This window comes from Asterias rubens, chromosome 2 (genome assembly GCF_902459465.1).
Source record: "Asterias rubens chromosome 2, eAstRub1.3, whole genome shotgun sequence".
Taxonomy (NCBI): Eukaryota; Metazoa; Echinodermata; class Asteroidea; order Forcipulatida; family Asteriidae; genus Asterias; species Asterias rubens.
In genome coordinates, this window is record NC_047063.1 from 6,366,781 (window position 1) to 6,438,869 (window position 72,089).

The 72,089-nt window shown below is 39.8% G+C and overlaps 5 protein-coding genes across 8 annotated transcripts in view; 4 read left to right on the forward strand and 1 right to left on the reverse strand.

The window, feature by feature from the left end:
- Window positions 1-2,727: 2,727 nt before the first annotated feature.
- LOC117302976 (protein SSUH2 homolog) lies at window positions 2,728-22,368 on the reverse strand. 2 transcript variants are annotated; one of them, XM_033786988.1, is made up of 12 exons: window positions 22,053-22,368; window positions 20,562-20,840; window positions 20,106-20,242; window positions 15,259-15,388; window positions 14,132-14,192; window positions 13,443-13,567; window positions 12,562-12,624; window positions 7,697-7,872; window positions 6,295-6,387; window positions 5,434-5,536; window positions 4,309-4,413; window positions 2,728-2,982 (listed from the first exon to the last, which is right to left on the reverse strand). In XM_033786988.1, exons 2-12 carry the CDS (start codon window positions 20,829-20,831, stop codon window positions 2,836-2,838), a joined length of 1,410 nt encoding a protein of 469 aa, XP_033642879.1. In that variant the 5' UTR covers window positions 20,832-20,840; window positions 22,053-22,368; the 3' UTR covers window positions 2,728-2,835. The 2 variants fall into 2 exon arrangements, with proteins under 2 accessions (XP_033642879.1, XP_033642887.1); XM_033786996.1 differs by lacking the exon at window positions 22,053-22,368 and adding an exon at window positions 21,914-22,017.
- A 5,794-nt stretch (window positions 22,369-28,162) lies between these two features.
- LOC117307254 (muscarinic acetylcholine receptor M3-like) lies at window positions 28,163-48,285 on the forward strand. Of its 2 annotated transcripts, XM_033791945.1 has the most exons (4): window positions 28,163-29,435; window positions 41,088-41,286; window positions 43,359-43,421; window positions 47,010-48,285. In XM_033791945.1, exons 1-4 carry the CDS (start codon window positions 28,602-28,604, stop codon window positions 47,459-47,461), a joined length of 1,548 nt encoding a protein of 515 aa, XP_033647836.1. In that variant the 5' UTR covers window positions 28,163-28,601; the 3' UTR covers window positions 47,462-48,285. The 2 variants fall into 2 exon arrangements, with proteins under 2 accessions (XP_033647836.1, XP_033647837.1); XM_033791946.1 differs by lacking the exon at window positions 43,359-43,421.
- Window positions 48,286-50,852: 2,567 nt separating this feature from the next.
- On the forward strand, window positions 50,853-55,910 carry LOC117287552 (leucine-rich repeat and immunoglobulin-like domain-containing nogo receptor-interacting protein 2). The gene has a single exon (XM_033768204.1). It carries the CDS (start codon window positions 53,257-53,259, stop codon window positions 55,291-55,293), a length of 2,037 nt encoding a protein of 678 aa, XP_033624095.1. The 5' UTR covers window positions 50,853-53,256; the 3' UTR covers window positions 55,294-55,910.
- A 2,352-nt stretch (window positions 55,911-58,262) lies between these two features.
- LOC117287550 lies at window positions 58,263-60,218 on the forward strand. Its single transcript, XM_033768202.1, has one exon. It carries the CDS (start codon window positions 58,437-58,439, stop codon window positions 59,931-59,933), a length of 1,497 nt encoding a protein of 498 aa, XP_033624093.1. The 5' UTR covers window positions 58,263-58,436; the 3' UTR covers window positions 59,934-60,218.
- A 6,784-nt stretch (window positions 60,219-67,002) lies between these two features.
- The window catches only part of LOC117305975 (proline-rich transmembrane protein 4-like), a 15,998-nt gene continuing 10,911 nt past the window's right edge, over window positions 67,003-72,089 (forward strand). For both annotated transcript variants that reach the window (XM_033790827.1, XM_033790833.1), the window contains exon 1: window positions 67,003-67,449. The gene's annotated coding sequence lies outside the window, so the exon portion shown is untranslated. The remainder of the gene's footprint in view (window positions 67,450-72,089) is intronic.

The window sequence follows — 72,089 nt, forward strand, 5'->3', positions numbered from 1 at the left end:
TAAGTAAATTTACCGCTTTTTGTAAAACTTCACATCAATAGAAGAAAACTCGGCAAAAACTGCTAAAATTTCCCCTTTGGAGAAACAGGAAAAAGTTTCCGTATGGCGCCACCACTTTTTCATTCGATATGAAATAATAGTATCTAATAATGAGATATCCCTTTTTGTAAGAGTGAAAAACTGGTGGCGCCATATGGAAAGTTATATGAAACAAGAATATTATCGGGAAAATTGATGTAGACCCATTAAAACCCCATCAGTTGTATAAAAGATTTGAAGTACATGTATAATAAAATATAGTGTTAACATTAATAATATAAAGACCGATACATACGCATGTACATGTATGAAATCAATTTACTAACTCTAGCGCATCATTATCAATCATAACTATAATAAAAATATGAAATACAATTTAAAAAGATTACGAGTTGGATTGGGTGCATAGAAAAAGCTTATTTACAAGCAAACTTAATTAGTGTACTGGAAGAGTTGACGTAAATGACGGCGCACCTACGGTACTCTATCACTACTGTGACCTTATAACTGAACTCATTCATGGCTTTCAATTCTTAAAGACACTGGACACCTAGATGATAATTATTTTCAAATCTTAGTCTTCGCACTTGGTGTATCCTAACATAAGGCATAAAATAGCAAATCTGTGAAAACTTTGACTCATTTTAGGCATCGAAGTTGCAAGAAACAACAATTTTTTTTATTTATCCGAGCTACAACGTCTCTGGATATTTTCAAAACTCTGCTAAAAACCCACCTATTCAAAATTTCTTATGATTGACTTTCTGTCTGTTTTTAACCATTTATTTTTGCCAACACGTTTATGTAATTCAACATTTTAATTCAACGTACCCTTATTTCTTTCCAAGCTTCGTAATTTGTATTTTTGTTTTTGTTTTGTTACTCTCTTTGTTTGTTTTATGCGCCTCGGAATAAGTTTAGTCTTAGATAGATGGCGCTTTATAAGTTTTAATTATTATTATTATTATTATTAATTATGTTTACTTATTGTTGCGAATTGATAGTACTTCAGCTCACTGTTGCCTGTAACCTTGCCTGTAACCAAGTCATTTTGTATGCTAACAAATAGCAATTGTTTTGAGTAATTACCAATAGTGTCCAGTCCCTTTAATACATGTACATGTAATCAATGGTCATCATGGTCATGTACAAGATGTCCAAAACCATAATTTCTTTGTGTCTGATTGCAATTTGATAACATTGTGAACCAGCTAGTTCAAACTAACCACTGATACAAATTATCAGACAATACATGTGTCCACTTTCCTTGTTTGATGCAAAAACTATCTACACTACTGTACTGACACAAATACACAAAATATAACGAGATTAAAAAATTCAAAATTTAAGATTAACACCCAGTAATATTTGACAAAAATTAAGATTTATTTTGGGCTAGATCAAGGCTGGTTTTTTTTCCAATTATAAAAAATAGAGAGATCATACATTGGCAAGGTTTTCATTTTATACACAATTGCTATTTTGCGACCCTACTGCTTGAGGGTCACATAACTGGATTTACAGGTGGGAAGGCTTCAGACCAATCGGCTGATCATTGGCAGAGCTCATTTAGTTACGTTTTGTTTATAAATCACAAATTCTGTCCAAAATCCTTGCCAAAAATATTGACAAAATAGGGACACCGCCAATATAGGGCTAGATAGCTCAGTTGGTAGAGCGCCGGCACGTTAATCCGGAGGTCGTTGGTTCGAATCCCACTCTAGTCAATTCTTTGTTCAACCCCCAAATCCTTGCCGGTACACATTTAAGAGGCAATACCGTGAGTATCTGCGTCTGTCTATTTTTAAATTTGTTTTGTAATATTTGGAAATAACCAAACAAACAAACAAACAAACTCACCTATTGTCTGCTCAGTTGTCAGGATCAAATATTAATAGTCAGAGTTTAATATATTGTTATGTCATGCTTTCCAGTCAGGGATATTTTCTAAACCATTGAGAAAGACAACTAATAGGAGACTTTCCAACGCTAGGCGGCAGCAGACATACCGGGTAAATTTCCATTGTTCACGTAGTTCTGAACATGCGCATAATTCTGAAAACATTGGATTTACCCGGTAAGTCTGCTGCCCTCTATCGTCCCAGAAAGTCTCCCATTGACATAAAGAGTAAACGATTTGTATGTAATCATGTACAAAACATCGTGCTACTGCAACTCTGCAATGGTGGTGCAGCCAACAGCGGCGTACAGCACATTCGTGTGCAAGCTGAAACGTATCGATTTTTAAATTTGGGTTTCTATGTATGAAAGTCAGGCACATAGTGAAGTCCTTATTAGTACTCCCTCACTGAGAGGCTTATATTTACCCTTTGAACTCCCAGGGAGTTGACCTCAGCTGATTTAAGGAATGATTAGAGGCCCCGTAGACACTATTGGTAATTACTCAAAATAATTATAAGCATAAAACCTTACTTGGTAATGAGTAATGGGGAGAGGTTGATGGTATAAAGCATTGTGAGAAACGGCTCCCTCTGAAGTAACATAGTTTTCAAGGATTCAAATTTCAAGGAATTTGATTTTGAGACCTCAGATTTAGAATTTGAGGTCTTGAAATCAAGCATCAGAAAGCACACAACTCCGTGAGACAAGGATGTTTTTTTCTTTCATTGTTATCTGGCAAATTCAACGACCAATTGAGCTAAAATGTTTACAGGATTGTTATGTTATGCATATGTTGAGATACACCAAGTGAGAAGACTGGTCTTTGACAATTACCAATAGTGTCCAGTGTCTTTAAGGATTGATTAAAGGCCCCCATAAGCCAAACTATTTCTTCTACAGGATGTTACATCCACAGCAACACTGCTGGGGGTATTCTGGAGCATGTACCTTGTGTTCAAAGCCATACACATAGAATGTCCCTTCTTTGTTGTCCCACTTGTACATAGCCTGGGCAACTGGAATCACACGCACACTGTGACGCTGTAGACAAATCAAATACCAAAAATTGATTACATTAACCCTGTAGCTTTTATAAGATTAGAAGTAACATGAACGTACGGAAGGGCCGAGTGGTTAAGAGCACAGGACTCAAGCTCTGAGCCCAATTTCATAAAGATGCTAACCACCAAAATTTGCTTAGCATGAAATTTCTTCCTGAATAAAAACAGGATTACACATGTACCAACCAAAATTTCCATTTGTTGCATATTGTTCGTGACTGGTATTCAGCTGTTGTTTAATTATCCAATGAAGAAGTTTCATGCTATGTAAATTCTTGTGCTTAGCAGTTCTATGACATTGGGCCCTGGTGTTTCTGATCAGCAGAGTGTGGGTTCGAGTCCCAGTCATGACACCTGTAAGTCCTGAAGAAAGACACTTAACCATGATGCTTTGTACTTCGGATGGGACGTAAAGCCGTTGGTCCCGTGTGTTGTGTAATGCATGTAAACCAACCCAGTGCACTTATCGAAGAAAGGGAAGGGGCTCAGCTCGGTGTTCCATGTTTGATCGGCAGCATAATTTGCAACAGCACCTTGTACATGACATGATGCTTATAGAATACAATACAATACAATACAATACAACACAATACAATACAACACAACGCAACGCAACGCAACGCAACGCAACGCAACGCAACGCAACGCAACGCAACGCAACGCAACGCAACGCAACGCAACGCAACGCAACGCAACGCAACGCAACGCAACGCAACGCAACGCAACGCAACGCAACGCAACGCAACGCAACGCAACGCAACGCAACGCAACGCAACGCAACGCAACGCAACGCAACGCAACGCAACGCAACGCAACGCAACGCAATGCAATGCAATACAATACAGTAAAATACAATACAATACAATACAACTTTATTGTCCCTGCAAGGGAAGTTCCTTTGGCCTTTTTCGCTCACACAAAAACACACCAATAAAAAGAAATAAGGATTAGGTCTCATAATTCAAAAGTAGTCATGGTAGTCCTAAATGCCTTGCAGGAAATACTGTATAATACAGCGCCAGGAGCGTCACTGTGTGACATGTGCGCTATTAAAAAAGCCACTTAAAAAATGCCAATAAAAAATAACAAAAAGAGGGTTGCAATGCGGTTCAATACAATTCAAAACATCTCATAATTCAAAACTAGTCCCACATACCTTGCAGGAAATTTTGCCTGGAGCGTCACTGTGTGACAGATATGTGCGCTATTCAAAAAGCCACTCAAATTAAAAAAAAAATTAAATAACAAATAACAATAAGAGGGTTGGTATGCGATTTGATTCAAGTGGAATATGTAAGAAACTTACCTGAGAAATAATGCGTTCCAGTGGGAATCCACTGGTGTGTTGCTGAACGAGCTGCTTGGACGCTTGATTGATAGTCTGATCAGGGAAGTGATTAATTGGCCACACCTGACAAACACAATTAAAAAGCTTTGCTAATTAGTAAATTCATTCTTATCTATTACTGTAATTTGTGTATAATTAGGGATTGGAAATGAAACAATTGCACAGTTACAAAGGGTGCATTCGATAAAAATCAAAATGAGACCCAACCGGCTCTTTTCAGAGCCAACACTCACCCTAAGCGATCTACACATGGTTGTACCCGCAAGTTTACTATTTATTTATAGTTTCTCCCTTAAATCACGCTTTATATACCTGAAGGGAATCTCAAAGTGCTTCCAACATTATTACCCACCCTGGTCACTCGGCCTTAAATCATTCCTTAAACCATCTCAGCTCCCTGGGGAGTATACAGCCTGTGCTGGCAATTATGTAGTGCACTGAGCTTATCATTTATGCTATTAGCTCCCTTGAGTTGACCCCCGGTGGGTTCAAACAGCTTTGACGTCATTCTTGAGGCCAACACTCACTGGTATCAGCCCCAAGGGACCCTGCTTTTGGAGCGGAACACTTGGGGCTGACTAAGGTCTGGAGCTAGAACCTACTGGGACTAGAACCTACTGGGGCTAGAACCAAATGGGAAGAAAACCTACTGGGGCACGAACTTACTAGGGCTAGAACCTTCATGGTAAGAACCTATACTGGGGCTAGACCCTACTGGGGCTAGAATCTACTGGGGCTAGAACCTACTGGGGCTAGAATCTACTGGGGCTAGAACCTACTGGGGCTAGAACCTTCTGGGGCTAGAACCTACTGGGGCTAGAACCTACTGGGGCTAGAACCTTCTGGGGCTAGAACCTTCTGGGGCTAGAACCTTCTGGGGCTAGAACCTACTGGGGCTAGAACCTACTGGGGCTAGAACCTACTGGGGCTAGAACCTACTGGGGCTAGAACCTATTGGGCTAGAACTAACTCGGGTTGGAACCTACTGGGGCTAGAACCTACTGGGGCTAGAACCTATTGGGGCTAGAACCTATTGGGGCTAAGAACCTACTGGGGCTAGAACCTACTGGGGCTAAAACCTACCCTCGGCTGCTCCTCAGTGAAGGCTATCTCTCCAGTTACTCCTCTAATCAACTCATCAGGCAGTGAGGTCCGCTCAACGATGTTATCACTCATGTGGTTCAGCCTAAACACACAAAAAACATTGATCTCAATCAATTATCAAATTAAAATGTACTTCTCAACCAAATGTCAATTGAACCTTCTCTTACACCCGTTTCAGACAGGTGCGCCAGAGACTACCCAAATAAATGTTGGTTTCAGACAGGAGAACTTTACACAACATTTACATTGGCTCTGCTCATGACAAGATCAACGTCTGAAACAAAGGCGCTTCAGAGTCCCAACGACTGCATCAGTCCATCTTTTGACTTCTCGCGCGTCCAGTCCCTCCTAACTGTTTCAGACGCACTGTATACTCCTTTTACATAGCACCCTTTATGGTTCACGAGGTGCTGTGGCGCAATATAATAATAAAGAACATTTAATAGAGCGCCGGTATCCGCCTTGAGGAGAGAAAAAAAAATTAGGACTGAGGATTGTGTGAGTATGCTTGTTTGAACAGGTGAGATTTTAAGTTTGTCTTGAATGTTGTGATGGATGGAGATAATTTGACAGTCAGTGGGAGTTGGTTCCACACCCGGGCTGATGCCACAGAAAATGACCTATTGCCCCAAAGAGTGGAAGTTCTAGGCTGATGAAGCATCATGAGCTCATTAGATTGCAGTCTGGTGTGTATGGGTGGATGAGGTTGATGAGGTATTCTGGAGCATTGCAGCCAATCAAACCAGGAACACGGGGGCGAACCTTCTCTTTGTTATGAGTGCACTGAGTTCTTTTACGTGTGTTTACACAACACTTGGGACCAACACAGGATATACTTACCATTCTACAGTGAGTTTAATGAACACTTTCACATTACAGGCTCCTCCGCATGTGCTACATGTCTCTTGCCCATGGCCATGACAATTATTACATCTAATAAAGAGAAAAACCAAAGTGAAATATCATAAATACAAGGCAGTATTTATTACCATCCACTGTTTACACTGTAATCTGAGAATTTGTGCACTAGATATAAAAAAAACTGCTAAAACTTAGGATTCGAAAAGCCTCTAGCTATCGGGCAATCTCTGTGGTCTAGTTGGTAAGACACTGCTCTAGAATTGCAAAGGTCGTGGGTTCGAATCCAACCTGAGCAATATGCCTGTGATTTTTTTCACAGCGCTCGGGAAAGTATTGAGTTGGCCTTTACATGCACAGTACTAACAGGTTGATGTAAGGGTAAATCCAAATTCATAAAAACCTCAGACAGTTTCGCTATTCCTATTGGTGGAGAGCGCGTCACGTGGGTGTGTATAAACCTTTGATTATGACCAGTAAAAAGTGTTGAAACAGGGGCGCGACAAGCGAGTTTGCACCTGTGCTTATGAGACAGTTTCTTCATTCCTTTTGGTCGAGAGCAACGGCCGGGACAGTTGTGCCACATCACGCGATACGCACGACGCGCAGAGCATTCCCTTATATTAAAGGAGTTGTTTACCCAAGGGCTGCGGAGGGCCTTACCATTTCATAGCTTATGGGGTGTTGTGTTGAAAGAAATCATTAAACAATAATAATTTTTGCATTTATTTTACTTTTTGACCAAAAGTGTTGATGTTTTTTGACCGAAAAGGTATTTATGAATGGGAATCAAAGTGTGTTGAATTGGTTTTCAACAAGTGGTTTAAACCCGCCGAGGCCTGTTCTTAATAATATACCTCGACTTTGTCTCGGTAAAATTATCAAGAACCAGGCCTCATTGGGTTTAAACCACTAGTTGAAAACCTCTTCACCACACATTGATTCCCTTAATTAATACCCCTTATCCCTGATGCAAATTTAACATCTAGGCAGTGGACACTTTTGGTAATTACTCAGAATGATTGTTAGCATAAAAACTTACTTGGTAACAAGCACTGGAGAGCTGTTGATAGTATAAAACATTGTGAGAAATGGCTCCCTCTGAAGTAACGTAGTTTTCGAGAAAGGTCTAAGTAATTTTCCATGAATTTGATTTTGAGACCTCAGAATTAGATTTTGAGGTCCCGAAATCAAGCATCTAAAAGCATACAACTTCGTGTGACAAGGGTGTTTTTCTTCCATTATTATCTCCCAACTTTGACGACCAATCGAGCTCAAATTTTCACAGGTTTGTTATTTTGAGCATATACATGTTGAGATACACCAAGTGAGAATACTGGTCTTTGGCAACTACCGAAGGTGTCCAGTGTCTTTAAAGACTTACTTCTGGTGTCCAGCTCCATGGCACCAGGTACACTCCATGTGACCATGCTGCTGGTGTCCATGGTGTCCATGGTGTCCATGGTTTCCATGGTTTCCATGGTGATGCGGATCATGATGCCCAGGTCCAGCATGAGGGTTATGGACATGTCCACTTCCATTACAATGATGGCAACGAGTCTGTAAATACAAAGAATGCAAACTAATCAACCACAAAGGAAACTGACTTGGTAAACTTTAATTACTGTTAGGTTTAAAATACTTTTTAGTTTTAGAAAAGAAAAGATTGACTAAGGTGTGACCAGTGACCTCCAGCACCTGCGACCTCTGTCACATTAATCTGAAGGAGGCAAAGGCACTGGACACCTTTGTCAGTTGTCATGGACCAGTCTTCTCACTTGGTGTGTCTCAACATATGCATAAAAAAACAAATCTGTGAAAATTTGGACTCAATTGGTCATTGAAGTTGCGAGAGAATAACGAACGACACCCTTGTTGCAAACTTCTGCATGCTTTCAGATGCCTAAAAAAGTACCTTTTAGTTTTTGGATTGAAAAATTGTCTCTTTCACAAAAACTATGATACTTCAGAGGGAGTCGTTTCTCACAATGTTTTATATTATAGTACTCCTTACAAATATTCTGCCTTTTCATTGGTTTAGCGTGCGTCACATGATATGTCTTAGTTTTACTAGAAATGGCGGCCGTGTGATAGTGCATCGTTTGCTGTGTGATAGTCCGACGACTACCACACGGCGTGCAGTACCCGGACGCCTTTTTACCCACCTCGAATCCAATCAGTTGTGCATCTGTGTATCTGAAACGCACGTGCGAGCGTTATGTGTACGAAGATGATAAATAGTCTGTTGGGGTGTTATAAAACAAATATTGACTGCTTTAACTCATGCTTTTACTAATGCTATTTTCCTGTGGTGCAGCCGAGGGATAAAAAAATGCTCTGGGGATCACCGTTGGAGTCGTAGTTTTAACCATAGCACTCAAAGCAGTCAATACTTGTATATTATCAACAGTTCTCCATTGCTCTTTACCAAGTAAGTTTTTAAGCTAACAATTATTTTTGAGTAATTACCAAACTTGGCCAGTGCTTTTAAGGGAATAAATGTACAACTAAACTGTTTTTATATACAACAATCAAACTTTTGTTATCTTGCAATATGTATACACCACAAGGACATTGAAAACTTCAAGGGCAATATGCTTGTTGACATTCTGGTTTTATGTTTGTTCTTCTTCAAACGAAACTTAGTCAAAGGTTTGTTTAGTCCTTCCGGACTTTCGGTGTTTCCGGTTGCCAGTGTATCTGCATGCACAGAAACTAACCTGTGGAAGTTTGCAGCTAATTCCACTCTTTACCTACATGTACATGTAGTACAGAAAATGTGTTTTTTACTGAAGGATTAGCAGGGAACAATTTAGCCCAGTGATCTCGCAGTTGTTCTTGTTTTTTGCACTGCTGGAGAACAACCAAGGGGGAATTTTATTATTCGAGTAAGCGCCATGAGCACTTTTTGTGGATACCAGCGCTATAGAAGACATCATTATTATTATTAAGCAAGAAATTTAGACTGAACTTATTTTGTGCACACTGAATGCTAAAATAGAGTGGCAAATCCTGATTTTTGAGGAGCAATTGAAACATTTTGTGTAGCAGTTTGCTCTTCTATACAAGGGAAATCGTTCACTGAATAGCATTCATTTCTTATCATTTTTTCTCACTGTAACCAAACAGATTCGTTACAGAATTTTTGAATTCGCCATAAAGAATTATCTGTAACAATGTCAATGCTCTCACTGGCAAAATGTTTGGTTTATCTTTCAAATAAGCTCAACAACAAATGAGTTTGTGTAACTTTCCTTTCAATGAAATGGAATGACCCTGAATATCTTGGTTTTGATTTCTATTTAAACCCTTCTTAAATGATAATATATTTTCTTGCCAAAACACCCTGAGCAAATGTTGTCATTTCGGAGACAAAACATTGAAGCCATTATACACGTTCGGAACAGAACAAAATTCACAGATTTACAAATAACTTACAGGGTTTACAGAGGGTAATGATGAAAGACTTCTCTTGAAATATTATTCCATAAAATGCTTTACTTGTTGAGAAAACATTGAAACAATTATCAATTCTCGGATTTATTTTAAACACATGTCATGACACGGCGAAACGTGCGAAAACAAGAGTGCGTTTTCCCGTTATTTTCTCCCGACTCCGATGACCGATTGAGCCTAAATTTTCACAGGTTTGTTATTTTATATATAAGTTGTGATACACGAAGTGTGGGCCTTTGGACAATACTGTTTACCGAAAGTGTCCAATGGCTTTAATATCGATCCTATAAGCTAAACTAGTAGTGTAAGCCACTTTGCTATACCTTCCGCACCCGGGTAGTAGTTAAAAAGCAGGATAGTTCTTTTCAGAACTGAGAAGTCTCCCGAACATCTACTCCGCGGTAGTAGAAAAAAGAAATACAGTTCTCTAAGAACAAACTCTATCTGGCAAGTAGATACACACATGGTGTTACCGCAAACCAAATATATATTGATACCTCACCATGCAATGCCTCAAATTCTATACAAGCTTTAAACACAAATGAATTGGTGTAAGTTTCTTTTCAATGAAATGGAATGACCCTGAATATCTTTGTTTTGATTTCTATTTAAACCCTTCTTAAATGATAATATATTTTCTTGCCAAAACACCCTGAGAAAATGTTGAAATTTCTCCTAAAATGCGCGCTACATCGTAGAGTGTCATGGCCGAGTGGTTAAGAGCATCGAATTCAAGTTCTGGTGCTACATGTAATTCACCGGAGTGTAGGTTCGAATACCGGTCATGACACTTGTGTCCTTGAGCAAGATACTTTACTATAGTTGCTTCTCTTTACCCAGGGGTATAAATGGGTACCTGCGAGGGTAAAGGTTGATATTGTGAATGAAAAAGCCTTGGAGCGATATAAACTGTTGCCCAGGTTGTATACTCCCAAGGCAGCTGAGAAACATTGAAAAGGGATGTTATTGGCCCTATGACCAGGGCACTAATGTAAAGCGCATTGATACGGTTATTGTGAAATGCGCTATATAAGAACTGGTTATTATTATTATTATTATTATTATTACACCATATATCACAAACATTCTGAGGTTAAAAAAACACATTCTGAATGCATTTTGTTCTTGCATCACCTTGTGAAACGGAACAGTCAAGATTTCACGTGACGACTATATTCTGGGACAATCTCTCAAAAGCATCTAGTTTATCTGAAGGGAATTACTATAGAGTATAAATCACATTATACACTGTTTGCTTGATACACACACTGTAATACAGGAAGTATGTGTGTTTGCTTTGATAAGTGCAACGTTTAAAGGCACTGGACACTATTGATAACTATACTCAAAGCAATAGGAGACTTTCCAACGCTAGGCGGCAGCAGACATACCGGGTAAATTTCCATTGTTTACGCAGTTCTGAACATGCGCATAATTCTGAGAACAATGGATTTACCCGGTAAGTCTGCTGCCCTCTATCGTCCCAGAAAGTCTCCTATTGTTAGCATAAAAACTTACTTGATAACGAGCAGTGGGGAGAGGTTGATGGTATAAAACATTGTGAGAAATGGCTCCCTCTGAAGTAACATAGTTTTTGAGAAAGAGGTATTTTCTCACTCAATAAGACTTCACAGGCCTGAAGCCTTTTTTAGGCATCCTGAAAGCACACAAATTTGTGCAACAAGGGTGCTTTTCTTACATTATTTTTTGTAACTTTTATGACCACTATAGTCTAAATTTTTACAGGTTTGTTATTTGATGCATATGTTGGGATACACCAAGTGAGAAGACTGGTCTTTGACAATTACCAAAGGTGTCGGGTGCCTTTAACCTACTACTTAGAGCGTAGTTTGAACTGTGGTGATATTTATAGGCTATCCTTATTACAAAGCTATTAACCCTTATCATTCCAACCCTTCAATGTCCAACTCCATTTTGGTTTCATTTTGTTTGGGGATTGCACAAGTAAACTGATTATGCTTGATCTCAGGCATACCACCATAATCAGTGTCCAATCTTGTGGGTGTTGAGTTAAATTAATATGGTGTTGGATTTTGTGAGATGGAGTGAGACAGGATCCTACATGTAGGAAAGTGTTAAAGGGAATTAAAAGAGCTACATAGATTGGTGGTAGCGCTGGTAAAAAGTCACAGACAGGGAGTGTTCATGTTTTGAGTGATTAACAATGAACATGATATAACAAAACCTAAGAGTTAGGAGAAAATAGTAAAAAACCACGCACATTTTTCAGTGTGTAAACACATCGTCCATTATTTTTATTGTACAATGTAGCAACTTAAATCATCTGTTGCATTGCTTTTGTTTAGGTTTTCATATACAGTTTTCTCAGAATATGACTTCATTTCAGAGGGAAATATTTCACACAAAAATTGTTCTAGTATAAACTAAATACAGAGCTTTCAGACTGAAACTAAAAAAATGTTTTTTATCCGAGTAATATGCCTGTGAGATTTTTTCAAAGAACCTGGGAAAGTACAAAGTACTGAGTATTCAATAAACTAAAATTTATATTATTTTTACCATTCTTGTTTAATACCTTTAAGGTAAAAAGAGACTAGTTAGACACAATTAAAGTGAGTAGGATTTGAAACTTTGCATGGTGGAGATACGAGTAAGGTTTGCGGTAACACCATGTAATGATAATCTCTAATTGAGTTGGGGTGGTTCTGAAAAGAACCGTTGGTTTCAACTTGATGTTTTGATCAGTATGCTCTGATCGTCTTCTGGCATGTCTGAAGAAAAAAAAATTATAGTGAGCACTATTTAACTTACGTTTCCATCTCCATGGCACTTGTGACAGCGTTTGCGTCCAATACCAGCACAGTCATGGCAAGGCTATGAGGCAAGAGATAAATCACACTCTACTTAAATCAAGCCATTCTCAGAATACAACACACCAAGAAACATTGAAACACCTCTTGTGGCTCGCAGAGGACCGTACAACAAGTTGGGCTGGCAAAAAGTCATAAGCGCTTTATTTGCAAACTTTCCTTTCAAGACACTAAAAATGGTTTGTTTTCTCTCACTCTGCTGAAAATCAATTGTGCTAATTATGAAACTGAGCAATGGTCAAAATTATTCTATGGCTAAATTTTATGTTCCCATCAATAACTTTGTTAAACTTAAGTATTTGAAGAAACAGAATTGCATAAAACTCAATAAAATAATAGTTTGTATTTATATAATGCTTTATACACCCAAAGGGCATCTCAGAGCACTAACATACAGTATTTTATGCAAGCTATGGGACTAAGTTTGAGACCTACTCCTTTTACATAGCACCATGATGGTTTACAAGGTGCTGTGGTGCAATATGCTGCCAACCCAGACAAAACCACCACGGCAAACCTCTTCTATTTTCGATAATTGCACTGGTTTCTTTTACATGCGTAACATAACACACGGGACCAACGGCTTTACGTCCCATCCGAGGAACGAAGCAATGGCTAAGTGTCTTGCTTAAGGACACAAAGTGTCACGACTAGGACTCGAACACACACTCTGCTGATCAGAAACACCAGAGTTTGAATTCGTTGCTCTTGACCGCTCGGCCTCGCCACTTCCACGAATATGGTTTGAACCAGTATGTTCCCAGATGTTTGAATACGCACAAGACTTGCACAGTCTATGGTGAGCATTGTCTAACTGTGTACCTTGACTGACGCAGTGTGGGGCACTTCAATCTCAGCTCTGTGATTCTTGAACTTAGCTGGCGGTGTACACTGCAGATCCCATGGGCCTGGGGCAGGTCCATTGGTAGGTCCATCAATCATTTGACCTGTGCAATCATAAAATAATATTAACAATCCTTCAATTGACTATAAATCTGCAATGACTTCACATAAGGTTGTAAATTCACATATCATGCATCTTTACAATGATTGCTTGAAAATAAACCCTCCCTTGAAACACTACCCCAAACCAGCTCCCATGAGTGTTCCATCTTGTGAGTTTTCTTTTTTGTATTTGCTTTTTTTTCGGATTGGATGTAAAGCCGTTGGTCCTGTGTGTCGTGTATCGCATGTAAAAGAACCCAGTGCACTTATATCAAAAAGAGAAGGGGTTCGCCCCAGTGGTCCTGGCTATGGCTTCTAAATGCGCTGTAGCACCTTGTAAACCCTTATAAGGTGCTAAATAGTTGGGTCTCAGAATTCATAACTTTCAATAGCCTCTCTTTCTGTATAAATGTATATACTAAGCGCCTTGAGTACCTTGTTGGTAGATACGTGTGCTATAAAAGACTTTTGATACTATTATTACATAGAGATACCCTCTGTCTGCCCTATCTATCGATGCCTCGCGATTCGAAAATGGAAAATGTCAAATGTCAATATTTCTTTACCTTTGAAAGGTTCTGAAGACCAAGCTGTAGTTCGCTTCTCGGTGAATGTTTCCAACTTGTACTGCATTAGGAAGTTTAGAAAACAATCACAGTTAAAACCATGCAACCTTGAATATTACTTGACTGAAGCAATTACTTTGTAAATCTATTGTTTAAAAAAAAAGACAGTATATTAAGTAAAAGTGAAACATTCTGATCACAAGTCATGAAAACTTCGTGCAATGTATAGAATGCATAATTCTGCATAATTCTTAATTCTTTCAATGATGCATGTAGACGGAATTGCTTCCTCTGTATCAACTACCAATTAACGTATGTTAGGGCCTTTTTAATTATTTTTTGTCGTGTCATTACAATATCCTGTCACTTGGTATCATTCTGCGATAATAAGCCTGAACATTTTCTATTTGGCATTGTGAACCCTAAATACAGATTTCAAGCCTGGAATGTTACATGTACATGTATGTCTTGGCCTTGGTGCCCCTGCATATGCTCTTTATGATTTTCAATGGACACTATTGGTAATTGTTAAAGACCAGTCTTCTCACTTGGTGTATCTCAACATATGCATAAAATAACTAACCTGTGAAAATTTGAGCTCAATCGGTCATCAAAGTTGCGAGATAATAATGAAAGAAAAAAACACCCTTGTCACATGAAGTTGTGTGCGTTTAGATGGTTGATTTCGAGACCCCAAGTTCTAAATCTGAGGTCTCGAAATCAAATTCAAGGAAAATTACTTCATTCTCAAAAACTATGGCACTTCAGAGGGAGCTGTTTCGCACAATGTTTTATACTATCAACCTCTCCCTATTACTCATTACCAAGTAAGGTTTTATGCTAATAATTATTTTGAGTAATTACCAAAAGTGTCCACTGCCTTTTTTTTTTATCTCAAGCCCGTCTGATATTTATAGGATGTATACTACATGTAGTTGTAGTAGATGACAATACTTTTTATATATTATATCATTTATTTATTCATTTAATTTATGTCAGTCTTCTTTGCGTTTTGGCATTTTTGTGGGTAGGTGAGGAGAAGGAGGATTGGGGAAGAGCACACAGGGGGTATATGGGGATGTCTAAAATGACTTTATTATTAAGCTGATTAATTTCATCGTCCTTACATGGAAAGCACTGGAGTGGCTGATATCATTGAAGACCATTTCTTGTGCAGCCTTCTTGCCATAGCAACAATTCTCAGCAACATGGCCCATCAAAGCCTCTCTGGCTTGCTCTACAGTCACTGTGGGCATGCTGGACAAAGAAACAAGGTAACCCCAAAACATTAAAGAAGTACTTCGAACAAAAAATGGCAAGTCGTGATCTTTGCTGAATGTTTTCGATTTTTATACAAAAATAATCATTTTGAATATCCAGTGCTTTTCTGAAAGATTCACGAAAAGCTCTGCTACGTTTTCATTCATGTTACGTCATACAATGTAGTGTGAGCTCCAATTTGTATAGCCGCTTCGTTACAGCGTGGATGTATAACAAAGCAAACTCCCAGACATGACGTCAAAGAATTGTCATTTTGACGCACTTCGTCAACGGCAGAAGTGTTTCTAGTTTTTCAAAAAACCTTGAGGGTGGGGCCTGATTTTTAATCGATAATAACCAAAAATTCAGATGTTTAGAAATATCAAAATTACCTTAAAATGGTAAACAAACACGTTATAAACAAGTTTAAATAGCATTCCCGCCCAAAACAAATCGCTCAAGTACTCCTTTAACTAAACAATAGACGAAATTGGCGACTGAGTCACATGACTCTTGGGTATTAAAATGTTAACAAACCACACATGCTGGGGTGCTTTTCATTAGACCGTAACACTCAGAAGCAGCAATGCTTTTCAATGTACACTGCACTGGCTTGCTCGGTCTGTTTACCCACTTTGAGTCTCGTGACTCCAATCGCTGATTGTGTCTATTACGTGTACAGGTAATAAGATAAAATTCATTAAAGTTTGTATTGACGCAATTCACCTGACGTCATCATCAGAATAATCTTGGATGCGCCATTTTGGTGGTCAATGTCAACATTTTATTCAGAGAAGTGCGCATCTGTAGGCGACGCAGCGTTTACACGTGAACCTATTGACCACCAGCATGGTGAGCGTGGCATCAATCACCACGTGTGACGCGCGTGCAAGGAGTCAATACCAAAAATTTAGACAGTAGACAGTTATTACAATTTTCTTTTCACATCAAACATTGTCATGTTTAGTTTGTGAAACAAGCTAGATTTACACACAATGTATGTGCTGTCTATAAACTTGAAACATATTTGCACATGCTGCAAAGATGCAAAAATCAGTGGCCGATTTCACAAAAGCACAAGAATGAAGCTAAGCACAACAAAGCTACGCTTACCAGAATTAGGTGCCCAGCCAAAATATTAATTCACAAGCAACATTTCAACTTGCATCCTGCTATGTTTGTACCATTCTACATACATGAGTGTACCTCCATGTTTAGAAGCACAAAATTTGTAAGCAAAATTATCTGCTAAGACAATTTATGAAATTGGGACCCAGAGTTAATGAGGCCAGTCACATGGGCAGTGGCATTTACATAACATCAACGCTAGCCTTACGCACACTACATTTTAAAACTAAATCAACACTTGGAAAATAATCTGTTCACAAGATAAGTTTACAAAAGTAGGTCATTGTTTGTATGGCGATACTCATGCACAGCCGGCAAGGCTGACGTCATTGATGCAAAATGAAACTGATTTTTTTCTAAAGGGTCAAGGTCCATTGTAGTTTGTATGCACATAAACTTTTATTGAAAGAGAAACTACATCTGCAAAAGTATTGTGAATGTGTACCATGTACGAGTATGACCATGACGATCATGCAAGCTAAATGCAACTCTTGTGCACTCATAAACAAGTTTGCATATTGAGAACCTTGAGTTCTCACTTGCATTGGATTAATGTGTGACAGAAACAAATCACCCACTTTTTATAAGGGAACCCAATTACACAAAAAACTTGCACACATACAGTAGGTATACAGTCCAACTTTGGTGTTTAATGCTGCACCTTAAAGGTGAATGTAAAAAACAATCTACCAAGTTCTACTGATTGACTTAAAGGCACTGGACAACTTTGGTAATTGTCAAAGACCAGTCTTCTCCCTTGGTGTATCCCAACATGCATAAAATAACAAACCTGTGAATACTTGAACTCAAGTGTTCATCTAAGTTGTTAGAGGATATTGAAAGAAAAGCACCCTTGTTGCACAAGTTTGTGTGCTTTCAAATGCCTAATAAAAAGCTTCACTCCTGAAGTCTTTAATATTTGAGTGAGAAGTTACCTCTTCTCCAAGACATTGCAGTTCATCGAGGGAGCCAATTTGCACACTTGTAATGTTTCATACTATCAACAGCTTTCCATTGATCTCGTTACCAAGTAAAATTTTATGTTGACAATTATTTTTAGTAACTACCAATAGTGCCCAGTGCCTTTAATGTGTACCAATAGTGCCCAGTGCCTTTAATGTGTACCAATAGTGCCCAGTGCCTTTAATGTGTACCAATAGTGCCCAGTGCCTTTAATGTGTACCAATAGTGCCCAGTGCCTTTAATGTGTACCAATAGTGCCCAGTGCCTTTAATGTGTACCAATAGTGCCCAGTGCCTTTAATGTGTACCAATAGTGCCCAGTGCCTTTAATGTGTACCAATAGTGCCCAGTGCCTTTAATGTGTGACGGAAACACACACAAAACAGTTATAGCCAACAGTCTCACCTTAGCTTCAACCTTGGAGTGGTGAATCTACCAACTACTACCTGATTGAGTGATTACAGGAAACCACAAACCCACATTTCAAGGTCTAGGCCTTGGGTCTTGGGTCTGGTTAACCTGCCGATTTGCTTGCGCTTTGATGAACTGCCTTGCTTGTTCTCAACTAATTTAAATTTTTCTTTTTTATTCATTATTCCTTTTTATGTACAATTACTCAATGTTGAAGCATAACTCTTTTCCTGTCAGCACACAAAAATGCATGCTAAACTAACAGTGCTTACTGTATGAAAATAAGTGACGTAGAAATGGTATGCGCAGGCTGTATAGGCCAGCTAATCTTCTTACTAACCTGTGAAATATGCTTAAATGCTTAAAAGCAATTTTTTATAGTTGAGCAGCTCTACAAATTGGTCACAGGATTTATTCATGTTTTAAAAGATATTTTAAACACACAATGTCATTATTTAAATAGGTCTATGGCCCCACAAATGATACCTCATTTTGCAGTATATTCTGTTAATAAATTACTTGTACTTTGACTCTTTATTTGGATGTTAGAATAAGGCAAGGCACTTGAATGACCTAAGTACTCCTAGTACTCAAGTGTACTATGTGCCTAATTCAGCCACTCCAGTACTCAGCTGTATTTAATAATGCTCCAAAAAGTGGTTGTTACAACACTTTAAAAGTGCACCACAGCAGTTTGTTAATGTTCAGGGTAAAAGATAAAAAAGCTCTGGATTGCTGCTGGCTGAACTTCTACAGAAAGCCTAATGGATTGGCGGAGTTCAGGCAATATAAAAGCTACTTATCTACCTTGCCACCTGTAGCACAGGCCTAGTAGCACTTGATCTACCTTGCCACCTGAGCCCAGGCCTATAGGTAGCACTTGATCTACCTTGCCACCTGAGCCCGGGCCTAGGTAGCACTTGATCTACCTTGCCACCTAAGCCCGGGCCTAGGTAGTACTTGATCTACCTTACCACATGAGCCCAGGCCTAGGTAGCACTTGATCTACCTTTCCACCTGTAGCCCAGGCCTAGTAGCACTTGATCTACCTTGCCACCTGAGCCCAAGCCTAGGTAGCACTTGATCTACCTTGCCACCTGAGCCCGGGCCTAGTTAGCACTTGATCTACCTTGCCAACTGAGCCAGAGCCTACATAGCACTTGATCTACCCTGCCACCTGAGCCTGGGCCTAGGTAGCACTTGATCTACCTTGCCACCTGAGCAAAGGCCTAGGTAGCACTTGATTTACCTTGCCACCTGTAGTGCAGGCCTAGTAGCACTTGATCTACCTTGCCACCTGAGCCCAGGCCTAGGTAGCACTTGATCTACCTAACCACCTGAGCCCATGCCTAGTAGCACTTGATCTACCTTGTCATCTGAGCCAAGGCCTAGGTAGCACTTGATCTACCTAACCACCTGAGCCCATGCCTAGTAGCACTTGATCTACCTTGCCACCTGAGCCCAGGCCTAGGTAGCACTTGATCTACCTAACCACCTGAGCCCATGCCTAGTAGCACTTGATCTACCTTGTCATCTGAGCCAAGGCCTAGGTAGCACTTGATCTACCTTGCCACCTGAGCCCAGGCCTATGTAGCACTTGATCTACCTTGCCACCTGTAGCCCAGACCTAGGTAGCACTTGATCTACCTTGCCACCTGAGCTCAGGCCTAGGTGCCACCTGTCATGCCTGTAGCCAAGGCCTAGCTGGCACTTGATCTACCTTGCCACCTATCATGCTTGTAGCACAGGCCTAGGTGGCACTTGATCTACCTTACCACCTGTCATACCTGTAGCCCAGACCTAGGTAGCACTTGATCTACCTTGCCACCTGCCATGCCTGTACCCCAGGCCAAGGTGGCCTAGGTGGCACTTTATCTACTTCGCCACCGTCATGCCTGTAGCCCAAGCCTAGGTAGCACTTGGTCTACCTTGCCACCTGGGCCCAGGCCTAGGTAGCACTTGATCTACCTTGCCACCTGAGCTCTGTCCTAGGTGGCACTTGATCTACCTTGCCACCGTCATGCCTGTAGCCCAGGCCTAGGTAGCACTTTATCTACCTTGCCACCGTCATGCCTGTAACCCAGACCTAGGTGGCCTAGGTGGCACTTGATCTACCTTGCCACCATCATGCCTGGAAACCTAGCTAGCACTTGATCTACCTTGCCACCTGTAATGTACTGAACCATAGAGCACCGAATAATGCCTGAACTTACTTTGGTACCTCTGAACGCTGTGGTTGTTCCTGCATTGGTGCATAAGGAGGTGGAGCAAGAGGGGCCCCCATGTTGCCGTAACCTGCGACCATGTCCATCTTATCTCCTGGAGGTGCAGTGGGAGCTGCTGCCACAGGCTGTATCAAGAAATAATGTAACACAGGGATCAAACTAACTGTACTCTGGTTAATGAAAAAAATATCATTACAAGTGAATGGAGTGGAGTGTAGTCTTTGATGACTGAAGAAAACACTTGAAACAGCATGCACTTCATTGTTGGGGAACAGGAGATTAAAGGCACAGGCACTTTGTCAATTGTCAAAGACTAGTATTCCCACTTGGTGTACGCCTCCATTGATCATATATCAAATAAGTTTTTATGCCAACAATCATTTTGAGTAATTACCAATAGTGTCCAGTGCCTTATAACAAAACGAGGATTTCTATTATAAGTACCTGTCCCGGAGCTCCACCTTGGGGCTGTGGGTATCCTTGGGGTGCGCCAGCCTGGGGTTGAGGGTACCCTTGAGGAGCACCACCCTGGGGTTGAGGGTACCCTTGAGGAGCACCACCCTGGGGTTGGGGATAGCCCTGAGGCGCACCAGCCTGCTGAGGTTGTGGATAGCCTTGGGCTTGAGGTGCTCCTTGGAATTGTTGATATGCTTGAGGTCCTCCTTGTTGATAGCCCCCCTGAGGTGGGTATCCACCCTGCTGTTGTTGCTGCATGTTTGAAACCTGTAAGGATTTAAAAAGAAGCTTTTATTAACATGCCTTTAGGTTCACAACGATTCCATAGTAGACTCGGCGCCATGATGTTAACTGATGCGCAAAAATCGCTGAAACAGCCTGCCAAGTCTTTTAGTGTCGCTGCAGTGCGCAGTTTCACGAGCACGCACATTTTAGTAATAATGCAGTGCGCAGTTTTACTGCCCGCTGCTTGCTGCTATTCGTGTTCAGCTGGATGGCGCTGTGGGCAATGAAAAAGGGTACCCGACTAAAGACCGCCAATCTCACATGTGCGCACATCGATAAACATCATGGCAACGGCGATTTGCCCCTAAAATTTGTTAATAAAATTACACCGGCAAATGTTGTGCATGTACTAGGGGGAGGTAAGTGACAACTGGGGAAAAAAATCTAGGCATAAAGTTGTTAGTTTCTATTAAAAAAAAAATAAACACCCTGAACTTAAAGCTGCATGGGCGCAGGGCCAAGAAGGAGCAGAGGTAGTCCAACGTCTTGGTACTATTTGATGTACTTCTATTGCTACAAACAGATAACTTTCCGTATGACGGCACCAATGTTTCACTCATTTTTTTTTTTTTTTACAAAAAGGGATCTATCCCTTTTTGTAAGGTAAATCAGATACTATAATTAATAATATTATTTCATATCGAATGAAAAAGTGGTGGCGCCATACGTAAACTTTTCCCCATAATAAGTAGAAACTATACTAAGTTAAGGCTCCTCACTCACGGGACGCTTGTTTAGTTTCTATTTGTTTTGATGGGGCTAGCCCAGCCAGGCCTATGTTAGTTAGTGAGTACTGTAGTGGGTCTATTTGTTTCGCTATTATCTCCACGTGGAGATGGCAGAGAACATCAATAATGGTGTTCCGTCCAGCTAGGATAGCATGTACAACATACCTAACAATTCAGTCTTTCTTTTTGCATGTGATGTTTGTCAAGCTCGTAGGCGAACGCTAGAGTCAGGAAGGAAGTAACACCAACAAATGATGATGTTGATGATGGTATCAATTATGACAATTAGGCCTAGCCCTAACATAAACTAGAAACAACCTGACTTACCTACAAATCCGGAACAACTGGACCAAGCCTAGCGCAAGGAAACAACCAACTTACCAAGGCACTGCCAGTGCTAGCGATTGCAAAATATGATGGGCTAATCGGTCATGCCACAACATAAACTAGAAACAACCTGACTTACCTACAAATCCGGAACAACTGAACCAAGCCTAGCGCAAGGAAACAACCAAGGTACTGCTAGCGATTGCAAAATATGTTGCAATTTATTACATGTATAGGCTAATCGGTCGTGCCAGCCAGCAGAACAAGTCCAGATCCAGCAACCATTCAACGAACTTGTGGGGGGCATCACGGGATCCGGGTCATGTCAATGAGTTACAGCATAAACATAGCTTAAACATCCGACGTTACACTTAGATATGCTTGTTTATCTTTGCGGATAGACAGAGGCCCAAGCTAGCATAAACACCACGCTATTGCCCTTTTCGAAACCACGGCTTCAGCTTTGGATTCGGCTTGAGGCTCTGTTCTCTCGCCCTGAGCGAAGCGCTTCGTTTCGAAAAGGACCTAAGTAAGGGCGGTGGCCACTGATAGTATAGAGATCAGTGGCGGTGGCGGCGCGCCCCCCTGCGGCCAACCAACGTTAATTATAATATGTTCGGCTGAGCATGGTTTGAGAAACAAGTGATACAAAAAGTATCTACATATATGATTACCACAGTACACAACATAATATTCAATGTGTAAGCTTTCCTATGCAATAATTAGGGCGTAGATTTTGTGTCCCCGAAAATGGCAAACTGCGTAGTAGGCCTACAAACTTTTTTTCTATAGCGCCCTGTTTTGAATCATGCTCCTGAAGCCCACGTTAATTAATTTCCCGTTTGGAGGAGACCCAATCTCTGGCGGACAGAATTACCTGGGAGTCTGGGACAGTGTGAACTTGTTTTTCTACTAAAAAAGAGAATTAGTTTTTTTTTTAAATGAAGTGATGTTTTATAACGTGCTAAAGGTTTCTCACTAGCCAGGCTAGCTCATTTCTTGATAATCTTCAATTTGCATACAGGCAAAGTAGGGGAGTTGACGATGCAGTGCTTGTCTATCTTCACAAACTTTACAATCACCTGGACTCACCCCGAACATACGTCAGGTCTCTGTTTATTGATTTCTCCAGTGCTTTTAACACAATACAACCTCATATCCTTGCGCAGAAATTATTACAAATGAATATCTCACCCCAAATTGTGCGATGGATACATGGATTTTTAAGAGATAGGCCACAGTGGGTCAAAGTAGGAGGTGTTTGTTCTGATGTAAAATATATCAATACTGGTGTTCCTCAAGGATGTGTCATCTCTCCTTTGTTATTTTCGTTATATACCAGTGACTGTTTATGTTCCAGCTCAAATTGCAGCATCATTAAATATGCAGATGACACGGTAATTACTGGGTACTTGAAAAATGACTCTACCGAGTATGTAACAGAGGTCATGAATTTTATTGACTGGTGTAATCGTCACTATCTCTCGATAAATGTACAGAAAACTAAGGAGATGATTTTTGATTTTCGACGAGGTGCTGAGACACATGACCCTCTCACTATCAATAACTGCATTGTAGAAAGAGTCAATGAATATAAGTATCTTGGAACTGTAGTGGATGATCAACTGAACTGGAATAGGAATACTGAAACGATATACAGTAAAGCTAACCAACGTTTGTACTTTTTGAGAAAACTGAAGAAATTTCATGTAGACCGATCTATCTTGCGTTTATTTTATCAGTCCTTGATACAGAGTGTTTTAACTTTTAACTTAATATGTACATACGGTTTACTTTCACAGCAGAGTAAGAAGAAATTTGACAGGGTAAAGAAAAATGCTCAGCGGATCATAGGTTTAATCTTGCCATCCTTGGATATAGAATTTGAAACAAAAATGGTTGCCAAGTTAAGTACAGCAATGAAGGACCCGACCCACCCACTTTTTAATTGCTTTGTTTTTAATCGCTCTGGTATTAGACTCCGTCCACCACAAACAAAATCACTTCGTTTTCGACAATCCTTTGTTCCCAATTCAATTCATCTTTTTAATTCTTTAGTCAAACGGTAATTATTTATTTTTTAACTGTACCACAAATGTTTTGTATAATTTTAAAGTAACTTGTAAGTATTGTCAGTAATCTATTCCAATCATTCGCTGTAATTTTAGCAATATACAATTTTTTCGTGGTTTTGTATTGTGCTTTACATTTTATTGTTCGGTTTTATGAAATGTTTATTATAATAATAATAATAATAATTTTTTAATGTCTCCAATTGCCAATGGAAAACAATTATCTGTATATGTTATGCGGACAATAAAGATTTATAATCTAATCTAATCTAATCTAATATGCATACCAACAAGTGGAACAAGTTTTGTCACGCCAGTCATACACTCCATCAATCAAACAATAGTATAGTGCATACCCACAAGGAGTTTTGCAATTAAAGGCGGTGGACACTATTGGTAATAACTCAAAATAATTATCAGCATAAAACCTCACTTGGTGATGAGTAATGGGGAGAGGTTGATAGTATAAACATTGTGAGAAACGGCTCCCTCTGAAGTGACGTAGTTTTCGAGAAAGAAGTGATTTTGCACGAATTTGATTTCGATACCTCAAGTTTAGAATTTGAGGTCTCGAAATCAAGCATCTGAAAGCACACAACATTGTATGACAAAGGTGTTTTTTTCTTTCATAGTTATCTCGCAACTCCGACGACCAATCGAGCTCAAATTTTCACAGGTTTGTTATTTTATGCATATGTAGAGATACACCAAGTGACAATTATTACCATTAGTGTCCAGTGTCTTCAATTGTTTTTATGCCGCACCGTTCCTACAAAATAACAATGTATTCGTTATCTGATGAACTACTTAGGCCCTAAACTTGTGACAATGGTGTTTTTTCTTTTATTATTATCTCGCAACTTCGACGACCAATTGAGCTCAAATTTTCACAGGTTTGTTATTTTTATATTTTGAAATACACCAAGTGTGAATAGTGCAAATAGTGTCCAGTGTATTTAATGGCAAACTCTGAATAGGTATCGGCATACTAAAGTACGGGGTCAATGTAGAATAAAGAGAAGCCCGCAAAATGTGGAAATACGTGTTCGGATTGTGTACTGCAGCATTTTGAGCTATTTATGTGTGCTGTAGATTACTAAACCAAGTTTGGTGCAGCCTATACGGCCATGTCACACGAGGCAACTTGCAGACAACCAGGGCCCAATTTCATAGAGCTGCTAAGCACAAAAATTTGCTTAGCATGAAATTTCTGCCTTGATAAAAACAGGTTCACCAACTAAATTTTCATTTGTTACATAATGTTTGTTGCTGGTATTCAGCTGTTGTTTGCTTATCCTGAAAATCACTAGGCAATTTTTGTGTGCTTAGCAGCTCTTTGAAATTTCGCCCAGGTTCCGGCAATCTCAAGAAGAAGAGGACATTCAGGTTTGAATGTTCACATACTCTTCTTTGGGATCGTATAAGATAATGTTTGAAAACTACTCAATATTGTGCTGCCGAAGTGGTCTTGTATCACGCACTGCAATATTATTGGTTGCCACCGAGTTGCCTGTACAAGTTGCCTCATGGTGACGAAGCTCCCCCCCAAAAAACCATAAGTCTGACAATGGAGGAAGAAAATGAACCAGGGAATGGTGTTGTTGTTACTAAGGAGAGTACGGGTTACAAGTACCAACTAAGCTTCTATGAGAAGGTCGTTGTTGAGAGCGTCAGTCTTTTATTTGAGATATGGAAGGTGATTTGTCAATTCATATGTCATCGAGCATGGAGGTATTGAACTGTATACAAGGTCATTTCAATACAGGGTTATTCATTGTTATTATATAAAGTTCCAAAGAAATCCAACTCTAATATTCAAAGCATCTGAACGTACAATGGTTGTCTAGAAAATAATCAACGTCACGCTTCAGACTTAGTTAACTGTTCATTATTGTGTTTAGTTGTCATTTGGCATTCAGAAAGACTCTGTATGTCGAAACGTCAGGCCAAAACTACTTTTTGAAACAAAATTGTAATATTGTAATCTTATTTAGCCTACTCAAATGAAATATGAAACTTTGCATGGTGAAAATACGATATGGAAATTGGTTTGCCGTAACACCATGTAATGCCTATCTCTAATGAGTTTGGGTGGCTCTGAAAAGAAACGTTGGTTTTAACTCGACGTTTCGATCAGTATGCTCTGATCGTCTTCTGGAGAAAGTTTAGATAATCCTAATGGTAAAAAAAGAGCGGTGACAGGATACGGATATTTTCCCCATAAGGCAAGTGAGTTCGAACTTCCCTCCAGAATGACTTCATCGACTCTTCAAAACACCCTGACCCCACCCCTAATTAAATCTTTGTTCCCGCTTGCCCCCCCCCCCTAGTCTAGGTTCCTAGACCATTGGTGTTGCGTGGTCACACACAACCAACTTCCGATTATGCACGGCAAAAACTGTACACGCTTGTAATGAACGAACGCTAGCGGGCGCTCTGTTTCTCTGATTTCCGGATCTCCCCATGTCCTGTGCTCACCAAGGTCTAGGACATTTGCAAATTGAAGGCGTGGCCAGACTATGCAAATGACTCGATTATTCATATAACGTGACGGGTTGAAGATGACTATTCAAACTAGACCGAGTCAAAGGTCAATGTGATCGGCGCGCTATTTTTAATAATCTTTGCTCAAAGAGTAATTCCGTGGTCATTATAGGCCTATTAAAAGGAAAACAGTGAAATTTTAAGTATAGACTACCTATTCAGATTACGGATACGTGACGATTTGAAATCGTAAATAATGGTCAAAAATCGAACGTAAGATTAGCATTCAGAGAGTCCGTGTAACGGACGCTTGTATGGCCCCACGGCGTGGAGCAATCGGAACGTGAAATAAGCCTTGTGGAATATCACGTACCGCCGGTCGTGTCTCGTGGGGGTTAGAGGTGTTAAATCCCGGGCGCTATGAACTCCCAGCTTGCGGGTGTCGACTCCGTTGTTTCTTATGATCGCAACGTTCCAATATGCTCCATTTTGATTCATGGCCCCCTAATTTCTTTTTGTTACGAGTTTCAGGTAATTTTGATGATGTCAAAACGTAGGAATATCGCATCTACCTCCATGGTTATATCATGGTTATATTGACAGTGTTATTGTGTGAGTAGCTTAAAAATATTATGAGAATTTTTTATAAAAGGTTGAAATAAAAATAATGCTAAAACAAAATTCCCTCAAAGCATAATTTTGCCAAACAAAGTATTATTTTATCCAAGATACGCAGCTACGAATTACGTTCCAAGATATGCTTACGCTCCAAAAGATACTGTTACGTTTTAAGCTACGCAGCTACGCTTATACACTCCAAGATACATTTAGGTTACGCTACAATATCAAAAAGTACGCTTTCAATCCCGAGTCAAGCTTTGCTTACATTCCAAGATCTGCAGCTACGGTTACGTTTCAAAATACATTCTCACAAAGACGCTTTTGAATCCCTCAAGATTTCCTTCCCCCAAGATTAAAAAACTTTCATTGTGAATAACACTACAGGGCCCACCAGTTAATATCTGTTTGGCAGAAAATACTGTACAAAATGTCTTTACTATCTGGATATTATACATAGAAAGGTTTGTGGTGGTACCGCAAACCTTTCTTTATCGTATTTCCACCATGTGGCAAAGTTTCAAATCCTGGACATTATTATACTCCGATAAAAACATATACCCACACACACATGCAGAGTAGTATAGCAAAAGTCATGCAACGCATTACTGCATGCATTACACTGCATGCACAACACTGATGAATTATTCATGAGCCAACCGCAACGCAGCCTCTGATTGGCTCCACCGGAAAGTCGGGGAGATTTGCCGAAAAACAATAAAAAAGTTAAGACCCGTCGTTGCAAATGTCCTAGACCTTGGTGAGCACAGGAAATCAGAGAAACAGAGCGCCCGCTAGCGTTCGTTCATTACAAGCGTGTACAGTTTTTGCCGTGCATAATCGGAACGTTGGTTGTGTGTGACCCACTGATCTCTATATATATAGGTCAGTGGTGTGACCACGCAACACCAATGGTCTAGGAACCTAGACTACCCCCCCCCCCCGCGTTGTCGTGGCGTTCAAACGGCAGCTCCGTTGCTGTTTTTCGCAATTCATGCGCGGGCCGCACTTCATGGTTTCAGAACAAGTCAAGCGTGACACCAAACAACAAAAGGTGTCTGCCATCGTAGGATAGCCCGCTGTGTTGTGTTTTCTTACTTGCACACACTCTCACCATGGGCCTTCTGTTTGAACACTCGTCTGAGTAAATCGAAATTTTCATGGTGATAAAATCCTCCTGTACCTAGTCCGAGCTTGTCGTAGGAGTTTTGACAGTTGAGCTTCCATGCTTCGTTGATGAACATTTAGTAAACCTTCAGATCGAAAGAGCACACTCGCATCCTCACCTGAGTGTGTGACGGGAGGGAGTTGGTAGCCTATTGTATTGAAGAGTGGAATTAGTACACTGTTTGAAATTCAGTAGTCGATGCGTCATGCAACGTCAACTTGTTTGCAATGGATTGTTATGTACAGCATTTTATCAACCATGTCGCGATGGTAAAGGTAAGATCGCACTGGTAAACAACTGACAGCAAAGTGTGTCTTTTCGATTCGGAAAACTATGTTTCAACAAGATGGACAACTATTCGGCAACAGGGGATCCGTTTACTAGTAGTATCATAGAGAATGCTACTACAAACAACAATGACACAAACTTGGGACGTTTTGACATTGAGATGTCAAAAGAGACTGTCATTTGGAATATCTTGTTCTACTCCATCATTGGTCCCATAGCACTCGCCGGGAATACGCTGTCTGTTTTCGTCTCTCATCGAATTCTCACATATCGGGAGAGCATTCCTGATATGATTACAGGAACCCTGGCTGCATTTGATCTACTGAACATTGTATCTGTACATACTCCAACAATCATTTCAATGGCTAACAAAAAGTGGACCGGTGGAACTTACGTTTGCTCCTACCAGTATTTCATGGCGTGGTCGTGCCTCAAAACTTCTTTCTTCATTATCTTATTACTCACAATAGATCGCTATATCGCCTTGACCAAACCTTTCTACTACCGAGGCAAGGTGACCATTCGCAAAATGAAGATTGCCATTTTTGCCTTGGTGCTCTTTAGTTTTGGGAGTACGTCTGTTACTATAATATGGTTCTCAGACGAGATTGCCCTCTTGCCAAACTGGTACCTATGCATGAACTCATGGGGCACAGCCAGCCAGTACTACAGCTATATTCTAGCCTTTTATGGGTTGACTTTCATTTTAGGTGTAGTAGTGTTTAATGTCTGTAATATAGGAATAGTGTATTCACTGATGAGACACAACAAGAAAACACAGAAGATGAGATTGCGAGTGCTATCAGAGGCCCAGGACCGACGGGAGAGGCGAGTGGCCAAGATCATTGAATCGCTGTCTGTAGTCTTCATGCTGTTTTGGATGCCTTACTTGGTAAGTATTTACTTGTAAACAACGCCAAATGTGGGCAGAGATGCCCGGCGAATGTTTGTTTCCCAAACGACATTGCAATATTTCACCCTGCCGCTGTGATTGGCTCTTTCCGTCATATTACGTTATCTGCTCTTTTACCAAATCATTGCAATGTCGTTTGGGGAAAAGAAATTTCGCCCCCGCGCCCAATGGTTACTATATTTTAATTAGATATTGCCCAACTCACAAGGCTGAACGGCCACATTAGGTGTACACATGTAACTAAATATGGGCCTTCGACCCAATCCGACCGTGTCACAAACGGGGTTACCCCTTGCCCTAGGTGGACTCCTTCGTTGCCGGAGTGCAGTGGCACTGACTGACGTCCTACCAGAGGGCTAGGTTAACCCCCTTTAAGGATGGCATGTGTATCATCCACCATGTAGGAGTCTGTTTGGTAGAGCAGAATACACCACCTTCCCTGACTTTTCACGAAGACAATAATATTGTTTAAAAGTGCCTCGCTCACAAGGGCACAAGTGTCATGTCATGACCGTGAAACGAACCCACACTCTGCTGTTGACAACACCATGAGCTTGCCGAATTACGGTGACCTACCACTAGGCTACGACCCGCCACAGATCCCCGAGATGTTCTCATGCTTTAATAGTGCTAGTTTCCTAAAATCCTCTGAAGAATGCACGAGATCCCAAGCACACAATGGATACACAATAGGGGACAGGCCTAGCCCTTAACGAGCACATACTTAAAAGGCTACTGCTACTTAAGCCTACTGCTATACTCAATCATGGAGGAAGAAAATCTGGTAAGTGTACACTACTTATTGTGACCAAAAGGGGGGGGGTGCTCGTTTGGCTCACTTGTGCGTACACCCTTTCACACAGCACTACGAAGATCATGCCAATCACCCCGAATTCAAAAAATTATAAAGTTTGGTTATCGCCGTCAGAATCCAATAATTTTGCAAAATTATTTCGAGACCTCAAATTCTAAACTTGAGGTCTCGAAATCAAATTCGTGCAAAATCACTTCTTTCTCGAAAACTGCGTTACTTCAGAGGGAGACGTTTCTCACAATGTTTTATACTATCAACAGCTCCCCGTTGCTCGTTAACAAGAAAAGTTTTATGCTAATGACTATTTTGAGTAATTACCAATAGGGTAAAACCAAAATTAATATAATTCTTTATACCCGTTGAGAATTTAACATATTATTAAAACAGTTTGAGCTTATGTTGTTCATCGATGTTCCCCTTTGAAACGAAAGCTAAGCAAAGACACTCTCGTTCTGAGAAAACACCCGGATCGTTTTCGGATGGAGCAACAGGATATAGATGTTCCGGCCCAACTTGAGTGTTAAAATAAGGGCGTCCCAACTGTAGTTGGGACAGTAATGCAGGGTACCCTCAAGTTGGGACCAGTCCCAATTATAGTTGGGACGATTATCAAGTTGGGACGGAACATAGATACCCAAAACATCGAAGTTATGGGATAGGGTCAGTGTTGGTCTGTTGTTTACTTTTGTCTACGCTTCGGGTTACACTTTGAACAAGGAACGTATTTTGAATTAACTGTTATTCCATTTAATATATTTCTTTTTTAATCCTAAAAGCGGCGCAGACAATGTTAGTGTTATCTCAAGTTGCGTCAAACGTTGCGCACACTCTAACTTTCTCGGGTCAGAATTGACTCGGATTTGGGTCCCAGGAGGCCATACCATTTCTTGGTCTGTTTGACCCGGAATCTGTGTCAATGTGTCCCAAATCCGGGTCAATTCTGACCCGGGACTTTTAGAGTGTAAGTGGACTAACGCAGTTGCGTAAAGTTTCGTGAAATCGGCTGCCGGACCATCCCCTGTTACAAAGCACTACAAACACACTACAAAGTTTTGTAAGATTTTTGTTATACCCTGTCTTGCCGTACACGTTTTAGCCGCCATAAAGAAGGACAAATAAACATAAGTCATTTTGACAATTATGTTCTCCTTCACTTGCTCTTCCACCCGAATTTTATGGCCTTGTTTTTTGTTGGCAATATTGTTGTCACAATGGCATAATATTCTTCGCATGTAAACCAAATATAGGGAAAGTATACCTGAAAGCCGCATGCTCACATGTTCTCTCTTCAGAAAAAAAAATCTATTTAAATTATGGTTATAATCTGATTTTTCTGAGTGAACATGGTGGCATTTGATTAAAATGAATTGTTGACCGAGAAAATCGATGTTGATATAATAACACAGTTCCAGTAATTACTGTTTCATCATGAACTCAATCAGCAGCTTTTATGAAATTGGGGAAAACAAACTAACCGGCTGTTTTCCCCAATTAATTTTGCACAGACATGTGTAGTCTATTAACACACAGAACATTGTCTTCTTTGCGGGAAAACATCTGCCAAAATCGGTTGGCTAAATAATGTGGCCAGATGTGACACGTTGCCTATAGGATCGGGCGAGTTGGTCTATGAAAAGCGTTTGAAACCGTTTGTTATCGAATGCATAATATATGGTTGGACAGATGTTTTAAAAGTATAATTGATCCACACAATGTCTCAAAATTGCACGGTTTTCCTTTAGTTTTGCGAACTAACAAGGTCGGCCATAGTTGACAGTCGACAACCTAACTTACACAAATCATCAGAAAGCCCGTTCCCAGTTGCATGCTCATCAGCGAGTCATCCCAGCGCTGTTCAAATTTGAAGAATTACGTATAGCCTACTGTACCCGCTAAAGCCAATCATTAATTAGTGGGTTTCATAATGTTAAACACTGTGTACAAAGGCCTGTTTGTTTAACTGAATTAATTAGGTTACTCATCAGTTATCCAGCCGGGACGGTTGTTCGTGGTTTATCGGATTATTCACAAACTTTCTTGAACCTGTTTGTCCTTCAGTGAGGACCTAAAGCTGGGTTAAAGGCAGTGGACACTATTGGAAATTACTCAAAATAGTTGTTAGCATAAAACTTTTGTAACAAGCAATGGAGAGCTGTTGGTAGTATACAACATTGTAACGTAGTTTTCGAGAAAAAAGTAATTTTCCACTTTAATATTTGACTTTGATTTCGTGACCTCAGAACTCGATTTTGAGGTCCCGAAATCATGTATCTGAAAGCACACAACTAATTCATGTGACAAGGGTGTTTTTCTTCCATTATTATTTCGCAACTTAGGCGACCAATTGCGTTCAAATTTTCACAGGTTTGTTGTTTTGTGCATATTATGTTGAGATACACCAAGTGAGAAGACTCACATTTTTACTCATTGCATACCATACAAATCCGTGATTCATAGATTGGTACTTATATTAGTGTTAAAGTTGTCGCCATGTTTGATTTCATAATGCACTCTTTCAAATTTCCGTTTCTTGCGTTAAAGGAGGGTCTCAGGGTTTTATTCTGGGTTTTTTCAATGTATGCGGAGTTTAATGCCAATTTGTAAACACGGTTGCAATAAAAGTCCTATAATGTGAAAGTTTCAGCAGCAAAGACTTGCCACAGTATTTACATCAAAAACGTCAAACCCATCGGCGTGCAGCGAGGTGACGGGTACCAACCGCATCTCCTGGTCACAGCATTAACATCATCAAGTTTAAAATCTTCAAAACTCACTTCAAGGCAAGTTTTGAAGATTCAAAATCTTAAACATACTTTTTATTGATTTACGCTCAATTGTTGCATTCAGACGATATCATTTCACTTGATCATGCTTACCACCAATACCACAATTTTTTTGGAATAAATTTACGAAAACAAGAACGGGGTCGTGAATTGGTCTCAACGTTTCGACTAGCTTGCTTTAGTCATCGTCAGGAGACTGAAAAGATAAGAGAGACGTGCAGTTAATTACGATCCTATAAGCTGAAGTAGGCCTATAGCCCCAGCCAATTTTCTAAAAAGCAGGACAGTTCTTTTCTGAACTGAGAAGTCTCCCGAACAATCCGATCAATCTACTCCGCGGTAGTAGAATAAAGAAAGACAGTTATCTAAGAAGAAACTCTACATGGCAAGTAGATACACACATGGTGTTACCGCAAACCAAGTATTGATACCTCACCATGCAATGCCTCAAATCCTATCGGTCATTACCAAATGGAGCAATAAACTAAATTGCTCCATGGTATGACCATGGAGGAACACCTTACAATTTCAGCGCAATAAAGCATGCTAGTTTAACATCTAAACGTTTACTGAATGTTATCATCAGCCCTTCAAGTTTACGGGCACTCTATATGAAATTCTACTCCGTATTATACGTAGATGTCGCACTTTGATTAATCAGTTCGTGAATCGAAGTCTAATGAGCGTTAATTGCACATACATAACATCAACATGGCTGGTCGCTAATGCACGCATCATCACGATGATACTCCATCTTCTGCTGCCCAATGACAGACTAGTGTTTTCTCGTTAAGTGAACAGTGGATGAAAGCATGAACTTAACTTAGTTTGAGACTAAGTAAGTAAGGTTTGCGGTGACACCATGTTAACATATCTTTGTGAGTGTAGTGGTGGTTCTAACTAAGAAGAGTCGGTTTGTATACCGCTGGACGTTTCGGTCAGTGTGCTCTGACCGTCTTCTGGAGAACGTTAATGTAGCTTGGTGCTGGTGAATGAGTTCCATGCTCCATGGGCTGATACACGAAACAAAATGTGTACTAAAATAAGTGAATAATGATATTGTGTTCTCTTTACAAGACAATTTCTCACCGCCACAATTAGACAGTGCCTTTAAAGGCAGTGGACACTATTCAATTGGTGATTACTCACAATATTTATTAGCATAAAACCTTTCTTGGTGACGAGTAATGGGGAGAGGTAGATGGTATAAAACATTGTGAGAAACGGCTCCATCTGAAGTGCCATAGTTTTCGAGAGAGAAGTAATTTTCCACGAATTTGATTTCGAGACCTCAGATTTTGAACTTGAGGTCCTGAAATCAACCATCTAAACACACACAACTTCGTGTGTCAAGGGTGTTTTCTTCTTTCATTATTATCACGCAACTTTGATGACCGATTGAGCTCAAATTTTCACAGGTTAGTTACTTTATTGAGATACACCAACTGTGAAGGCTAGTCTTTGACAATTACCAATAGTGTCCACTGCCTTTAATAATGTACATTTATTGAGTAAGCCTGAGTGTTGAACACAACACGAAACAGGTGAACAATACATAATTATAAAACCACTCAATTCTGTTCCGTTGTCAATGCTGTCTTTTTGGATGAATTGTTTGGCGTTTTATATTAACATAACTCATTATTGAGTGCGCATCTTTTTTATTTAGTCACGAAGGTGAAGGATGTGGTTTTTCGGCTAAAGTCTGACTTTTAAGGGTTTTTTTGAGAAATTTTGTAGAATTTGGCCAGTTAGCTTGACATTGATTGATACTGTACTAATTATCAGTAGTCCACTTAGTTAATCATCACTACTAGAGTCCCAATGGATAAACTTAACTATCACCAGGAACTGTACTTCAACTGGGACGGAACACGTGTGATCGGTCGAGTTGGTCTATAAAAAGCGTTTATTTGTTATAAAATGTTATTAAAAAGATATTTTAAAAGTAGAATACAATGATCCAACAAATTTGCCTTAAAGTCACCTGGAAGTGGTATTTTGTCAGAATAAAGCTTTTGTCACTAAACTATGTGTTTTGATGAGTGGAATATGAATTAACAGTTAACTAAGGTTCTAAAAAATTAGTTTCCATTTTATTAACAAATTTAAAAGTAGGCCCGACCCGAGAGGGCGCTGTTCGTGACGTCAATCGAGGCGCGATATAGACCTTTCTTTTGCAACGTCAGTTTTTGCCAACCCAGATTGAAAAACTATAGAAAGCCATAAGTGCAAATCAAGAATAGATCGCTATTTTTGGTAACAATGTAACAAAATTTGTTGATTTTGTTTAAAATAAAGCAACTTATCAAGAGAGGTATTTTATTTAATTGAAAATTTGCAGAAAATGTTGAAATTTGTTGAAACATCTGTGTTTACGATTGAGTGTTTTACTAACATTCGGCCGACCGTGCCAACCAAGGCGGTTTGTTTATTAACAACAGAAAGGTCTATTTGAAGAGAAAATGAGTAGTCTGGCCCCGTACACGGTATGATGCCTACGTACAGAACTACGGTCATGGAGCAGACTGCACGCACTGTATGGCTGCTGTGCGGGCGGTCCACTCGGATTACCCAGCACGGTTTATCGCGTGCAGAGCCAACAGGTACCTCCTTCGACTTCCCACTAGATGGAAAATTGTTGGCATGTCGTCATGTTTTAGAAAAGAACTTTTCTTTTAATGGCAAAGTGTGTAGTGTATTCCGGATTCTCGAAGCACGACGGCTCGAAGTGTTTGTGCTGCACAGCGCTGGAAAATACGTCGGATCGGACCACTTTGCAAACTGACCCCATCTTTAGTTGTTTTGCTGCATCCAGCAGCAATACACCTGGTCATTGCCGGAAAAATGCAAGATTTCTTTTTTCGAAACGCACAAACTCACGACTAGGACCTTTACGTACGTGTGTTCGATGTTCGATCGAGGCAAAGTCTGTATCGATTGACGTCACAAAAGGGGTAGCCGGAGTCACCCCAAACAACATTATCTATTTTTAAACATATAAATCGTTACAAACAATTATTTAAAAAAAATGTTTTATTGTTCATAAACATATACTCTAATGTTTGAAGAAAATTGCGTGGTTTTCCTTTTACTTTGCGAACTATATAACGGTCGGCCATTTATGGAAGTCAAACATTTGACTCCCATAAATGGCCGACCGTGGTAGTCGACGAGGTAAAAGGCAAACCCTGCAATTTCGAGGCGTGTTTGTGTGGATCATTGTATTCTACTTTGACAACACTATACCATATGCATTTTATAACAAATGTTTACGAACGCTTTTCAAAGACCAACTCGACCGATCCAAGGCAACGTGTTCCTTTAAGCTTCTCAACAGTCACTGTACACGCCCAGGTGTCCAGGTGTTTGCTGGACATTTTCAATAAATTTACAAAAAGTCATGGTTTGAAAGTTATGGGGCTTATTTTTTTCAAAAAAACATTTTGTACTTTTCCATACTGGAATGTTTTTGAGTCCTTCTCTCTTAAAGGCACTAACACTCATTGATAACTACTCAAAATAATTGTTAGCATACAAAATTACTTTGTAATACTCAATGGGGGAGCTGTTAATAGCAAAACATTGTGAGGAACAGCTCACTAACGTAGTTTGTTTAAGAGGTTATTTCTCACTCAAATATTAAAAGACTTGGACCTAAAGCCTTAGGCTTTTGAAGGCACATACATTTGTGCAACAAAGACGCTTTTCTTTCACTATTTTCTTGCAATTTCAATGACAAATTTATGCTAACTCAATTTCACATGTTTTTATATTGTTGTTATACAATGTTGGGATACACCAATTGAGAATTCTGCAGCCGGTTGCACGAAACGCTAGGATTAAAACTATCTCGAGTTTATAGGATTAGAGACTTTAAGCGCTTAGAGACTTTATTTTGTATTATGCGCTATATAAGAACTGTTTATTATTATTATTATTATTATTATTATTATTATTATTAGGACGGATAGACGGGTGTGCGGCACCTAAATGTAGCCCGAGCCCTAGATGTAGCCCGGACCTAAATGTAGCCCCAAACTTGTACCTAGATGTAGCCCAGACCTTAATGTAGCCCCAAACATGTACCTAGATGTAGCCCAGACCTTAATGTAGCCCCAAACATGTACCTAGATGTAGCCCAGACCTAAATGTAGCCCCAAACCTTAATGTAGCCCCAAACCTTAATGTAGCCCCAAACATATACCTAGATGTAGCCCAGACCTAAATGTAGCCCCAAACATGTACCTAGATGTAGCCCAGACCTAAATGTAGCCCAAACATGTACCTAGATGTAGCCCAGACCTAAATGTAGCCCCAAACATGTACCTAGATGTAGCCCAGACCTAAATGTAGCCCCAAACCTTAATGTAGCCCCAAACCTTAATGTAGCCCCAAACATGTACCTAGATGAAGCCCGGACCGAAATATAGCCCAAAACATGTACCTATAGATGTAGCCCAGACCTAAATGTAGCCCCAAACATGTACCTAGATGTAGCCCTGACCAAATTTTAGTGCCGCACAGACGAGTACGTAACCCATTGTAACTTAGGATGAGTTCAATGTGTCTTACGTCTATGGTTACGGAACTTAACTCGTCCTAAGTCCAAGGATTAATCCTTAGTTGGGATGAGTTTGGTGAAATCGACGGCTGGTCTTTGACTGTAACTGGAACCAATGCAACGATATCCAGTTCGCATAAGATCCGTTCTTTACTTTGGCCTACACATATAATGAAGACTTATTATGCACGCTTTGTTTGACACTACCCCGGCCTGTATTCAAAAGGTAATTAATCTCTATTCAATACGAAACATATTAACTTCAGACCTTACTTAGTGTGAAGACTTGATTTATTTCCATCATACATTATTCAAGGAATTTGTATTGTGCACAAAAAAGCTCGAAGTGAATGGGAATGTATCCGTTACATTGTTTGTTTTCATGAATCCTGTTTGACATTTTCTTCCTCACAAGTTAAAACATTGTTAAGAACCTGTGGTGTCAATGTGTTCGCAATATCATGTGATTGAAACTGAACCCCATGCAGTTGGCCACTGATAAATACGATAGCCATATTATTTTCAAGTTATTCTAAATTGTGGGGTATCGGGTGTTGTGTTCAAATGATTATTCATAAATTATTTCGAATCGCCCTCAAAGAATGTTTTGTAATATTTTGTTAATAAATTGCATAAACAAAATCATTCGGGCATCGTCGTCTGAGTTGTATCTTTTAAAATTGTGAATTTTTCTCTTCGGAATCCATGAACAGTGGTTCCCTAAAAATAATATTTCTTTCCTCGCACACAGTTGTTCGTCTCCCTCGAAATACAGGTCTGGGCCCTGACAAATTGTTCGGACCATATGGGTTAGCAAACACTTTTAATTTTGAACGAAATACAATGACACCTAAATGATTTCGAGGGAACGAAAAAAATATGAGGGTACAAAAGAAATAGTGTTTGTTTAACCGTCTTACTTTTTCGATACCAGGGGTGGATTTCACAAAGTTAGTCCTAACTTAGGACTAGTCCTAGGCAATGCTAAGAGATAGGACCAGTCAGCATTGCCTAGGACTAGTCCTAAGTTAGGACTAGTCCTAAGTTAGGACTAGTCCTAAGTTAGGACTAGTCCTAAGTTAGGACTAGTCCTAAGTTAGAACTACTTTTGTGAAATCCACCCCTGACCCTTTAGGCGAGTCTGTTAAAGCAACAAGTATTAAAGCAAACACGGCTAATGCATTGACTGGAAACTCCATTGTATTTCGTTACCTTGGTAACGCTTAACAATTATTACAAACAACCGGTTGCTTGTGATCATCTGAACACTTTCAATACACCGAACAATTATTTAACAGATTCGTTTAAAAATCCTAATGACTTTGGATATAAGTCATAACAGTGTATATAAAGTCAACTCCCATTGACAAACGTATAGGCTGTACACAAAGAGTACTCAAACTGGCCATTATGGGGTATGTGACAGCCCTGTATGCTTCGTTTCTGAAATGGCAAGGGCACCAAGGCATTTTCTCCTTGGTAATTGGCACCCTTTATGAGAAAGCTTTAAATTTCTACCAGAGCATTTCAAGGACACCAATGCAATGACCAGGGTCCAGGGAGGCAATCGCTATCGTTGCCTATACGTGCAGTATCAGGCCTGCTGATTTTGGAAGAGATGGGCCACCAAAGTTGCCTGAATTTGTTTTTAGATTTAATTTATCTGAATTGAAAAAATTATAAAATGGGAAAGGTCTTTATTTCACTATGTGAAACCACAGTCGGTTGTGATTGTGTTTTTTCCGAATCTTGCACGTCATCAGCACTATTTAGTCTTGTCAAATTGGATCAATCGGAAACTAATACTGTCACTCTGGTTATTAATGGCATAGGCCTACATCCACGGTCCAAATGAGACAGTCCATCATTTAAACTGCGTGCTTTGTCCAACCACACCGTTAAGTGACAGAGGACAGGCCTAAACAATGCATGCGTTATAAAGCTTCCCATTAATCACCTTGTAATGCGTGAAAGCCACTTCAACTGATGACGTAGATACCAAGCGAGACAGTCAAATTAAAAGCAAAGTTTGATTGAAATAGCCTCCACGTGTATTGGTCTAAGTAGTCATATACGCGTCCGGTGGGGATGTTGTCTTCCGTTGTAAACGTCTTTAGGATGTTGGGTTAATTAGCTTTAAGACACCGGTAACTATCACCAATGGCCTGATCAGAGAGAAAAAACTGATTGACCATGGCAGTAATGAGGTTTATCATGGAGCCTGTATTGGGGGATACTTTCTCCACACTGTAAAAACAGTGTTAAGAATGTCAACACTAATTGTCTAAGCATTATTGTGTGCCCACCTTTTTCACATGATTGTATAACCTAAAACATAGAGTAAGGACAGAGAACATGTTAAGGTTATTGGTGTGCTTAAATGCTTCAAACCATTTGTGATTAAACACTAAACATTGTTTTTAGAATGAAGTTTTTCAGATATTTATTGAGGTTACTGGCTTATTATGAACTTTATATGGTATTTGAGGGATTGCATGGTGACGTATCAAAATATAACTGGTTTACGGTAACACCATATGTGTGTGTCAACTTGTTAGGTAGATGTTCTTTGGAGAACTTGTCTTGCTTTATATTCAACTACTTCTGCTATACCACAGAGTAGATATGTATGTATGGAATTTATAACCAACTTGTCTTTTCTGACCGAAAGTCATCCACGACTTTGAAGAAAAGGCAAATCGTGCCATTTGTCTTAACGTAGTGCTTCGCCCCAATAACGAACAGAAAAAAGGGCAACAAGAATTCCAAAGCCAAGTTCAGTTTTGTGGCCCACTCATTTTCCAAAAGATAGAGTCTGAGTGCACCATAAAACTGCTGTCATTAAAACGACGAATTTATACTGGCATGTTCCGTTTGCCCGACTTATACTTTATTGGCAATTATACATGGACTGCTTTCCGCTGCGGGAACATTATTTGTAGAAAACATTCACCATAAAATATAATATTTACCTAGATACCAGTAAAAGTACGAGAAAATCATGAACGCTTTTTAAAATTAAGCCTTCTTATAACACATTTTCATGTATATGCTTTAAAAACAAATTCAAATATAGTTTTTTTTTTACATAGGAATATTGACACATTGAACATTCATATAGATGTACACGGTGCTTTTTATTGCTTTTCATTTGGAATTATTAAATACCTACTTAAACAAAAAACGGCTTCATGTGATCATTGTGATCATATTTTAACAGTGTGTCAATAAATAAGGAAATTTAGTTCACATGATATTAAACGGATTTTAATTGAGTGAAAAACAAGTATTTTGAATACCAGGCAGTTTTGGTTCGGCGTCAACTTGACCCGGTAAAATCATGCTCAACGTACAGTAGGTAACTGGGCGATCAGTGTATATTCTTTTTCAAGGCAAATTGTCAAAATTTAATGAATGATTTATTTCTCAAGGCAAACTGTCATAAATTTAATGAATGTTTTTATTTGCAGGTATTCATCGTGCTGAACCAGTATGGCGTGTTTTACAACGAGTTAATGGAGGATTTGTCGATCCGTGTGTTATTCACAAACACTATACTCAACCCTGCTATTTATGGCTTGTTCAACAAAACTTACCGTCATGGCTACATTTACTTTGTCAGAAGGCTTCTGTACTTCGCCCTCTGTAGACTGATTAAAAAACCAAAAGGTAGGTATTCAAAACTTGCAGTCCTTAATAGTTTCATTCATACGGTGTATGGGGTTATTATTGTGCTATTGTTCCATTTTCTTAAGAATTCCTTTGTGGGGTCCAAGTCACAAAGCAATACTTTATGTGGTATTGTTCACACATCCGGGACCTTCCGTAAGTGTGTAAATGCCTGCATTATATTGCTGTTAATCATTTCGTTGTTAATTAACACATTTTTTAAATTGTGATGTGTTTGTATAGTTGCAGGGCACCTCTGAAAAACAGTGTTTCACTGAGACGTTTCCCAAGTGTAAATAAGAAAAAAAAAAAAAGTATTTACCAACTTATAATCTTCGGATTAACTTCAGCTTTGTTTAGATTTTGAAATTATGGCGTTGCTTAGCTGTACAATCTTTTCAGTTATAAAAGGTGCTATGTCCGATTTTGTGGCCGATTTGACCCGAAATTTAGCTATTTTTTATAGATCCTAGACAAGGTTTATATAAACTTTCATTTGAGAGATGTTTAATTTTTTCCCCTCTTGTGTTTGTACTTAAACCTTTTGTCGACAGCTCAAAATTAGTTTTGAGCGACATTTGTTTTTTATAGCAAATTGAGTACAAAGTGGTTTTGTCCACGCTCTCCATAGGGACTTTCCCCAACCGAAAAACCCTTTTGTCCTCTTTTGTTACAATAATGTCCCTGGTTTGAATGGTGTATACCCACCCACACAATACACGAAGTTACCGGTGATAAATGATGGTTCATTATTAACATTAAAAAGAGAGTTATTGTCAGGATACCGATATTAATTCACGTCCATCGACCAACATTGTTCATGTATTGCATTTTTTTTTCCTCAAAAACTTGACGACTAATGAAGCTGAAACTTCTGCAGGTAAATTAAACTATGTTACATACATCGTCTTGCACATCAGTGAGTAGTGATTCATGTCTTTGGCAGAACCTTGATTTACAAAAGGTATCAACACCCTTTTTATTTTAGACATGTATGCTGACGAGAGTATCTTTTTAAGACTGCCTCAACCCCTTCCACACGAGAGCAATATAGCAAGGGTCCCTTGCTTAATTGTAGCACGGCTGTACAGTTTTACAAAATGTACCTCGTGTGAAAGGACAATAATGTTTCTCTACTGTCCGAATTCTCTTGCAAAATCTTGTCAAACATTGCTACATTTTACAATCATGCTGAAATTAAGCATGGGACCCCCAGTTAAACTACTGTCGTGTGAATATACTTGACAATCTGTACTGTCTATGTGTTGTTTGTTGAAGCCGTTTTCATGATAACTAAATTTAAGCTTAAAATGTACGTGGGATGAAAATGTGTTAATCCTTACTTGATACTATAAGACTTCCAATTCGATTTCAGCAAAGTCCTTTTAATACTGATTTCAAAATTGAAACTTTAGGCTTCAGAACAAACTTAAAGACATTGGACACTATGTCAAAGACCAGTCTTCTCACTTGGTGTATCTCAACATATGCATAAAATAACAACAAACCTGTGGAAATGTAAGCTCAATTGGTCGTCGTGAGATAATAATTACAGAAAAAACACCCTTGTCACAAGAAGTAGTGTGCTTTCAGAAGGTTGATTCGAAATCAAATTCGTGGAAAATTACTTCTTTCTCGAAAACTATGTCACTTCAGAGGGAGCCGTTTCTCAGGGATCTTTGCTCAAATTGATTTAAAATGTGTTAAATCAATAAGGAAATCAAGTTAAAAACCCAAATAATGTTGTGAGACCCTTCTCACTAAAAAATATACTACAATTAACTATAAACTTGCGGGTACAACCATGTGTAAAAACACTCCTCCAAGACGTTTTTGTTCGTGCACATTGTACCCGCAAGTTTACTTTTTATATAGTTTATTCTTATCTTTTTTCCCACACTTTAAAACACCACTTCTCTCTCATGTATTGTTGTTTTGTGGGTGCTCCGTTTTGTATAGGCGCTTCGCAGTGAACCATGGCGGTAAAACAATAAGCAACCTCCCACAAATGACGTCAAAGTATTGACATTTTCAAGCACGCCCTCAACGTTCACTATGTTTACTCTATTCAGCGTGGTTTGGTAAAGAGAACAAGATCCGAAGAAGACCAGCCCGGAAGCTGAAGGCTGACCCAAGTAATACATACCACCATGCAATCCCTATAAGCATGATTTGTGTGATGCTTCTTAACTTTGCAAAGCTAACCCTTTCAGTTTTAGTTCATTCAATTTTTATTTATTTTTTCTAATTGGTCATTGCTTAAAGTCCAGTTCATACGAATGTTGACGTCACAGCCCTGTTTTCCCAGCGAGTGTTTCATAGGAATGAATTATTCGTTGCAAATTTGTGACGTTCAACTCGTATCGCATTTGCATGAAGTATGCACTGGGCTCAAAGACACTGGACACTATTGGTAATTGTCAAAGACCAGTCTTCTCTCTTGGTGTATTTCAACATAATATGCATAAAATAACAAACCTGTGAAAATTTGAGCTCAATCTGTCATCGAAGTTGCGAGATAATGAAAGAAAAAACACCCTTCACGAAGTTGTGTGCTTTCTTATGCTTGATTTCGAGACCTCAAATTCTAAACTTGAGGTCTCGAAATCAAATTCGAGGAAAATTACTTCTTTCTCGAAAACTACATCAATTCAGAGGGAGCCATTTCTCACAACGTTTTATACTATCAACGTCTCCCCATTACTTATTTCCAAGTAAGGTTTTATAATTTTTTTTTATTTTGAGTAATTACCAATAGTTTTCACTGCCTGTAATATAGTCAGTAGATTTATGGCCAGACTTTCTGTTTATAGTATAGGTTTTCCCTGGTATTTTCAGCGAACGTCCAATTTCACTTTCATTTGTTCGTTTACAAGTGGAATTTGCCTTCAAAGTTGAAACCGTTTTTCAGTTCCATTTTTGACGCCTGCATGCGAGTACCGTTTCGACGTAGTCCTCGTTGTTTCTCGTTTGACTTTTAGACACGCGAAGTCGGCATATGCGCGATTTTTGCTGTCGTTTTCGAAAGTATCCGGGAAAACCTAGGCCTATATAATATTTCCTTATTATATAAACCCTTTTTTTTGCCGTGTGTAGCCTTAATAAAGCATTGCTTTTTGTGGCAATTCATGCTGCTTTTCTTTGTGAGATCCATAAACTATTTTCTAAATCATGTCTGCTTAAAGCCTAAATCCATGTTGGTAAATTCCACCCTAAAATGTTATTCCACAGGTGTTTTGTACAAATTGTGAATGTTTATGAGGGGTACAATGGTGAAAAAATGTCATATTTGATGCTGAATGAAACAATCAATCTGTTAGCGAATGAATGGAATTCTCCCCTTCTGCGAATGCAAAACATCCATAAGTTATTTCACGATAACATCCAATTTATATTGTCATTATTTTGATTTGGATAAACCCATATACGCATGCGAGGTGTGGTGAAGGTGAACGCTGTCATTGGGCTTTTTGCGATATGGCGGACACAATGCTACAACACTATTATTAGGTTTGGGTAAATTTGTGTATACACCCAAACCAAACAGTAGACTCCTATCACGTCCACCCTACCTCAAAATGGCTTATTGGTTTGTTATTGCCGCTTTTCTCCAGTAGATGTAGGGTGACGGAATCAAATACCAAACAATTGCAGTGGAGAGCTTTCTGCAAAGAGATGTTGCCAATGGAAACGGGGCACTTCAGCGCCAATCCAAAGCGACTTGAATATTTTGCGTGGTTTTATGTGTGTGTAAAAGATACTTCATCACACACTTGTGATTCTTTTTGCATTTGCAAAAACACCGTGTTTACGTGAAAAGTGCAGAACCCTATACTTGCTTCTTGTCGTGTAGAGCGATAGCCAATGGTGTTTATTCTTTAAACTATTCAGGTCACTTTTGCTTAAAGGTTATACGGTTGTTGGGTTTGTACAAAAAAATTACTAGAGTGGGATTCCTACCAACGACCTGCGGATAAACATTCCGGCGCTCTACCAACTCAGCTATCTAGCCCTATATTGGCGGTATCCCTATACATTTTGTCAATATCTTCTGTACGATTGATCATTACACTCTGAAGACGTCCTGGTCAGAATAAACCCCGATGTGGAAACTTGGGGGCCCTGACCCGTTTCTGGGTCAACAAAACCCGGAATCGGTTATTGTTTATGGTTGTATTTTTATATCACTCTAAAAACTTCCAGGTCAGAGTGACCAGGATCAGGGTACGGTGACCTGGATCCGGGTTACAATGACGTGGATCCGGGTGACAGTAGCATGGATCCGGGTTACAGTGACCTGGATCGGGTACGGTGATCTTGATCCGGGTTGCAGTGGCATGGATCCGGGTTACAGTGGCATGGATCCGGGTTACAGTGACCTGGATCGGGTACGGTGATCTTGATCCGGGTTGCAGTGGCATGGATCCGGGTTACAGTGGCATGGATCCGGGTTACAGTGGCATGGATCCGTGTTACAGTGGCATGGATCTGGGTTACAGTGGCATGGATCCGGGTAACAGTGACATGGATTTGCGTTACATTGATCTTGATCAGGGCAAGGTGACCTGGACCCGGAATCTGTGTCAAAATGAGTTCAACAATTAACTCAGAATCTGAATTGGGTACCCGGCCTAGATGACCAAATATAAATAATTTTTATAAGGTTTTAATTGTACTGATAACGTCACATTGCATGCTTGGTTCATTGCTGTGTTTGTAGCTTACTGCTTCTTTTTGTTGACAGCCTCACAATTCTTTGCTGTGATCCAGCATATCATCAAGCATATTATTTCAATGACTTGTTTTTGCTCCAGCTTGTTTATTGCTCCTTGTATTTTTATGCAGCATTATTTTACCTTCTCGTCATATACAAACAATGTACTGGTATTACAATTTTTGATTTATTATTTTGGCAGTGACAAAAGTATCTTGTTTTATGGTTGCTTCTATACTCCTGGTCAGAGTGACCCGGAATCGGTCTAAAGTGACACAGATCCAGGTAACAGTGATCTGTGAACCAGATCCGGAATACTGTAACTGGATCCAGGTTACATTTACTGGGTCCAGGTGTATAGTGACTCGATCCGGGTAAGTGACCCAGATCCGGGTAACAGTGATATGTGACCCAGATCCGGAATACTGTGACTGGATCCAGGTTACAGTGACTGGGTCCAGGTTTATAGTGACTCGATCCGGGTAAGTGACCCAGATCCGGGTAACCGTGATATGTGACCCAGATCCGGAATACAGTGACTCGATCTGGGTTACATGACCCATATCCTGGCTACAGTGACCTAGAAGATTCGATTACAGTGACCTAGAAGATTCGATTACAGTGACCTAGAATTGGGTTACGGTGACATAGATTCGATTACAGGGACCAAGATTATATTACAGTGACCTGGACCCGGTTTACAGTGACTCAGATCCGGCTCAAGTGTCTCTGGTCCTTGTTGGGTCAAAAATGACGCAGAATCGGGGTTAAAACAAGTAGTTTTCCGGGCCAGCCTCACCCACAAACTGTTCAGGCCCCTCGCATGCTCAGATTTCGTGCCAAATTCTGACCCGTTCTTTTTACAAGGTTTTAAGGGTAGGCCTTTATGTTTGACAATTCCTCCATCCAGCGAAACTCCAATCAATATGGATTGTTGACTCTCGGTGTTTATCGTTTGACTTGTATACACAAAATTAATCCCTCTTGTTTTTGTTTGTTTGTAATACAGACAAAAAGATCCTGTATCTCCGAAGGTCCTATCTACAGCATCGCTACGCAAGAAAGACTCGTTCCCTCTCCTCTGGTCTAAAACCACCGCTAAACAACGGTTTCGATCTTCCCCATGAGCTTATCCAGTCCACGGATGGAGATCTCGAACTCGCTTCAAATAACATCTCAGACTCAAACCTCAACTCAACTTACATGGATTCTCATGACCACACTGGACTCGATAATACTGGCTTCATGTTGGATTCAGGAGTGGACACAGATCAAATGGCTTCTCAAGTGTTTACAATAAGCGAGCGGGGTATCGGGATAGCGAAAGAAAAGCAGAGAGACTGTTCATGTACTCATAAATATATCAACGGAAAAAGCGCAATTGTTGACTCATTAACATCCGAATACCAAGAAATGAATCCAAATGATTTGAATTTTACGACAGAGTCAACTTGGCTTTGAAACTGCCAATTGCTAAGTCTTCAAAGACCTGCCTTGAGCAGAAAAAGTAGCTAAGCGCAACAAAAGTTTGCTTACCAGATTAAGGTTACCAGCTAAATTACCATGTCACGGTGTGCAATTTATGACTGGTATCCTGCTCATTTCTGCTTATCAGAACTTATTATTTTGTGCTTAACAGATTAGTAGAACACCAGTCATTATTGAGCATGTAAAATGGTGTTTTAGCTGGTAACTTTATTCTGGTAAGCATGTCGTTGTTGTGCTTAGCTACACTCTGCAGCTCTAAGAAGCCAGCCCCAACTCTCACGAGATACATGTAGTTGATGCAAACGAGCCGTTTCGCTTACACTGCTACAGAAATTTAACGACTTGTTCAAGAGTCTATGTTAATCCCATTTATTTCGGTGAGAGCTTTTTCAGAAAACCCTATATACAGGGTTGTTGTTGAGTTTAATATCTTATAAACATTGTTATTGCCAAATTAAACTAGTTTATTTTGGTTTTTACCCATTTAATATTTTATTCTACAACTCGGTACTTTCCCGAGCACTGTGAACAAAGTTACAGGAATATTACGTGGGTGGGATTCGAACCCCCGACCTTTGAAATTCTAGAGCAGTGTCGTACCAATTTAGACGACCGGGTACTGCAACGATTTAATAGATGGAAATTTGCATCGTGTGATACAAGGAATATTAATTTTGTAATTCAAACGTTTTTGATCCAGATTAATATTTAAGACAATGGACGTATTGGTAATTGTCAAAGACTAGCCTTCACAGTTGGTGTATCTCAACATATGCACAAAATAACAAACCTGTGAAAATTTGAGCTCAATTGGTCGTCGAAGTTCCGAGATAATAATGAAAGAAAAAAACATCCTTGTCACACGAAGTTGTGTGCGTTCAGATGCTTGATTTCGAGACCTCAAATTCTAAACTTGAGGTCTCGAAATCAAATTCGTGGAAAATTACTTCACTCTCGAAAACTACGTCACTTCAGAGGGAGCCGTTTCTCACAATGTTTTATACAAGCAACCTCTCCCCGTTACTCGTTAACAAGTAAGGCTCTGTGCTAATAATAAATTTGAGTAATTAACAATAGTGTCCCTTGCAAATAGCTGGCCTATATTATGATAGCCGTGTGGGCATTCCTACAAAAAATAAAGTATTTTTAGATAATGTGCATGGATTCAGTGTTCTTGGCAAGTATGCCGTTTACTTTTTTTTGAAAATGTGACACTGGGGTGACAACAAATACATTTCCTGCGTGTCAAATTAATGTTACAAAAAGCAAGTGTTTCAAACCGTGAAATGATTATTAAAAAGCTTATAAATCTCAACATTTCTGAACGGTACATTTTAATCTCAGTATTACAAGTTCAGATTTCGAATGGGTCACTTGGGGTGGGGGCTTCAATGGGGTGGGGGTGGTCGTGTCCCCTTTAGTTACACAACCGCGTATAGAATATTGGGTGCGTTCGTTTAGCTTCCCTGGGTTGACCCCGGTCTGCCCCGGTACGTTCAAAAAGCTTTGACGGGGCTCACCCGGGTCAGCCCCAGTTCCCTGCTTGTGGAGTGGGTCACTTGGGGGTGACCTGAGGTGCATGCCGTCACCAAGGGCGAGTGTGGTCGTTCGTTTAGCTCTTGTCAGGGGCTCACCCGAGTGAGCACCGCGGGGTCGACCAAGGGAAGCTAAACGAACGCACCCATTATGAAATAGTCAGTCACTAACTTGAACAATCGAAATTTGGGGTGGGCAGATTTGTCAAAAAGGCCTCTTGTGTATAACTCTGTCATCCCGACGCACGTGTGAGCAAGAACACAGGGTGCTCTCCAATGCCTTTCTGCACAACTCTGTCGCGCGCGCCAAGCATAACGCATGTTGGACCTTATTTGTCGGACCTTCGTTGCGTTGTGATTGGTCAATACGCAAATGGGGCGGAGCTTAATGAAAGGCACCGTGGAGAGATAAAATAAGTACATACAGGGGCATTGCTTGGCAACAGACAGCATAGGATAGAGTGAGATGGAGAATTGGTGAAGAGGCTTTTGCTAGACGAGACGAATTAGGCACCGTGCCAAAACACATAGATAACCTCATCCCCAGAGCATTATCCATACTAGACAACTATAGATCTACGTGGGGTCGATGACCACTGAGTAGTGTGAGCAGATGGTCAGAGACAAGTTCTGATTGGCGTCAGCGAGTAGCAACAGGCGTTTCCGCCTGTAGTTTCGGCTGAGTGATAGAACTGTTTCACACGCTTAAGTTGCCATAGTAACCACTAAAGGGGCGTTTACTATCAGTGAGATTATCATACAGATAGCAATATTTTTAATTTTCTTAATTAGTCTCATGCTTCACCTGGCGCTTGTATGATTTTGACTTCCTTTTATGGTTTTATTTCAGCTGTATTTAAACACAAAATATACAATTGACAGCTGTTGTTATTTTTTTCTTTATAAAAAACAACTTTGGATGGCCCTATTACAGTATCCATTCATTCAGACATTTATGATCCATATGCATAACTTTCTTAAAGGCAATGAACACTATTGGTAACTACCCAAAACAATTATTAGCATAAAACCTTACTTGGTAACGAGTAATTGGGAGAGGTTGACAGTATAAAACATTGTGATAAACGGCTCCCTCTGAAGTGACGTAGTTTCCGAGAGAGAAGTAATTTTCCACGAATTTGATTTCGAGACCTCAGGTTTAGAATTTGAGGTCTCTACAATCAAGCATCCGTAAGAACACAACAACTATGTGTGAAAATTGTGTTTTTTTCTTCCTACTCATCTCGAAACTTCGACGAACAATTTATCTCAAATTTTCACAGATTTTTTATTTTATGCATAATAAAAATGTTGAGATACACCAAGTGAGAAGACTGGTCTTTAAAAATTACCAATAGTGTCCGGTGTCTTTAAAGACACTGGGGTCGATTTCACAAAGAGTTAGGACTAGTCCTAACTTAGAACTAGTCCTATAGGAGATATTAAAAACGTATGAATGGTCCTAAGTAAGGACGAGTAACTCGTCCTAACTCGAGATAAGTCTTAAATCTTTGTGAAATCCACCCCTTGCCACCTTTTCGTAATTGTCAAAGACCAGTTTGCTCACTCTTTACTTATCTCAACATATGCATAACAAATCTGTGGAAATCTTATTCTTAAAGGCACTTGACACCTTTGGTAATTGTCAAAGACCTGTCAGTTATTACTCAATTGGTCATCGAAGTTGCAAGAGAATAACGAAAGAAAAAACCTTGTTGCACCAATTTTAGTGCTTTCGGATATTTTATGAGAAATTACCTCTTTCTCAAAACTAAGTTACTTCAGAGGAGCCGCTTCTCACGGTGTTTTCTACAGCTCTCCATTGCCGAGTCTTTATGATAACCATTATTTTAAGTAATTATTATACCAATAGTGTCCCCGTGATTTAATGAACAAAAAAGAAGTAGGCCTAGGCTAAGTAAGAAGTAAAGTATAGATAAGAAAGCGTTTAAATAAACAACAAGGAAACGATCAATCAGAAAATTGACGGGGAATATCTTCTTGAGAAGCACCCCCCCCCCCCTTATGGAAACAAAAACACAAAAGGTCTTGGCCTGTAATTCTACATGAAGTTTCCTTAGAAACGAAGTTCGAGGATGGTTTAGTTGTCTTTATTTACACTCGCAGATGTCACAATCAATCCCAGTATAGACTGAGTCATCAAGCATACAATGACACGCAGTACTATAGTTTGCTGGCCTGTGTATAGCAGTGGGCCATTAGCAGACCTTCTTTGCAGTTTGGACATTTTGGGTGAAATTCAAAGGTTAGCCGGAAATCAATATTTCCTAATTATAAACTTGTCATATAGTTAGCAAACAGGGGGCAGATGGCATTGTAGACAGTCGAGTCCATTGCAATCAGTCGTGTGTTGCTTTGCACTTCATTAAGTTTCATGCAACCATTTCGTTCTGCTTGTGGATATACTTTGAAGAAGTTTGAGTTGATTGTTGGTCATCTTCGTTACAACTTACCATGAAAGGCAGTTGCAGTCTCAAATAAAGTAGGTAAGGTAATATGACACTTTTTTGTACGTTTGCAGATCTAGAATTTGACAGCCGGAAGTAAATTTTGACTGAAATATTTTGCCAGTATGGGAAATGCACGAAGCTTAGTTTTCTGAGTTAGTTATAAAAAAACCTCTGACGTAGGCCTATGTAAACTTTGTGTTACCATCATTTGTATACGTCATGTGGTAAAATGATGTTCAAAAACAACAAAAGGACCAGATCACGAAGAGAGTTAAAGCAAATTGCACTTGATCGTTTTGTTTCCCTTCCAGGGTGGGGCCAACCAAGTGATGCTGTTGTGTGCCAGATTTTGTTCTTTATTAATTTACTCATTTTCTTTAAGTTTTGTGTATTTTCTTTTAATTAATAAGTTTCATACAATGTTCATAGTGGCATAACTAGACATTTTCATTCGGGTGGCCTGAGTGATGGAACAACGACGTAAAAATGTTTGGCTGATGGAGTTCGTGTTTTTCCTCCTTTTCGGGAGTGCATTTGCTTTCTCCGACTATTATTGTGCATTCCTTCGAACTCATGAGGGTAAGCAACACTCCCACCCGGACGTCACTGATGGTAAATGCATAATGCGTACGAGAGATGAAATTGTGAATCATTCGTACATCTTCAATACATTTATTGTGAAGTTTTAAAGTAAACTTTGAGATGTTACGTTATCTTACGTTACCACATCAGACAATGCCTATTAATTGTTTAAATGGCCGCGTGCGGTTTCATCATCCTACCGACCACACCCTTTTGAAAAATAAAATGTACGATACATCCAGTCGTGTCTATAGACCTTTATCACAGAGCAGCCATCTTGAATGTTTCCCATTGATATCAACGTAACCAAACCGAGACTGGAAAAAACCTGAGTCTGGTTCCTATTTGCAAAATGATTATTAGCATTCATTTTTGTAACTCGATATCAAGGAACATGACCAAGATGAAAACATCATGATAAAGGTCTATTATAAACTCATCTCATGCAGTCATATCAATGGGATGTGCTAATCCATGGTTCGTTCAGAATAGCCATCTCACTGAGGATGACTTTATCTTTAGTCACTAATGTCCTCATCAACACAATATAGCTGTCGACACTGCCTGTTATAGTGTATGATGGTAACTCTCTGTAGACATACAGAACACTGGCCTATGTAAGGGTTAACATACACGCTTATAATGCATCTGTCGTGCCTCCTACATTTACAAAATGTTTTAAATCAAATTCCGGAATCAAGAATGTTCACCTCTCATTCTCAACTGCATGGACTAAAATTAAAGCACAGTTTGCGGAGACGGAAATAAATTGAGCTCAAAATACAGGTAGTTTATCAAACAGAACTGTATTTTTAAACCAAAATGGTTAACTCGTTGTAATAATCTATTCTTGCAACATCTCAAGCAAGGCGTACATTCTACTACGCCATACCATTGCCCGTTGCGTTCTTCGACACACGGGAAACTAGTTTGTAAGCCCAAAATGTGACAATTATTTGGCATGAACCTGCATGTATAGAAAGGCCTACATTTTGATTGATTCCTTAAATGTTCTTGTTTTCTTCAATGTCTAAATGCAGATGATACTCAGTCGTCCTTTCAAGAAACTTATGTGAGTAAAACGAGCGATGACGTCATCAACATCTGAATCCTCGCATCAAATCAAACTGAGAAATCGACTGATGTCATATTCATCGGATTAGTGCAAAGAGCAACAACCATGATATCGTTAAGAGAAAGTGCTTATTCAGTCTATTTATTGGCGCTAATATTCTTGAGTCTTGTTATAAGCAACACTGCTATATCTTGCCCCAATAGATGTATCTGTCGACGTGGCTTCGAGGTCGACTGCGTTGGTATCCGTACTGCACGGTTACCATCCGACCTCCACTCACACACACGTATTCTTCTCCTAAGCTCCAACTTCATAACCTCCATCAATGAGGAATACTTCAATGAACTTTCAGACCTGAGTAAGTTATACCTGGACGGGAACAGAATCTCGCGGATTCCTGATTTCTGCTTTCGCCAACTTGAGGTGTTAAAGATACTTCTGCTGAGAAACAACAAGCTTGTTACCATATCGAAATACACCTTTTATGGTTTGGTTGGTTTGATGGAGCTGGATTTACAAGGGAACCGGATAACTTCCATAAGTAACGGTGCTTTCGATGAATTGGAAATGTTGAAAGTATTGCGCTTGAATGACAACAACCTTAAAGTCAGTGTTCCCCCTGGAGTATTATTTGGAAACCCCATGAGCTTGATACACCTTGATATCTCAAATGTTGGCATGACGTCCTTTCAGCAATACATGTTCTCACGGCTCGGCAATCTCACATTCCTAAATGTGAGTTCCAATGCGGGTATCCCTTTGCACACGCCTTCCTATTTCAGCAGCCTACATCGCCTGGACACACTCGTCATGCAAAATTGTGAACTACGCTATTTAGATCCGTGTGTTTTTGCTGGCCTCAACAACTTAGTTGATTTGCAATTGGATTCCAATTCCCTCGAAGCACACTTACCATTGGCGTTACTGAAGAACATGGTCTACCTTAAGCGCTTGAAGCTAAACAGTAATAACTTGATACATCTTAATGAGAAACTATTCGATGCCAACAACAGACTTGACTATGTGCAAGTGGCAAACAACCCATGGCATTGTGATTGCGGACTGCTCGGGATGAGGGCACGTTGGCCAATACAACCGCCCATCTTCCTACGTCACAGGGGATTCGTGTGCCAGTTTCCGGACGCTTTACGTGGTAGAGATCTATGGAGCGTGCCTCTTCTCGAGATGTACGAATCTTGTGCTGCAACCATTTATCAAGTGCTGGCGATTACTGTGATGTCTGATGATATAAATGCACAACATATACATTGCCCTGTCCCTATCATGCCTACCACAGCGTCGCATCTAACTTGGTTCACTCCAATGGCAGAATATATCACTTTTCAAACACACATAAATGGCAATGGTTCATTGAAGTTCATACCCTCGCATAAACTTCATGAAAACGGTACCCTCGAAGTCGAGAGGATTCAATCCGGGACGTACATGTGCTCCGTGTCGTTTGACAATGGCTCCCACCAAATGGGCATTGTCAATGTGGAGGTTGCTCATCCACATATAGAACCAGGGTTAATAACTGAACCACCTGAGGTCAATGTCATTGAGAAAGATAGTAAGAATCATGCACTAAAAGCATTCCTCGTGCTTTTTGTGTTGGGGTTTGTAGTTCTAGCTGTTGTAGCTATTCTTCGCCTGCGCCGTGGCCGGTTTCTATCCGTACAAGGGAAGTCCCCATTGATTTCAATCGCCAACATACGCTCCAAAGCAAAGACAACTCGACCTACAAGTGAAAGCGTAACGTATGATTACGCGTACGCACATCCCCGAGCAAACATTGATCTTGCTGATGAGGAGAATGCGTACGCAGTCGGCCCTCTCTGGCAAGATCGACAACAACTCACTGGTGTGTCGCACATGAGACCGCCATCAAAATCAATGCATGAAAGAGGTCCTAAATACTACAATGACTGGGTTCGTAATGCGCTGCCCCGGGCTTCTAATTCCTTCTCCATGGGAGAAGTTAATGGGTACATCACACCGAGTCAGGTAACTGCTTACTCTCTGAGTGTTAAATCTTGGAAGCAACGATTGCATAGGAAGAGTGAGCATCAACAGCCATTGACTAAGCAAGCAACAATCAGACCAGACAGCGCCAATAATCGGTACCTCGAAGTTCTTTAATAGTGCCCTGAAATGTGTGAATATGATTTATTTGTAAAAATATATATAATGTGTGAATGTATGCAAGATTGTATATCAATATGTAAATCTTACCCTTTAAAATTTAATTTATATGGAAATAAGTATATTTTTAACTTATGTTACTAGAGTGAAAATAAAAAGGTAGGTAGGAACTAGTTGCTAAAACTGAAATCATTAAAATTGCGGGAATTATATTTCTGTGTAGAATGTAGGCCTATATAGCGTGTTTGGAGTCAGTTAGTTTATCCCTTGGTATTACTAGTAGTATATTGCTACATTGCCAGTTATCAATTTGGGTCTAAAGTCAGGTCTGTTGCGTATGGAATTGGAGCCAAGTTTTTTTTTTATGGGTTTGAAGCAAAGTAGGTTGAGACAAAGTTGGTTGCTGTACTTTTGTCATTAGCATATTCAAAAGGTCATTAGCATATTCAATTATGTCATTAGCATAATTCAATTCCAACAGGTGGCTGTTTTCGTGATCAGCATTTTAAACTTTCCGGGAAGCTTTGATTTGCCCCCGGAATGTTAGGCGTCAACGTAGCACACCGTTTTGGTCTCAAACGCTTAAAAATTAAAGGCACTGGACACTATTGGTAATTACATAAAGTTGTAAAAACTTACTTTGAAATGAGCAATGAAGAGCTGTTGAAAGTATAACACATTGTGAGAAAGGGCTCCCTCTGAAGCAACATAATTTTTGAGACGTTTGTATTGTTGTGCATTTGTTGGGATACACCAATGTCAAATTGACAATAACCAAAGGTTTCATGTGCAATTGAACAAGGAAACGAACAAAATAAATGGCTGGCTGATTATGAAACTGTTAACGTGGTTGACAATAAGTTTGTTAACAACAATTTGGTTAAAAGGGGTGAATATTGGCCTTAAATAATTATTTCCGGTGACCAACACGACTCACCTTGGTCGTTCGTGAAGCAATTCCTGGGGTTAACACGCGTCATTTGACCCGGTTTACCCATCAGAAGGGAAGCTACACGCCCACGCACCCATATTAAATGAAGAATACTCATTTACTAAATAAAAAAAACTATTATGAAAATACTACTGATAAAGAAATAGTGAAATAAAAGTTGAATTGATAATAATGTAACTTGAATATTGTAACTTGTGGCGCCATGCCCTACTCATTTTTTGCTAATAATATTATAGGTTTTCTCGGTCAAATTCGGCAAATGATGAGCAGTCAATTTCATTTTCATGCGTTCGAATTAAAGCTGTTTTGCTTCTCCAGTTGTTGCTGCGTTTCAAATTCAGAATTCGTTTATTCAATTTCGTTTTGAGTCGAGTCAGATTCCTTATAACTCTGTTCAATTTAGCGTATCGTCATTCTATTTCATGACACACTATACACGCCTCAATAAGCGTCTGCGAACTTGAATGCTGCTTTGATGATTTCTTAAATTGAATGCTTATTCTGTTAAATCGAATGACGCAACATTACATTTGACTAATCAAATAATCGAATTACCCTTTTCAGTAGCATTCGATTTCGCGCTAAAAAGAACTTCTTGATGGTTAATTAGCTGCTCATTAATTTTGCCGAAATTGACCCAAAAAAACTATAGCAAAGCAATTTGTCAAGCAGTATTTCTGCTTAACAGCTTTATGAAATTGGGCTTTGATAACGAAGGCCAATGTCTATTTTAGATCTATCAAACGATTTAAAAAATAAAGACTGTGGCTATTTTGGTTTATTTGATGAGCTGATTTCCGAGAAAATGCATACTGTGGGAAATAATAACTGGGGAAAGAACTTATTGTGCTGTCAAATAGTATTAACGTTAATTGTTGATATTGAGGGAGCCCTTTGCTCACACCATTGGTTGTTAGGGAAGTTTGTGGCTTGATAAGTTGTGTATGGTCTGTGTGGCATTATCATGAAAAAGAAGCGGGACATTACATTGGTTGAGGAACTCGCGGTCTCTGATATTGTTTTCTTCATTTTGGGGGTTTCTTATGTGATTCACTTTGGCATTCTGATTTGTGTTGTGCGTATCTCCGTTGTGCTTCATGTGCTCATGGCGCTACGGAGTCTGCAGCCGATTTCACGAAACTCTAGGATTAATCCTAACTCGAGTTAGGACGAGTAACCCGTCCTAACTTAGGATGGGTTCAATTCTTCCTACGTATTTGGATGCGGGACTCAACTCGTCCTAAGTCCTGAGATTAATCCTAAGTTAAGAGGAGTTTGGTGAAATCGACGGCAGGAGTGGTAAAATGACAGTTGCAGTTGAACAGTTTCGTTGAACAGGCCCGATACTTACAGGAGGCAGCTAACGGTTGCCTCCATGCCCCCCTGGTCATTGCCTTGGTGCCCTTGAAATGCTACAGTAGAAGTTTACAATTTCCTCATGAAGTGCCTGTTACCAATGAGAACATGCCTTGGTGCCATTGATCTTTCAAAAACGGTCACTTAAAACAAAATGAAGTTGGGTCCCTTCGTACAAAAATGCACATGTGTACATCAGCCGCCCTCACAAGTAGGCCTACACCATTTTGCGTCTCCAACGAGTCTGAAAACCACTTAGCAGATATTTTCTTAATAGCTTAATAAAAGATTCGAATACAGGTTCTGCAAAGAGTACTGATACTTTTTTTCTCTTCATAACTTTGGTGTGTTTGTAAGAAGTTCAGTGTACCCATGATTGTGGTTGTGCACACGTGCAATTTGCACGTGCAACAATAAGGACATTGCAGATTGGAAATGGTCAAGTTACAACGAGATTGTCATCTGGCCATTGGTATGTTCGCTCCAATTTTCTCACTTTAATTTCAGTTTCTGTTTTGCACAAGAAGTGCTTCGTGTGACAAAAGATAATGTAGCTTTCCGGAAACCGGCAGTTGTGTTCAATAACATGTACATCCGGCCGGTTAGGACGCACTTTGCCTTGAGTTTTATTTCAACCATTTAAGTGTAACTGCAGCACTCCATTATGTCACCTCCTGTCACGATTGTGGTATCACGGCTCCTTTGTGACAATCTCTCTCTGGGTGACACTTGTGTGATCACGGCTCCTTTGTGACAATCTCTCTCTGGTCTGACACTAGTGTGAACGGTCAAGTGATACGCAGCAATGTAACAGTAGTCATCCTTTATCAATATGTCTGTTCGGAGTAGTAATCAATTGGAGTTGAGGTACTTTGTTATCGGCTTGTTTCTGTGTTTCTATGCTGTCAGAGCGATCACTATCAACAGAACAATTGAAATCAACACCAAAGAGGTGGACAGCATTGTCCTGCACTGCCCGTTAGATACACCGTTTGGCCACCATGATGAAGCCCATCTCGTTGTACAGTGGATTACTCCAAAGTTTATGTTCGTCTCCCAGACGTCTATCGACAAGGACAGTGGAATGTTCATAGGAGACCACAGGTTGAAAATAACATCAAATGGTTCGCTGGTAATTCAGCCACTCTGTTACCCCGACTTTGGAGATTATCAATGCATTGTATATAGATCGAGTACAAACGGTACCCGACTATTTATCTCGGATGCAACGGTGTCTTTAAAACTGCACGTGGATTTAGCAAAAGAGTTTAACTGTAACTTGACAGCATTTGCCGACTCAAGCAATAATTACATTACGACCACGGTAGGAATAGTGTTGTTTATAAGTGGCGCCATTTTTGGTATCGTGTCCGTGTTTTGCGTGTACCGTACAGTACAACGATGTAAGTTAATGTTTTACCGCAAGACAGTTGCACGGCTTCGCAAAGGTAGCGTTCATGAACTATCTGCCCGAGCTGGTTCAGTTAAGAGTCAAGTCAAGAAAACTTCCACACACACAAATGTCGCACCTGAAGATCCCAAAGAAGCCTTTGTTATGTACACCAACCCACTACAAGATGAGCCTAACTTTCATGGGTACATGGCTGATCCATTTCCCCCATCTCCACCACCGAGACTACAGACCCAAAACAGCAGCCTGGCGGTCTCGCAAGAGTTTCGTATAACACCCGGTCTAGCATTTGCAATTCACGCAAGCTCACTTCAAGAGCTACACACTACTGGCTGTGACGATTCGCGTGATAGATTCCACACTTGGAATCCAAAGAACCGATTTAAAATAATTGACATGCATCCGATGGGTGTCAAAAAAGATCGAGCACATGACAGTCCTAACGCGAAAAACATTCAAAAGAACCACATTTCAACCTCGTCCTCAGTCAAAACGCCAACCTCTTCTTGTGACTATGAAAATATATCTTTTGAACCTCCATCATTGGTAGTTGAATCAGAAGACATGTACGAGGACTCAAGGAGCAAATCCAGTGATCCTTACCTCATGCCGCTGAAGACACACCGGTCGCTAGTAGACTTCCCCCTACCCCCACCACCACTGACATCGTCTGAGTGTTTAGGAGCGGACAGTTGCTCTCATGCAAGCCTACCGCTACCACCGCTACCATTGGACAATGATACTTGCGACCCACACATTATAAACACAGCCAGCAAGGGGTGTATCTTAACATTGCAAAATACATGGCCAAAGCGTGTGTCATCGAAGAGAAGATATCACTCCATTTCAGGACTGGAACAACCCGATTACCTGGAAATAATAGCATCAGCAGACTGCATACATCTCAATAGTAATTAGGCCTCGATTTCAGGCATTTCTTTGACACCTTTCAATTTTTTCACAACTCAATGTTTTAGCAAACATTCCAAAGATTTGTTTCGGCTGTAAGACTGTCATTTTCAAAATCATGGACTCCAATTAAAAAATGGCAAACATTAATGCTCATTTGAACTGTTGTACTCGGCAAATATTATTACCCATTTATAGCCATTTGAAAAGATTCTATGCCTCTTTTTTCAAGTTTTGTGGTCTTATATCAGAATTGGCGGCCATTTTGAAAAATGGCCGCCAATGCAACTAAAAGTAAGTGCACGAATTTTAAATTTTATCCGCAAGACTATAAGCGATTTATTGGTTTCCAACAGGTATCAGGCTCATAACGATTCGTGTTTGTGAACCATGTAAATAGATGTGCGAAAATCCTATTATATAATTATGTTAGTTTCCTGCTTCAGCTAATTAATAGTCCTATTTCAGGCCACAATTTGTACGTGTACATCTTTTTATATTCTTCCTTCGCTATGTACAAACCTTATAGATGAACTCAAACTTTTCCACCAAAGCAATTCAGTAGCCAGGCTAACATTAAACACGTATCATAGAGAGTTCACTTTGAACACTTCCGGGTCATTATTGATCCGCATCCGGGTCCCGTGGGGCCTGACCCATTATGGATCAGTTTCTATGGCCTGGGGTCGATTTCACAAAGAGTTAGGACTAGTCCTAACTTAGGACTAGTCCTACGAGATATAGTTAGGACGAGTATATGGTCCTAACTCGAGATAAGACTAGTCCTAACTCTTTGTGAAATCCACCCCTGGATGTGTAAAAGACCCAGCTATTGGTCAAAACAGCAATTAACCTTATAATCAACTATTTGAGAATAAAAGCCAATTTTGCTGGCATTGCAACGACTACCATGAAATCTGAAGAATTTATAGCACAATAAGTTGTTTCTTATACTGAGGCCTACCGGTACCTGGTGTGTTGAACTTCTCCTTATTAAAGTCTAGGGTTTGAAGAGCATTTTTTTAATGTGCCGCTAAATAAAGATCAATGTCACAAGATTTGAATAATTGAGCTGACCAGAGAATTTATCAGGTTAGCTTCAATGGTAACGGTAGCATATTGCTGCGACATGAATAAAAGAAATCTCTCTAGCGTGCACTGTAAACAATATCCGTAAAGTTTACGGCACTTTACCTTGCGGCTAGGGTGGCAGGTAAAATGCCGTAAATTTCATGGTGGAAGTTTGGTAAACTGTGCCTTGAAGGGGTAATTTTAACAAAACTTCCACCGTGAAATTTACGGCACTTTACCTGGCACACTAGCTGCCAGGTAAAGTGCCGTAAATTTTACGGGTATTTTTTACAATGTACGTACAACCTTGGATATCATGTACGTATACGATCGTGTTCGTACACGATACGTTTTGATGTATCGTGTACGTACACGATAAATCAAAACTTATCGTGTGGCATACATACGCTTCCGTACTTATGCCCCATTCGGCTTCCGCCATCCTCTACCGTTCGAATCCAGGTATGCATACAATCGGTCATCAAACTCTAAATGTTTCAAATTACTCTGAATGTTTCGAATTACTTGTTTTCGTGTTCACCAGGAGGGTATAGAATTCCACTTTGAAATGATGACTTCTGTTTGAAAGGAAGGTGTAGGTCGACGTTCGGTTATCACTCCTAAATTCAATGGCAAAACATAACTTTTGGTTATAAGGCTACACAGCTTTCGATTATAGTATTATTAAAAGCCTAAAGCATTTTGGTAAACAATTCACGAGTCGATGTATTGTGGTTCTGGAAATAGACATCAATTTTTATGCCCAAAACAAGCAATACCAAAGGTGTTCAGTATACCTTTAAAACCTCCTTCATTTTCATCTTCTTCGTAGAGAAGCTGTGTTTGTAAAAACTACATAAACACAGCTGAACAAGATCTGTGCCCAATTGCACGACTCTGCTTACCGCCGAATTCTGCGCTTACGTTCACGATTCCCCGCTTATATGCAAGCGCCGAATTTCCTTGCTACCCTTGTAAGCGTAGAATGCCTAGTAACGTAGAGTACGCCGCACGCGCATAGGCCATAATATTCACCGCTAAACCGTGAAATACGCCTGCCGTGTGAGCTGCTTCCGTAAGCGCCGATTCTGTGCTTACGGTAAGCAGAGCCATGAAATTGGGCCCAGTACTGAACAAGATGCAGAGGTCTATTTCCTTTTTGTATGGCTCTGATTTTCGCGCTATTGCAAACTCTTGCAAAGTGAGCAAACAAAAACAAGAGCTAGAGCGTGTTATTGGAAGAACCACAGTCAAGAATCAACACAAAAACAACTCACTGGATGTGGGCTCGGGAAATGTGACCCCAATATCCGGTTACCAACCGATTGGTTATTCAACCAACCACAATGTGAAGACTGGTTCCGATGCATACCGAACTAGTTTTCAAACCACACAGATGGACATGTTCATGAAGACACATGACTTGCAAACAATGGTAGTTTCGGTTTTATTTTAGAGCGGAAACCGGCAAAGTGACTTCCCGTTGCAAACATGGTGAATCGTTACTTCAATGGTCCAAAAGGGCAAAAGCAATGTTTACCACACGCAACGCAAATACTCAGTGCTAAAAGCATCTCAAGGAAGAGTCTATACACCTCATAGAAAAAATAGAAAATCTTTTTTTTTTTTGGGGGGGGGGGGTGGTTGGGGGGGGGGGGGGGCTGATGCATACAAATTGGATGGACTCTTTTGTTCCTGCCCATTAGCCTTGAGTTGTTCGCCCTGATTTTTGTGGCCGTCCGTTGCATGACCCGATTTCTCCGAAAGCACTTGTTGACTGTTTTTCTTATAGCGAATGTTGATAGGTAGGCTATACGCCGTATCGTTCATAAGTCATAAATAATTACGAATAGTAACTTAAATCACTCGTGAACGATGAATTCAGTTACCATAAAGTCACAACTGTATGACTTAAATATCTCATGTTTATGAATTGGCAATCGTAAGGTTTTCTTTCGCCAATTCCAGTTCACACAAAATTCTACGATCAACGCTCCTTCAAATAATTATGCTTCTCCTAGACCATGGAACTCTTTTCCCAACAATATCAAAGACTGTGCCACGCTACAAACATTCAAATCTAAACTTAAAACCCATCTTTTCAATCACAGAAGCGCTGAGAGACTTTATTTTGTAATTATTTGCGCTACAAGGCCACATAAACAAAAAATTGTTGATCGTCTTTTTTTGCGGATAGGAGAGGAAGGGAGGTTTTTGTTTAAAGTTTTTGTTTAAGTTTTGTTGACATGCCAAATATAAAATCAAGAATACAGAAATCATCACGATCACTTTAAAACAGAGGGTTTGTGTGTTTTTGATGTTTTCAATAGTTTTGTCAAACAAATTTAACTCCTAGATGACATTTTCTGTAAACTTTTTCAAACAACTAAGCACAGTGTAGCCCAAGAATTTGAAGAATTGTTCTTGCTTTGCCAACATGAATAAAACCTTCTTTAAAAATCTTTTCAAATCTGTACATTTTGAAAAAAATATCAGCTGAAAAATCTGGGCAGTAAAGTATAAAGAGATATCCAGACATGGGGGAAAAAATGGGGTCGGGGTGTTTTGAACGGTCGGGCGGGGACGATCAACAATTTTTTTTGTATGTGGCCCAAGAACTGTTTATTATTATTATCGTGACTTGTGCTGTTCATGAAATAAGTAAGTCATAATAAAATTGTGACTTTTTTCCAACGGCTCTTTTGTGTGTATAGATCATTCTGTTTAAAAAGAGCAAAAACAAAAACTCTAGCACTTGCCACAAATCATGATAATGCATAATAAGTTACACTGCCTGATGGACTTGTTTAAGTATCACGAACCGACAATAATCCATAGCTTTTAATCAAAGTTAAAATTTAAATAAAGCCATAGGTGTTTGTTGTAAATAAAATAACTAATTCCAAAATTATTGACTGTAAGTGCATGCTTGATGGTTTACCGGAAGTACTTGATTAAGAAAGGTGACCTCGGTCAGCAATGAACGGAAGCTGAGTTTAAAAAGGCAGTTGACACTATTGGATTACTCAAAATAATTATTAGCGTAAAGCCTTACTTAGTATCGAGTAATGGGGAGAGGTTGATAGTATAAAACATTGTGAGAAGCGGCTCCCTCTGAATTAATGTAGTTTTTGAGAAAGAAGTAATTTTCTACGAATTTGGTTTCGAGACCTCAGATTTAGAATTTGAGGTCTCGAAATCAACCATCTAAACGCACACAACTTCGTGTGACAAGGGTGTTTTTTCTTTCATTATCTCCAGCTTCTATGACCAATTGAGCTCAAATTTTCACAGGTTTGTTATTTTATTGTTGAGATATACCAACTGGGAAGATTGGTCTTTGACAATTACCAGATAGTGTCCAGTGACTTTAAGAGTCATCTCTGATTAGGTATTGTGATGCTTGACCGAGTTCAAACACTAGTTGTTGGTACAGCTGTAATTTTCTGCAGCTGTCATAGCTTTCATTTTCACATAATACACTTGATGCAAGCACACACTTGAGTCATGCAACTGTGTAGCGTTCTTGAAGCACGTCGTTCCAAAACTCCCCTTATTATTAGCCTCCTGCCTCGCTCCCGACTTGGGCTCTATCAATTATTTTGGAACACTCTCATAGCGCGAAGCCTGGAGCCGGAGAAGGAGCTTAAAGGTAGTGGACACTATTGGCAATTGTCAAAGACTAGCCTTCACAGTTGGTGTATCTCAACATATGCATAAAGTAACAAACCTGTGAAAATTTGAGCTCAATCGGTCATCGAACTTGCAAGATAATAATAAAAGAAAAAACACCCCTGTCACACGAAGTTGTGTGCGTTTAGAATCTGAATTAGATGCTTGATTTCGATACCTCTAGTTCTAAATCTGAGGTCTCGAAATCAAATTAGTGGAAAATTACTTCTTTCTCGAGAACTATGGCACTTCAGAGGAAGCTGTTTCTCACAATGTTTTAACCATCAACCTCTACCCATTACTCGTCACCAAGAAAGGTTTTATGCTGATAATTATTTTGAGTAATTACCAATAGTGTCCCACTGCCTTTAACTTCGAAAGAATGCACATAGTTGAAGACTACAGTCTGGTCGAGACAATGGAGGTACCGGTAGAAAGTTCTGAATTCTACCTCCATAGTAAGACAATCACATTGAGTCATTTGTTTTAACATTAATTTTTCTATAGTTACAGTAGGCCTACACAGTCGACATACCGCATGATGGCGCTGTACCATTCTTACGGTTTGGTTGCAGTAGTGTGCCGACAACTAAACTGGCCACTTTATTATGCAAATACACATAAATAACCATAAAACAAAATGATGGGACACCGTGTCCTTATTTTAGGAATTTTTGAAGCGCTTGGTCACTTCGGAAGTGCAAATACTTGGCACCTTCGCGTGTTTCCCTTGACACAAAGTTACAGCTAGTACAGTCTTTGGTGGATGCCAAAGTGCTGTATAATTCCACCACACTCACTTTCAAAGCAGCTGACCTAAAGCGCTTCGATGCTTTTGGCAGAATGATTTGGCGAACCCTGCTGGGCATAAAGTGGTCAGACTTCATCACAAATGAAAGGCTGGCTGAACTGATTGGTGGACGGTGGTGTCTCACGAGTGATGAGGTCTTAGAGCGGAAGGCGAAATGGTGCGCTCATGTGATGAGACAGGGAGGCCTACCTGGTGCAGCTATAGATGGTCTGCCTACAGGCACAATTCGAGGCAGAGGCCGCCCTAAGCTGCGCTGGATAGACAACGTTACAAAGTGGAGTGGAAGAAGCGTCAAAGAACTGAGACGAGAAGCGATTGAAAGACACCAGGTGATGGCGGCAACTCCAGGAGTGCGCCACCATTACAACCTGAGGACGAGGCGGCCCCGGACGCAAGTCTATGCCGAATGATGATGATGGTTGGTCACCCTCTGTGCATTGGTGCATGCATTACAACGATTACAACCCACGAATGCACCGCCCTCTCTGGTGTCCATGTGCATAAGGGAATCTATGTGTGGTGAAGAGGTTTTCAACTAGTGGTTTAAACCCAACGAGGCCCGCCTGGTTCTTGATAACTTTACCGAGACGAAGTCGAGGTAAATTATCAAGAACCAGGCCTCGGCGGGTATACCACTAGTTGAAAACCGATTCATCACACTTTGATTCCCATTCATAAATACCTTTTCGGTAAAAAAACATCAACACTTTTTGGTCAAAAAGTAAAATAAATGATAAATGATTTCTTTCAACACAACACCCCTCCAGCTATGAAATGGTAAGGCCCTCGGGTAAACAACTCCTCATAAGGGAATGCTGCGCGCGTTGCGTGTATCACGTGATGTGGCACAACACTGTTCCGGCCGTTGCTCTCGACCAATAGGAATGAATTTCAACACTTTTTACTGGTCATTAACAAAGGTTTATACACACCCACGTCACGCGCTCTCCACCAATAGGAATAGCGAAACTGTCTGAGGTATTTATGAATTATACATAACCCATGGCCCGCTCGATATGTGGCTTCACGCCGCCGCCCGCCGCACAAAAAGTAGCTGTATACATGTACAACACAACAAATGGATGAGGGTGCATCAAAAATACTGTGCCAATAAACAGTTTTTAATGGTATCCTGTTTATTTTGCAAAGCAATAACTTCCATACGCAACTCTGTGATATTGAACCCTGGTTTTTGCGTGTAGTTTCTTATGGTATTATTTTAAACAAACTTCAGTCATATTATTTTTCGCAAGACGTTGAAGCAGGTTGCCCATGGAGAACTGTGTACAAACTTCTTCTGATAGCGCCCTCTAGTGAAACATTCTCCTTCAACCCTTTATTTTTTTCAAAATGCGGCCGGAGAAATTCCCACACACTAGACGTAGACCATAAAGAAGCTGTGACATTCAATTAAAAACGCCCTCTTGTGGCAAGCGCATGACTCATAACACATTGATCAATAAATAATATTAGCATCTATCATATCCGCGTTGTTTGTGTTGCACACAGAGTGAACACGGCCCGGATGTAACCTGTACACACTTAGTTGACGGCTTTTTATATCTCCGTCGACAGATGATGGTGGTAGTTGGTAGGCAACCCAGCAATTTTTAGTTGTTTTAAAATCATATTAGGAATTTAAAAGTTGAATTCTTTTAACCATACTCCGTTCAACAAGGGAACTGCAGAGAAGCAACGAGGATTCACGGTCGCAGTCAGTTGGCCACAGACAAGCGGGTCTAATTCAGAAGTAATATAAAAACGGTGTCTTCTGCGAAGGATTGCTCATCTCATACTACCTCCATCCATGCTCTACTCTACCATGCTCTACTGCCAGTTTTGTTTAGTCAACCACTGCTGGTTTGTGTAGTGCTGTATTTACTGGCATGACTGCGTCCTGACAGAATGAATTATCATCAGAGAGCCTGGAGCCATGGGAGAACGAGGATACATACATGCTCAAGATAGATGGTAAGAATGGATTAACTTATTTTGCGAATAATTTCATTTGTTAAATATTTAGATACTGGTCAATCCAAATGTTGAATGTTAAAAGAATAATAGAGTCGGACTAGAGTAGAGTTTGTTTTAATAGCAGTGTAAGCACTTTATGTAATCCACCATATACATAAACTGACAAACCTGTAGAAGTTTGAGATCGATCGGCCATCTCGGTCACGAGAGAATAGTGAAAAAGTGATTACAAATTTTGCATTGCATCGATGCCAAAACAAAAATGAATAAAACACTCACTGAGCGATCGATAAACTCCTTATTTATTTCTCACCAAATATGACATTTCAAACAGAAATATTTCAAAGGATATTTTCTACTATCATCATTAGACCGTGAAAGTTTTATGTAAGCTTTATGTAAATCTGTGATCTTCACGATTTTTGTTTCTTGCCAAAGTTTGAGATAAAATGTAATTTTTTGGCTGGAAATTTAAATGGTGTTTAAGCTGGAACACTATAGCTCTAAAGAAATATTAAGAAATCAGAAATCAGAAACCAACTCATGTTAAAAAAAGAGAGCCAGGCAAGATGCCCCCCCCCCCCCCAGGACTGTGGGATTGTGGAATACCCCTCCTCTGATTGGCACCGACCAATGTCCTCACCGCCCTTCAATCAATCAATGGCAAAATTGTAGTTACGATATCGCACCTAGCAATATTGATGCTTCCTACCAAAGATAAAACACACCATCGGTCTGGGACTAAGCAACCCAGTAGCTACGTGTAGTTGCAAAGAAGCCCTTCAGCTGTCAGCAGGAATCGTGGGTAATACATTCATCGCAACTACCTACTAGCTATGTAGATGTGACGTTTTGTTTGCTTTCTACTCGCACTGTTGAGTGTTGTCTGAAGTTTGACCCAATTGATTGTCACTGCCTTGTTTAGAGCCATTGAACCCTTTCGGTAAACAGTATTGTCCAAGGCCCACACTTCGTGTATCACAACTTCTATATCAAATCACAAACCTGTGAAAATTTGGGCTTAATCGGTCATCGGAGTCGGGAGAAAATAACGGGAAAACCCACCCTTGTATTCGCGCGTTTCGCCGTGTCATGACATGTGTTTAAAATAAATCCGTAATTCTCGTTAACGAGAATTGATATTGTTTTACTGTTTTCTCAAAAAGTAAACCATTTCATGGAATAATATTTCAAGAGAAGTCTTTCACCATTACCTTCTGTAAACCCTGTAAGTTATTTGTAAATCTGTGAACTTTTTTTTCCTGTACCGAAAGGGTCCAATGGCTTTAAATACACGCAGCAGCACTGTTCAATTTCTGATAGCCTGAAGTAGAAGCACCTCTGTCCCATGTAAATTCGGTTACAAGTCGTCCCAAGCCCAAGTCATTTTTTTCTACTTTTTTTTCTTTTAAGTTCCCTTCAACTAAGGAAACAAGAACAAACGGCAAATTTTGACTAACCATTTTCTGGTTTGTGGCTTTTTGTTACATCATTTTTCCTGAAAAAAATAGTCTACGCTCAATTGAAAAGATGACGTTTTCAAAGTTTTTTTTTTATGTTACCAAGTTCCCTCTGAGATTTTGGACAGTGATATTTTCATAGGTAATATTGAGCAGATGCGTGGACATTTTGGGGGAATTTATAAAAAAAAATAGGGCCTACTGATGCCGAAGTGGTGAAACTACAAGACAAAATACAATTATTTTTCTCTTCAAAAGCTTAAATTTTTGAAATTTGAATTAGTCTAGGCCCCCCCAAGAAGTTTTAAAATTTGGTATTCTGAACTCAAATTTAGGAAGTTAGGCGGTCATGGTAAACCATGAAAACTTGCTGTAGTGAAACAAGATCTTTGGCACATTTTTACTTTGTGTGTGTTTGGGTTTAATAGCCCTGCAATCTGGGGCCCATCCCTAGATGGTTTTGCGATTTTACAAGTTTTGTCTTTCTTTCAAGTGGTTTATTTTTTTGATATTTTGTAAACAAAACACATACACACACAACCATTAAGTTTTAAAACCATTGTTAGTCATTTATTGTGCAGGTATTTACACACATGTACAGCACACAAAGCCAAATGCAGTATGAATCATTTTATTATCACAGTCAGTGCACTTTAGGGTACTAAAATATTATAGTGGTAAATACATCATAGGCCTAGTACATACAAATGTACATGTACAGTGACTAGTATAATTCAGATACACAATCATCTATTACATTAATTATGTTGATGACTTCCTTTCAATTCAAGGCCTTCTGACTGTCAGGGCCAACTAATACCTGACTCAGAGATTGTTATCTGTTCCTGTCAAGGTTCCCTGTACACAAAACAGACAAATAATATTTCATATGTCGTCATGATTTTCATACATAACAGGACTTAAACTTTGTGGCGAATTCATGGCTTGTTAAGGCGCTGAAAACTTTCAATGAACTAGAAAGTTTGTTACAAGATCAAAATAAAAACCAGACAAACCAACACAGTTTAGGCCTTTAAAGGCACTGTACGTGTTTGGTAGGCCTAATTGTCAAAGACCAGTGTTCCCACAATTGGAGTATCCCATCATAAGCATAAAATAACAAGCCTGTGCAAATTTGGGCTCAATTGGTCATCGAAGTTGCGAGAAAATGATGAAAGAAAAAACACCCTTGCTTGGATGAATTTGTGTGCTTTCGGAAAGTCTTTTATTATTTTAGTGAGAAATTACCTCTTTTTCAAAAACTACAATATTTTAGAGGGAGTCGTTTCCCACAATGTTTTCTACTATCAACAGCTCTCCAATGCTCGTTACCAAGTCAATTTTTAAGTTAATATTTGTTTTGACCAAACGTGTACCTTCCCTTTAAAGCAAACGCTATTTTTTTTAACAATCAAAAGTTGCATCATTATTTTGCTACACTCAACTTAAAAAAAACCACCACAAAACCGCCATGAATTGTCAGGCTATTCGCAAAACATTCCCACACTGCAGCTTTCAGTAACTTCCTGGTGCATTTTCTTTTTCAAGACTACTGAACAGTAAAGAATTGAAAGGTAACATGTGGAGCCTTTGTCTTTTTGAGATTTCTAGTGCTAGGGGCTGCTGTAATTTTTAAGTCCTGAATTTGTAGCACATTCTATAGGTCTACCATGTACAATGTAAGCTACTGGTATAATGCGTCACAGTATAAACTGCATGGAAATAGCAAGAGCAGACATTTTCAAAACAAATTGTGGTGTAAATGCAATGATAGTACAATAACTACATTTAACTATAAATAAATAGTAAAACTTGCAGGGAAAACCATGTGTAAATCTGTTATGAGTGAGTGTTGGCCCTCTTTTGAGTGAGTGATTAAGGGAATATAAGGGTGCAGACGAGTTCTTACACGGCCGTTTAAAGCTGGCAGGGTCGACGGCGAGGGCCCTGCAAGGTTTTAAACGGACGTTTAAGAACGAGTCACTACTCTTTTATTCCCATTCATAAATGCCCTTTTGTTTAATAACGCTTTAAAAAATACAATTACAGACACTTTGACAGTTGAAAATTCGGGGTTTGAAATATTTTTTCAAGAGTCTGTTGAAGAGTCTGTTGCGCGTGGGTTGTGTGTACGCACGCGCTTAGAAATAGATAACGCGCCCGCGCCTAGAAGTAGATTACGCGCTGTTACTAATAGCTATGAATTGCGTTCCGCGTGATAATCTTGCGCGCCTGACACGAGGAAGCCAGCCGGTTATAACACTGGTCATTATCAACCGTTTAAACACCCCCATGTGACGCGCTCTCCACCAATAGGAGTAGAGAAACTGTCTGGGGTATTTATGAATGTCTCTTTTGAGTGAGTGTTGGCTCTGAAAAGAGTAATAACTACATACGGGTACATAAACAACAATGATGATAGGCCTGAAGTCACCTCGATCTACTAAGCAAAACATAATGTAGTAGTCCCAGCCGATTTCCTAACTCCCGCCCAGGTACATAAGTGGTAAGCAGGACAGTTCTTTTCACAAATGAGAAGGCGATTGCCTTCGTTGCCCCTGGCCATTTCCGCTATTGCCGATTGCCTAGCCTGGTGCCCTTGAAATGCTCAGTACAAATTTACAATATGCTCATAGGGCGCCCTTTACCATGGAAAAAATGCCCTTATTGGTGCCTTTCAAAAACAAAGCATACAGGCCTGCAAGTTCTCAAAAACACTGTTTTATGTTGGTAACAAAATGCCCAAAGTTCTTCTCCTGTAGCATAATGATCGTTAAGATGATTGGCAATAAATAACAAATAAGTATGAAAAATTTGCTTCCTCAGGGAAATTAAGTTTTCAGGAAACTTGTAATCTATAGCAAAAAGGAAATTGCTCCTAAGTGTTAGTTCTAACATTCCTGAGGTAAATTGAGAAACAGCCTTTGAGGCGCAACAAATGTGCTCAAAAAATCCCTGACAAACCTGGGAAAAAATCCCCAAGGTGTGATCACCCGTATAATTATGTATCTTGCTGAAATTAGTACTGCTTGCTATGTATGGTTAATTGAAAACCACATGAATTGTTAAAGGGCAGGTACACGTTTGGTAATTGTCAAAGACCAGTCTTCTCATTTGGTCTATCCCAACATAAGCATAAAATAACAAACCTGTGAAAATTTGACCTAAATTGGTTAT

Coding starts and splice junctions, on each gene's coding strand:
- LOC117302976 (XM_033786988.1), bottom strand. CDS start 20,831: ATGCAGCAACAACAGCAGGGTGGATACCCACCTCAGGGGGGCTATCAA. Junction 15,389..20,105: donor CAGCGTTCAGAGGTACCAAA/GTAAGTTCAGGC, acceptor TTCTTTGTCCAG/CATGCCCACAGTGACTGTAG. Junction 12,625..13,442: donor CCCACACTGCGTCAGTCAAG/GTACACAGTTAG, acceptor CTTGCCTCATAG/CCTTGCCATGACTGTGCTGG.
- LOC117307254 (XM_033791945.1), top strand. CDS start 28,602: ATGGACAACTATTCGGCAACAGGGGATCCGTTTACTAGTAGTATCATA. Junction 41,287..43,358: donor ACTGATTAAAAAACCAAAAG/GTAGGTATTCAA, acceptor TACTCTATTCAG/CGTGGTTTGGTAAAGAGAAC. Junction 43,422..47,009: donor GAAGCTGAAGGCTGACCCAA/GTAATACATACC, acceptor TTTGTAATACAG/ACAAAAAGATCCTGTATCTC.
- LOC117287552 (XM_033768204.1), top strand. CDS start 53,257: ATGATATCGTTAAGAGAAAGTGCTTATTCAGTCTATTTATTGGCGCTA.
- LOC117287550 (XM_033768202.1), top strand. CDS start 58,437: ATGTCTGTTCGGAGTAGTAATCAATTGGAGTTGAGGTACTTTGTTATC.